The sequence below is a fragment of the Panulirus ornatus genome, chromosome 6, assembly GCF_036320965.1.
Source record: "Panulirus ornatus isolate Po-2019 chromosome 6, ASM3632096v1, whole genome shotgun sequence".
In the NCBI taxonomy this organism is placed as follows: Eukaryota; Metazoa; Arthropoda; class Malacostraca; order Decapoda; family Palinuridae; genus Panulirus; species Panulirus ornatus.
In genome coordinates, this window is record NC_092229.1 from 53,700,062 (window position 1) to 53,768,000 (window position 67,939).

At 40.7% G+C, this 67,939-nt stretch overlaps 1 protein-coding gene, 1 long non-coding RNA gene and 1 pseudogene across 2 annotated transcripts; 1 reads left to right on the forward strand and 2 right to left on the reverse strand.

Annotated features, from left to right (window-relative positions):
* Positions 1 to 14,342: 14,342 nt before the first annotated feature.
* On the reverse strand, positions 14,343 to 17,237 carry LOC139749233 (uncharacterized). The gene has a single exon (XM_071662946.1). The coding sequence runs from the start codon at positions 16,400 to 16,402 to the stop codon at positions 14,831 to 14,833; it is 1,572 nt and encodes a 523-aa protein (XP_071519047.1). The 5' UTR covers positions 16,403 to 17,237; the 3' UTR covers positions 14,343 to 14,830.
* Positions 17,238 to 17,732: 495 nt separating this feature from the next.
* Positions 17,733 to 50,105, forward strand: LOC139748954 (uncharacterized). Its single transcript, XR_011712851.1, has 2 exons — positions 17,733 to 18,338; positions 49,889 to 50,105. It is a non-coding gene; the product is annotated as an uncharacterized lncRNA (long non-coding RNA).
* Positions 50,106 to 55,934: 5,829 nt separating this feature from the next.
* Positions 55,935 to 59,344, reverse strand: LOC139748955 (uncharacterized; annotated as a pseudogene).
* Between the last annotated feature and the right edge of the window lie 8,595 nt (positions 59,345 to 67,939).

Genomic DNA, 67,939 nt, shown 5'->3' on the forward strand with positions numbered 1-67,939 from the left:
AAGGTTACTTCGTCTCACATCTATTCTCTAACTGTCATGTGCAATGCACCGAAACCACAGGTCCTTATCCGCAACCAGGCCCCACAAACCTATTATGGTTTACCCCAGATGCTTCACATACCCTGGTTCGGTGACAGCACGTCGACACCAGTATAACATATCGTTCCAACTCTATCTTGTAAACGCCTTTCACCCTCCTGCATGTTCAGGCCTCGATCACTTAAAATCTTTTCCACTCCATCCTTCCATATTCCAATATATATATATATATATATATATATATATATATATATATATATATATATATATATATATATATATATATATAAAACATAATGCCCTCCGGCAACAAAGATTCGACCCGCTACCATTTGTGTGGGAGGTGGATACACTAGATATAAGGTCATGAAGCATATCCAGCTCCCACACAAATGGTAATTATTGAAGCATTATATGTTATATGAAAGTGCATGTTCAATGCGTTACACATACAACAGTAAGACCTCTATTGCGGGGCTCCTGCCACTTCGAGGCTGTTAAGAACTCCTTTGAAGCACGAAGGTTCTCCATGAAACTACCGATTTCCAAAATTTTTGAACTTGTCAGCAGCAGATCTATGAGGTCGTCGTCAATCACTATTTGTCTTCAGATTCAGGAGTCGAATCTGGAAACAGTCTTCAAGAGGCGATGCTCCACGACTATTGTAGTATCATCAAGTATAACGAGATATGATATGCGATTATCACTTCTTACCGAGATACAATACTTTAGGAAAAGAAAATAAATCAAAGTAATTTGATCTGATAACAACTTTAACTCTTGGATTTAGATAACGTAATCTGTTTTAGATATGTGATTCTTCGCTAACGGTGTCTGTTTATATTACGTTATGTCCCTTTCACGAAGCCTCGACATTACACGGGCCGCATGCATGGTGAGAGTGTATGTGGTCTCAGCATTATCTTCGCCACATGAAGAAGGTGTTAAAGAATTTTCGGTTGGTGAATGTAGATTACGTTGACGACCTTAATGACCCTGGCTGTCAGTAGGACTAAAGCAGAAACAATTAACCAACCTCGCCTTGAACCCATGGTGGTGGCCGTGGCTGTTGTAGACACATGACCTTCTTCAGTGTTTGAATGGTTTGACACAAGCTTCTGTTGTGCTGGCAATCTCAATTTCTGTTTCTAGTGATATTACATAACGTCACTATTCCAATGTGGTGTGGCTGATCAGCTTCATAAAGAATCAAGTTACGTGAAATCCAGCCAGACTTTCTTTTATACTGCGTTTTCTATATCTTTTAACGACATACATATTCTATTGTACGCTGTATTAGCATTTGTCTTCAGGGGAATGGAGATTGTTTTAACCACTACAGATGTGGTTCACTGTTGAAGCTGAACCAGATGTCTTCTTAACATTTACTTTATCATATTAAGCCAGAACTGAGCATGAAGTAACAGCGTCTTTGATTCTGACATCACTGCTGGATACCATTGATGCAAAACGTTAGCACAAGAGGCTCTCCACCTGCAACTCAGCACTGCAAAGGATCATGTATGCAGTGAGAGCATGTATGGTCTTACAACTATCTTCAACACCTGAGGAACGTGTTCGAGTTTTTTCTATTACTTATCATTACTTGATGCCCATAATAACCCTGGAACTCGATAGTTCTAAAACCCAGATAACCAGTTAACTTTGTTATCACGTAATGGGGAAAATCCTACTGCTTTCTATATTTACTTCTGTGCTTGTCAGCATGTATCTCTGCACACAGAGACATAATTTGTCTATCACAAATATTATAAGAGAATGTTGTGTGGGTATTGTCTAGTTGTTTAGGCTCTAAGCCTATCATGTGCCAGGGTCAGTGAATGTGTGAACATCAACAAAGTCTCAACACTTTCTTCATATTCAAATGACCTTCCTAAATCCACATGTCTCGCTATATACGAGTTTTATCGCCACATTTTGCTATGTATAAACCGTAAATCCTGATGGAGTCGTTGTGAGGTTTGCCAGCCAGATCTCCGCTGAGCATGGGTGCACGTCACACACCGGCCAGTGTGGGTTCAACTCAGTCCTCCTTTATTTGTGTATTGGATGAGGCGCCTTGACCAACCCACCGAGACTGTTTCATAGTACTGTTTTTATCATAACCATTGACATCATTACCATTATTATAGTTATGATGCCCATTTGCTTTATTTAGCCTTAGTGAGGTAGAATAACGAAAATGATGATAATAAAATATTGACGTTTCTGAAGATTCCCAAGAAGATAACTACATATTTCATTACATCGACTAATACAAACCCAGGGCAACGTGACGCCGGTGGAAGAATCAAATCTCTCTCAATCCCTATACGACTTCGGAGGCATCATATGATAGAGTGCTGATCTCATATATAATGATTCTGCTGAGGGTTTCGTTATATGGAGCAAGTGAACCAACCGTACTTATTTGATTTATTATTCCTCTACAGAAAAAAAAAAAAAAAAGGTTCCCTAATGAATTGTTTTAGCACCTCTGTTGTTTCTCATTCTCATGCCTGACGGAGATACAGGCGCAAACCACAGTTTTTGCACCATCGTTCACAGAGACACTAGGATATGTATGAAGCTCTCATCTGTCGAAGACACTAAGAGATCGCAATGATCACTGGTCCTTCACTGAGCCAGTAATATGAGACGTAACTTAACGGAAAATTTCAGCTTCGCTCGCTATGAGGCAAAAGCAAAAATGCGAAACAGCAAAGAATGGAGGACAGGACAAGACATCACAACACAGAGAAGAAGTGTAAAACATCTAGATATAATTGTCTCCAGAGGACTTACCTTCAGACAGCGAAAGGGAACAGCAGTTGTGTCTTCAAATATGGTAGGCTGGATTCTGCGAACCTTCAAAATATCAGACAATGCCATTAATATCACTTTACATAACAGTTGTCCACTCCGGGTTAAAATGTGGAGAAACGGCCAGGTTGAAACCTGGGTAGGAGTTATCCTAATGGTTTTCACAGGCTGAACTCGCTATCAAAAATATGAATCACTTGCAAGGAATGCAATTTCTCACTAAGAACACAGATGCAAAAGAGAAGTTGAAAACTAAAGAAAGTACTACGACATTGGACGACATAAAAAAGATCCATGAAGTAATACTACTGGATATCAAGGATGCCACACTTACATGAAGTAATGTGGATTAAGGAATCAGGCCACCCAGATTTATCAGTAATGAACCTGCAAATATTAGAGTTTAAAGACCATTATATATATATATATATATATATATATATATATATATATATATATATATATATATATATATATATATATATATATATATATATATATATATATATATATATATCGGATTCGCTAGAGAGAGATATGTTAGTGGTTTTCGTTGTCGTGTGGTTATGCCGCGAGTGAAAAGTAACCTTCGGTAATTCTTTGTGATCAGTTAACGGAAAGGCGCATGATGTCGCTCAGAGACTTTTGACTGTAATGGATTCCATTATTTCCTTCTGCTGACTGTAGCGCAGCATCGAGACTATAGGCGGCCGTTACTGATGATCACCAGTTAATGATGGTGTTCACAACAACGAGACTATGATACAACGATTCAGCTTCTGGAATCGAGAAAGTCTTTTGATATCATGTGTGAACGCGAGGCACAGCTTGAAATTATTCTGACTCTTTTATTCGATAAAGCTTCATAGTTTGTTATTATCAATAACTCACATTAAAGTAAATAAAAATGGATGTTTGAAATAATTATTTTTCAGCTGTAACACTGATATTTCTGTATGCTTTGTAATCATTTGTAGCTGAATTTTATTCATGACTGATCTGATTTCAGGTAAATCTGATATCACATTTCCAGCTTTTGCTGTTGTATTATGGTTGATGATATGTCAGCACAATATTGTTTATAATATATAAAAACGGTACGACATTATATCATATTCGGGAAGTTAATTGTTTGCGGTGTAATTCATGTTTATGTGAAGTCTGCAACTTTCAGTGAGGCATTTAAATTCACAAGACACATCGGTTGTTTAAAGTCATTTTCCTGAGATTGTTTTTTTTTCATGTTTAAGTCACTGAGTTTTGGATTCTTTAGAGAGATGATCAGTTTGAATCGAGACTGATCAACCTTCGGGTTTTTATAAAAGATAAGTAAACTTAATCGAGAAGTAACCTAATCATATAAAGAATAATCATTTTAAAGATTAATTTTCTTCATGAATTCAGAATATCTTTGATTATATTGATACAAGGTTTAGCTCACTCAGCAGAGGCGTCACCGGCTGCATACAGGAACCGCACGAAGAAGAATCGTCATAACTCAACTCTCACCAGACAAATCATGGCCTAAAATACAAGGACATTACAACGACATGAAGAAGAACAAAATAAAACTCCTCGAAGTCATTTGCATTAGGGAGAAGAACACAGTCGCCATCCTTCATAAATCCTGAATATGAAGGAACTTTAGAACTGTGTTCTCAACAACCACCTAACCCTGCTACTACCAAGCCACACCAGGAGGAGGAGGAGGAGGAGGAGAGGAGACTCCAGCCTCACACACTCTACCTGACCTGCTTTCCTACGCCGCAGCTATCGACCATACAGCACTCCCTCAACCCGTCTTAACACCAGCTCCTCACTCTGACGGTATGGAGGCCAGACCATCACCTCGTCAGACATTTTGTGTCAAGATGTAGATGGACTGGTCTTAGCCTTACACACTTTCCGAATTTAATTTAGTTCACCTGATGATCACCCAATTGCTTGGAGGAAACGTTGTGTTACTGAACATGGTTATGTAACAACAGTTAAGAATGGATACTGGAAACCTGTGCGACGTGCATCATAAGGGAAAGAGATGAGACGATAAATGAAATGATAAATAGTGAGTAACCAAGCGGTGGTCTTTAACAAGTGGTGTAAGAATGAAAATATTCTGCAGATCAAAAACGGATCTAGACGACAATCTCTGCCATTTTTTTTTATAAAAATGATATCTGCTCATCTGTAAAACTTCTGTATCTACAATTCGTACCATTTTTGATAATATTCTAAGTAACGATTGATGTGAAATAATCAAGCAAATAAATCAAATGTCGATTGATATTAGACAATTTCTTGTTGAAGACACGCAGAGCTGACTATAACATCAAAAAATAAACAGAAAATAAAGGCACAAACCAACATCATGTATGATCGCTTCTAAACAATTTGCAATTGTTGCGTCAAAGATGATGTGATCAGAAATGGACAATAAGCTCTTAAAATTATGAGTAATTTCAGTCCACAGAAAATTATTCTCAAGAAGTGAATAATTCCCATGAGTAAGTTATATATGATGAACTTAGAAACGACATGAGTCACATGGCCATATTTCTGATAACTGGTTATCTACCTTTTCCAAGATTTTAATCTATGAGTTTATCGAACATTCATGGCTAAATATGGAGAATCACTTCGTCATTCGCCAGTCATAAATCTATACACAGTGATATCGGATATTTATAATTAATTTTTCTAAATGGTTATTTTTCCTTTCCATCCAGTGAGTATTATGGGTTAGGATGGTTCGTACACAATGTTCTCCAAGTCCTGATTACAGCTTAGCGTGGAAGTACCTCACCTCACCTCACGTTTCCTCCGACGCTGCTCCAGGTCACTTCAGTCACATACATTCATGGGGTCATTCTTCCCCAATCGAGTTTTCTTACTCGTCCATGCTACCTCGACACCTCATCTTCCTTGAAGAAAGGTGAGGGATGAGAAAGGAATGATAGTCAAAAAGATCCGCTTTACAACGATGTATAGATTTGTCGTGTCCGTATTGAAACATTATAAGGTTAATCAGAAGTGATGGAGCGAATATTTCCCTGTATCAGGCAGTTAACACAGAGGTATCATGGAGCTCATTCCACCGTCAGTCTGTTAAGAATAATATTAGAAGAAACTATTTCGTCAGCCATCTCGGCCCATCAGCATCGAACTTCACTTTTTCTGACCCTGTCCTCTCTCTCTCTCTCTCTCTCTCTCTCTCTCTCTCTCTCTCTCTCTCTCTCTCTCTCTCTCTCTCTCTCTCTCTCTCTCTCTCTCTCTCTCTCTCTCTCTCTCTCTCTCTCTCTCACACCACGCCCCAGCATGAAACCCTCCAGATACCCGCCATTTCGACCCGTTGCACCCATCCTACCAGCTTCCCGCCCGTCCAGACGTACAGGCCTTTGTTCCATTGCTTTGGTGTACACCTGAGAATGTTTTAGGGTCGAGCCTTCCAACTACACCCGCTCCCATTCCTGTGAATTCACACTTTTATATCTGAAACTTCTGTTACTTCCAGTTCCTGTATATGTTTGCATACTTGTGTACATTTTGTTCGTCAATGTAGAGGGTCTCTCGCTCTCTCTTTGAAATCTTTTGAAGTATTATCATAACTTTTGGTGCATATTGTTAGTACTGTCCACATCTGAAAATGGGGTGTTCCGATTTATATATACATATATACATCATCTCATGTAGTACCCCAACCTTTTTCTATAACCTCTTCATGCAGCCATCCGTTACTCCACGTAAAGGATCATACACCAGCAAACATATTCTGAATATACCACATACTCTACCTCCCGTCGCTGTGTACGTTATGATTCGCTTTGTTGTAAACTTATGAGCAAAGTTCTGGATCAAACAAAATTTGCAATGGTTTCTTTCATCAAAACAAACGGAAAAGAATCTCTGATACTGTGTACTCATTCTACTTTGAGTACGGTTTTATATACATATATATATATATATATATATATATATATATATATATATATATATATATATATATATATATATATATATATATATGTAACCGGCTCTTATAAAGTTACAAACCATGTTCTTACTAGGTACAATTTTTCTTCTTCGTCAATTGTGCTGTAGGATAAAGGCATTATGACCGCAACTTTCATATTCTTGTGGTAAATTTCATCATTGCTCATATCATATAGATCATTAGTATGATCTGTCTTGTTCCTACATAATGGGACAATACATCAGACGTCCTTCGTCAGTGCGCATGGAGGCGACACCATCCTTCTCAGATGCAGTATCCAAGTGATGACCATTTTGTGCCACCGGATTAGTTGGTCATTTATGTAACTCGAGGACCCCTTTTATGCGGCCCACACAGCTCTCAGGCTTCACTCCATATGGCAGCAGGATCAGGTGGGTTCCTTTTGGACGAGAAGGTCCTCGAGGACCGTGTATTCCTATCCGTCCGCTGACGATGATGATGGCTCTCTGATGATGAGTTTTCGCTCGCGGCATAGCCGAATGGAGGCAGTCCAGTAACAGTCGGTCGACAATCCCCTCACAGCTGTTCATCCTCCCCCTAAACGCTGGTCGATAGACAGGGGACGAACTTGGCTCAGGTTTTTATAATCACCTTTCTTATTTATATATGTTTTTTCCATAGATGACGGTGGACCATACAAATTCATCCTTTCAAAAAAAAAAGAAGTAGGTCCTCACATATACATGAACATATGAGGAACCAAGATGCCACACAGAGGAACACCACGGCAGGACGCAGGTCTGGGGTGCCGTTCCTCACTGTGATGGTGAAGAATGAATCGTGTTACACATCTGGAAAGGCTTTTGGTGTTCTTGTAAACTTTTTTTCCGAAACGTTTTGATATCCGACATTATTTTACAATACCGTACGTGATAAGTATTATTTATATCATAAGTCATGCATATATGTATATACTATGTTTGTATGAAATATAAGATGTGTGTATATTCTGTGACTTTATACAATATCTTGCGTATAACATCTTATAAATAATTTATAAGCTCATCTTGTTATATGTATTTGGAGATATTGATGGAGTGATGTGAGGCAGTATACTCTTATCCACGCCACGTAAATGAGAACAGATCCTATTCCTCTGGACACAAACGATCGTTTCTCAAGCAGAAGAGTCAAATCCTTGGATATCCTGACCTCTGGTCTTACCCCAAAGGGTCACTCTATTATACCCAAAGGTCGTACCCTCGTCCTCAAGGAATTAGCGCAGTGGTCAACATTAACGGAATGATAGCTTACGGTTGAAATAATTAGTGCGTTAGCTTACAACTAATGAACGAAGGAAAAAAAATGGGAATTTCCTTACGTAAGTTGAGGAAGGGGTGGGGGAGGAGACCTTACATAAAGCACGGGAAACCTTACGTAAGGTAAGGGCTGACCCTGTGTACTGTACCAGGAGTTGAAGAGATGAAGGAGAAGGCAAGGGTTCACAAGTCTCTTTGTGGAGGACAGATTGAAATCTGTCTCGCCCGCTCCTTGCTCGTCCTCCCCACTTCCTTAACCCCCTCCACTCTCTCTCTCTCTCTCTCTCTCTCTCTCTCTCTCTCTCTCTCTCTCTCTCTCTCTCTCTCTCTCTCTCTCTCTCTCTCTCTCTCTCTCTCTCTCTCTCTCTCTCTCTCTCTCTCTCAGCACTGCCACTTCCAGTGTCCATAACGACTCCCAATAGGGAGAAAACAATGCAGCAATTTGACGCAAAAACCCACCTAAGAATTTTAATTCCTGTTTCAACTTGACTTAATTTGGTTTCACTATAATTTTCAGCCTCACTTTATCATAATTGATAATTTGGTTTGTTTCTATTAAGATTAGTTTCGCTTCTCTGGAGTGTTTTTTTGTACTTATGATGATTCTATTTTCAGTTTCACTAATCATAGTTTTGATCGCATCACGAGGTAGTTTTCTTTATCTTATGTTTAAGTCATTTTGAAAAAAAATTGAATTCCCATTAAGTGGGAATTTTCTTGGAGTGAAATCAGAGTTAAAATGTTCTATTATTATATAAAACAAAAACAATGGTTTTTGAATGAATTGCTTATCCACTTCAGGAAATTTTGCTTTTAAAGAATGTAAGGATTGTGTGTTACCGATTATCTCAGATCGAAACGCTCAAGATAAGTTTTATTTATCTCCATCATGTCCCTTTGAAGCGATGTAACGAGTAGGATGTCACCTTTGCGTACTGAAGTAACAAACATGTTAGTTTCGGGCATGAAAGTCTCTGATGTCACCTTTGGCTATGGGAGGCTCTGATGTCACTCCGCACTGCAGTAACGTGGAGGTCTTTCCCAAAGTGACTGTGATGTTCCTCCGTTGTAAAGCATTGCGATGTCACCTCTGATCAGATGTGGATGTCGGGTTCAGCTGTGAGGATTCATGCAGCTGTATCTATGGCAGATTGATTCATATTTTCCGTGATATTATCAGCTTGGCATAGTGACTGAGAGCATGACTTTCTGAAGCGTCCGTCTTTATGCTTCTAAGGCCACGGACATGACGCAGGCGGTCACAGGCCCAGATCGAAGCTACATCCGTTGCATACAAATGCTGAGATTATCAAACAGTGAAACAACTACGAGGGGGAATTAATCTCGATCTCCTCAGTTGTTTGCAGACGCAACTTGTGAAATTGGAAAGGTTATGGAAAGAACGAAAGATGAAAGAAGAATGAATATTATTTTTGCTATGCGAAGGACAGAAGGTGTTATAACGACCAATGCTCGAGTAGCTGGTTTGCACATAGAAATGATAAGAAGCAGCATTTACATGACATGGGGGACGGACTACACAAGCAGACAGCTAGCAAAGGCAGTGGCAGAAATGATACCAGCAGAACAGAGTAAGAGAAGCAAAATCACAGCGGATGGAAAGAAATGGCTGAAGAGAAGATAAGATGATGGAAGTCTTTTAAACCCATTTCATCTCCAGACAGGTACTTCATACAGGTGAGAATGAAGCCCCGTTTCAAAAAGAGCGTGTGAGATATTTGAAATGCTGTGTATGGAAATTTCATATTTGGAAACAAATCAGATCTTGTGAGAAATGGAGGAAATCAGGAGAATCATAACATCTTAAGAACAAGAATGTGAAGGGATAGTTTCTGGAAAGCTACTGAGGGGAATCATAGTTCCGTAATGTGAGCAAGAATGATAATTTCTGTTTATATCCAGTATTTGTAAACGAATTATTTGTTTACGGTAATTTTGTTTCATCACAGTGTAATTTAGAAGATTAACATCATATATAAAATTTTACTCTCATACAATTACAATTCATCTTTTCATTCGTTTATTACTTTGCATTAGGATGATAATCCACGACCTTAAAGTATTTCGACTCATAGTCTGGATGTGCTATAGCTGACATTCTGAGTACGTGCACAATAAGGAGTTATAAAAGGTGAGAGGCGTGCATTAAACAGAATGAATTCTATCAATGTGCTATATGGGAAGCGACGTACTTTCATCGATTTTCACATATCTAACTTTGTGGGTTAGCCAGAGGACCGCAACATGAGGTAGGCCGTGTGACTCTCCTCTAACACCAGCAGGGTTGAGTTTACCTTTACGGGCCGGTCTCATAAGAACCAAATATCGAAACTAACGTTATCATTTCCGACCCCACGTCATGTAAGGTTAACTTTATGCTTACATTACAGGTCGTCTCCCAGTGACTTGACTATCCACCAATTCGCCTTGTTTTCTTTTATCACAGAAACTGCGTTTGGTATGTTTATAGTCTTGAGCAACTCGTCTCATTCTGCATTTTACCCTCCATGACCACCGTCAGTACGACCCTCTGGTGTGATGATCTAGCCCCTGACCTCAGCCGGACGCTTGGGGTCGTACCGTCGTGATCAAGAGGTTAGATAAACGCTGCCTCAATATAACGAGGACACAACGCTGGACAGTCTTAGCGTCTGCAGCTGCTGACCAACCAGATAACCTCTCGTCTATGGAGACCAGCTAACCTTTCGTCAAGCAAAACCAGCTTTTAGTCTAACAACGCCAGCTAGCCTCTCGTCTAGTGACGAACTTTTCGTCCACCGCGTCAGCCAAGAAGACATCCATACAGTACAAGCCTAATTTTCCTACGATTGTTTACAATCCTGGACATTAACTGGGAAGCTAAGCGACCTGACTCACCTTTGGATAATGTTCAGCTTTTGCTTCATTGAAATAAAGGAATTTGTGGCTGATTTTATATTTGTTGAGGCGGTAATTTTTTACTTTGAAATTCCAGAATTGAACTTATGTGTACGACATAGCGTGTGTGTGTGTGTGTGTGTGTGTGTGTGTGTGTGTGTGTGTGTGTGTGTGTGTATGTTCGTGTAAGGGTATGCAAATACCCTCGTATATGAAGGTACGCTGGTGTCTTATAAGGTAAAGGTACCCTGATGTGTGGAAGTACAGTGAGTACCTTAATGTATTGGCTGCATTTACACATGACTCCCGGGTCTTAGTGGGGACATTTGTCCTGTGATAACGAACAGGTAAACACAGAGGCAGAGCCACAAAATGCCTCCCTGCCTATGACATGCTAAGCCGAGATTTCACCAAAAGGCAGAGTTACCACGTCCCGCTTACCGCAGGGTAATCTAGCGTTAAGAAAATTAGATAAACGTATGGTTTAGTCATATATATATATATATATATATATATATATATATATATATATATATATATATATATATATATATATATATCGTTTCGTTTTTCTCTTTCTTTCATTGTCGCAGAAATTAAATGCCTAAGGACGATATGTAGAGTGTGAAGGAAGTCGATTGTGTTGGTAAAGGCAGATTGAGAGAGAATTGTGGGAGCGAGTGCAGAGTTACTGAGAAGTGTGACCAGGGTGTGCTGAAAGAGTAAGTGTATATGGAGAGGATGAGTGAAGAAAGACTGGCAAAGAGGACGCATGTGTCAACAATGTAAAGCGTATGGAAGAGGAAGGGAGACCGAAGAGATAGAAGGGTAGAGTGAAGGAGGCTTCGGGGTATCGGGGCCTAAACATTCAGGAAGGAGAGTGGCGTCCACTAGATAGAATAGATGTGATCTACATGGCATATGGGAGGCGACGTGCTATCAGCGGGTTGATCTAGGGTGTGTTAAGCTGTGAAGGTAAACCATGATGCAGTCTGAGGAGTTTGACTGTGGATGGTAGGCCCTGTTTTCCATATATTGTACGTGTCTGCTAGAGAGTGGATGTATGTAAATGAGGTCAATGTTAATTTGTTCCTGACACTGCCTCACTAAAGTAAATATATATATATATATATATATATATATATATATATATATATATATATATATATATATATATATATATATATATATATATATATATATATATATATATACGAAAAACTAGCTATAGTGATATTGATATAACAGTTCGAGCGATGACCTAAAGAAAGAAAACTATACAGAATAACACAATGAAATCTTTCTCATGAATAATGAAGGATGTGTGTGTGTGTGTGTGTGTGTGTGTGTGTGTGTGTGTGATTAGGCTTTAGTTACGTTGTTTTATTTTTCTTTGCATCATATATTTCTTTACTGAATTTAATGATAGTTCGATTGTGCGATATAATCTGTTAAGCTTAATAACACATTTTGTATTGTGAAAAACGTTTGGTTTTCACGCATGCATCATCACAAGAAATATTAATACAGTTATTTTTTGTCTGACTATAGTTTCCAGGCAACAACTGTGTAGTTTTCAGACGAATTATTTAATCCATTTTTGTTATAGCTTTTGATGCTGTCTCGTGTCGCTATTTCATCCCACTTTTTTTTTTTTTTGCTTATGTTGCTCCTGATGGAAAAAATACTCAATGATTCTTTATTTGTTTCTTGAATATACTTATCCTTTCTTTGTTTGCCTTTCAAAGTTTGATCCACCAAACATTTATCGTTGTGTGGCCATAAAAGTTAGTTTCACCAAACAAATATCTTTCTTTGCCTCTGGAAGTTAGTTGCACCGAACGTTTATCTTTGTTTGGTTCCGAGGAAATGTCCTCAACTGCAGAGGACATTTCTCTGTAATTTAGCTTCATAAAGTACATTGCATATTCATTTGTTCAGCTACGGAATTTAGTTACGTTTTTCATGAGTCACTCTAGAAGTTAGAAATAACCTTCGTCTATATGGCTCTGAAAGTTAGACACAATCTAGCAGTTCTTTCATGGGATCTAGAACTGGAAGATGGATGAATATCTACGTCATATAGTCCTTCTTAGCTACTGTTGTCCTAAACTCTCAGACAAAGTAACAAAGTAACAATCTTGATGTTATGGAAGACTAGATTTAGAGTTATGTTCTTAATGGATGTTGATACATTGAGTTGATATAGTGTTAGTGTTGTCTTAAGGAAGCATGGGATTTGTGCAGAAGACAAAGGAAGATTTTCATGAGAAACCTTTTCAAACCACTGATATATATATATATATATATATATATATATATATATATATATATATATATATATATATATATATATATATATATATATATATGAAAATAATCACCAGGGCTTGGATGAACACAATTGGCTTACGTTTCAGTTATGATATATACCATCACCAGATCCTATAAAGCAATGATATATAACGTATATTGTTCAAGGAACATTTCAGATTTTATGTTTTAAGGTAAACTCGTGATATAGGAATCACATACATATCATCCTTTCTTTGTAGACTCAGACGATGGTTTATATATGAATGCCGAAACGTTAGCCAATAAAACCAATTATGTTCATCCAAAACCTGGAGATTATTTTCACATATATATATATATATATATATATATATATATATATATATATATATATATATATATATATATATATATATATATATATATATATATATATTGTTACAGATACCTGACCAGAGACAGATGTGTACCTGGAAGCATATGAAAGAAATGACTATAGACTTGCCCTGCATTTTCACATATAAAGCCACTTATATATCTTTGTTGTTATTATATAAACACTGAAGATAATGGTACGACCCTTGGGTATGACGACGAGGTCGGTATGACGAGTCATACCTTCGTATTCGGGGGTCGTTAGGTCGTGTTTAAGGAGACAAAGAATTCACTGTCTCGTGTTTATACCGTGGTGCTATCTAGCAAGGAGTTTTGGGTTGGCCATACAGTAGCATCATCATAACCATTAAAAAACCACTTCTAAATCCTTATCTTCTAGAAGGCCAGACTGTGGCAAAGAAACCTGGTCTCTACCATAATATCCAAGTGTAAAGGTGTATATATATATATGTATGGGACATCGTAATATATAGATATTTCTCTCTAGTTCGACTGCTCTCAAGGGTAACCAGCTTGAGTCATTACTGGGGGAACCTGAAGAACACTGATCCACCAGAAGAGAAGTTACGGCCACACCGTACAACTGGAAGGGTTTGTAATGAAACTAAGCTCGATATAAAAAGCCTCATATATATTATGCGTATGATACACAATGTTAAATATCAAGATATACACATCGGTCTGTCTTAGAGGTACATTGATTAGCCATGATACGCACATAGGAGAGAGTCCTATGCGTATATGACAGTATATATTATAGCCTATACGTACATATAATCGTCTTATACGTACATAAGTGACGGCGTGTGTACGTGATGTGGTGAACACGACGGGTCTGAAGTCACTGTCGTTATATACACAGACAGACAGACACACACACACACACACACGGACCCTATCTTTAGGGCATGGGCGAAGGGCCCCCAGAACCCACGCTGGTGCACCCTCCTGGCGTGGGTTGCCCTCTTTGGTTTCACTAGACTGTTGGGCGAGCCTGAGGGGAGAAGCACCTCCCTTGTCCACGGCCGTAAACCTCTCGGAGCGGAGGGAGAGAGGTCGGTGTGGGGGTTGCCGACTGTACGGGTCAGCCAGCCGACCAGGCTCCTCTTCAGTACTTGGCAGCGTCGTCGTAATAGGTTGGGTACTTGTAGGATGCGCGGAAGCCCAGCTGGCAGGAGGGATTGGTCAGGAGACGCTGGGATTCGAACATGTCGCGCACATTAGGGAAGCCGCCGTCACCGCTGCCCGCGGCGGCAGCCCCGCCGCCCGTCTCCAGCGGCTGGGAGTACCAAGACCCGTGGGAGCGGGAGTAGGCCGCCGCCGCTGCCGCTGCCTGCATGGTCATGCCGCCCACGACGGGCGAGCTGCCGTTCATGGCCGCCGCCGCAGCAGCGCTGCCGCAGGCGGTCATGTCGTCCGTGGCCGCGGTTGGGAAGACTGAGGGAGCCCTAGCGTCACCATACTGGGCATAACCCATGGCGTCGTAGTACATGTTGGGTCGGTATTGCTGCTGCTGCGTCTCCGTCAGCATAGCGGCAGGGCTGGCCTCCCGCCCCACCACATCTCGTGACCCAGGCACCAGGGAGTCCACACTGAACGATGACCCGACCTCCAGATACGATCCCTCATGACCCCCGCCGCTGGCGGAGGACGTGGGCAGGCTGGTGGAGGGCAAGTGGGCGTGGTGGGCGTGTAAGGGCGGGGTGTGGTTGTGAAGAGGCGGGGTATGGGTGTGGGCATGGAGAGGTGGCGTGTTGGCAGCGGCTTTTACCTCCGGCAGACACGCTGCTGGTAGATCGGGTGAGTCCTGAGGCTCCGTCTTAGGCTGACAGAGAGGAGAGATGGGTGTACTGCCGCCGACCTGCATCCCCTCCCCTTCCTGCTGACCAGAGACCACTGCTCGCGACTGTGGGTGTTGCTGCTGCCCGGTACCTGGTTGCTGCTGCTGCTGTTGTTGCTGTTGCTGCTGCTGTTGCTGCTGTTGTTGTTGCTGCTGCTGCTGTGACGGGGGTGGCTGCTGTGTGAGACCCACAGCAGTTCCATCGGTTTGCTGTGGCCGCTGGTCACCGTCGGAGCCCGTCGGGGTGTGCTGCTGCTGCTGGTGGTGGTCCTGCTGTCGCTTGATCGCGTCCTCCTTGTCGCGGTTCGCGACCGCCTCTTTCTTCTTGAAGCGCTTGCGGCGGCGCAGGTAGGAGCCGTTGTCGAACATGTTGCGCGCATCGGGGTCCAGCGTCCAGTAGGAACCCTTGCCGGGCTTCTTGTCATCGCGGGGTATCTTAACGAAGCATTCGTTGAGGCTCAGGTTGTGCCTAATGGAGTTCTGCCAACCCTGCTTGTTCTCCCGGTAGTAGGGGAACCGCTCCATGATGAACTGGTAGATGCCATTGAGGGTCACCCGCTGCTCGGGGTTGTTCTGGATGGCCATGGTAATGAGGGCGATGTACGAGTAGGGGGGCTTGACCATGTCTTTAGGGGGTGTGTGTTGTTGGGGAGAGTAGCCGTACGGGTGGTAGCGGCTCATGGCGCTGTAGCCGTCGTAACAGTAGGCGTTAGGGGCCATCGTCGACATCTGCTGCAGCGCCGCCGGGGGGTAGGAAGCGGCCGCATGTCGGTAATAAGACTGTTGGTCGCCGAAGAGCGTATGCATCTTCACGGGGTAAGCTGACCACTGATCACACATGTTTGCAGAGCATTCTGTGGTCCACCTCGCCTGAGGCAGACTCTCCTCCGGTGGGGAGCAGGGGCGACGACGGAGGCCAGGGAGGAAGAAGGTGCTGGTGGAGGTGGTGGCGGGGGGCAAGACGAACAGCGGCAGCGGCGGCGGCGGCGGTACTGGCTGGCTCGTAGCCGCGGCCCACACCACGGCGGAGGCTCGGGCGGCCCCCAGCTCACACACACTCACTCCCACCCAACCAGACCTGCTCCGCCACGCACTTAGTCGCCAACACTCTCACTACACCACACGCACTTCTCCAGTCGGTAATTCACTCCCCCAGCAACGCCACCGTCAGTCGCACACTAGCCGCCACACACTCAACATCACCACTCTTTATCGTCAAGGCAGCGGAAGTGTGAGGGCGGAGGTGGGCGAGTGAGGAAACGGGCGGCGGACGGGCGGCGAGCAGTGGTCCAGGAGTTGTGTGGGTGGGTGGTTGGGGTGGGTGGGTTGCCGTCTGTCTACCAGGTGTAATCCTGTCTCATCTGTCCCGCGAGGCTGCCCGTCTTAATCAACACAGGTTAGCGTCCGGTGAGATGGAGGGAGAGAGAGAGAGAGGAGCAGGTTCCGTCCACAGATCAGCTGGCGATCCTTATCTTTCTTGAGGGGAAAACTCGTGGCTCCCGGCTTGATTAAAATTGTAAAAACACATCGACAGTCTTTTTCTTATGATTCCAACAATGCTAAAGCAAACAGTCCTGTTGCTACTCCAAACACCGCAAGAATTAGTCGCGGATGCTAAGTCAACAAACGTCCGCCACCGCACCGAGTTACTCTCTGGTTCCGCTCCAAAGGCCGACTGAACTATCTTAAAGTCTAGGAAAATTTACTTTAAGCCAACAGTTTAATCCTTCGCCATGTTATATTTAGGCCCCGCCCACAAGCCTCTCAGCCAATGGACGTGAGGTCTCGTTACCCTCTTGCCAATGAGTGGCCGCCTATTGTTGCTACCAGCCAATCCGCGCGAGGTTCTGGTGAGTTATGAGCCGAGACTCCACCCATTGATATCATATGATTGGTAACTGAGGGGAGCAAATTACTGGGTCCTGCCCCTCGCAATTTTCCCCCTTTAATCTAAGGGGACAATTCCCAAGTCTCAGAGGGTAATTTGGTGCCAACACTTCTAACCCCTCTGCCCGGGACGATAATCCAGCCTAAAGAGATTAGCTCCGGCTCAATAAAAGTTATCCAAACACAGTAGGTTGAGGGGGGGGGTGTGGGATGTGGGGTTGTTCCGCTGGAGGTTTGGGGGGAGGGAGAGGAGAGGGCGGAAGAGAGAGGGGAAGGGTGGGAGAGAGAGAGGGGGGGAGACTCTGAGAAAACACACCGGCCCCAAAACACGTTTACACAGCGGTTTTAACAAATCCGGCGTAATAAAGTCCACCGTGGGGGCCAGTTGGGTTCTAACGCAAGACCTCTCCATGATCACATCCAGTCTTGGACGAGAGGTGGTAGTGGGTGTTCTGGGTGGGCGGTGGAGGCCCACACACACACACACACACACACACACACACACACACACACACACGTATACGCTTCCTGGAAATTCGAAGGAAGAAGGACATTCCCGAGAACGATGGGTCAGGCCGGCAGAGTCTTAGAGGAAATGTCTCTCGAATTCCCCCGTTAAACTGTGGGATCAAAATACTTGACATGTCGGAGGAGAGAGAGGTCTCAGCCCGTCGTAAAAGAGTCGTCGAAATCGTCCAAAAAAAATGCGGGAAACACGTCCATAAAAATAGCTTTCCAGAACCCCTTGCCTGGCTGTGATGGCCGAAGCCCCGCCCCTTCCAGCGACCAGCCAGCCTGGAGCGCCTCGCTCAGTGGCGGCGTCTTGTGCAGCAGCTCGCGAGGAGGTCCGCCCGCTACAAATGTCGCCCTCGATATATATCTTCCAAAGGTTAGTTGTCTCATCACTGTATTGCTGTTAACCTTAATGAGTATTGGGAGCGTCACTAATTACGGTCAGCGGCGGCGAAGTCGCTCAGGCTACATTTCATTTCTATATTTGTTATGTTAGATTGTAGTGTGTGGGGTATGATGGAGGCGATGGTGTTACCGACCTTGTATGTAATATAACTTAATTCAATGTTCCATGAGTCCTGTTTGATCACGTTTGAAAGGGATGATTTTATGAATGCTTCCAGATCCTGATAATGTTTAACTTAACGCCAGTAAGAGCGAAAACCAATCAATCGTCGGCTTACTAAAGACCTTCCAGTGAAATGACACTTCCTAAGGTGTTGAAAATTTATTTAGAAATTTATAGATATTCTATATTTTGTTTGGCTTGATCAGAAATGAGCGTTGATTATTATGTCGTTAATAACAATGTGTGAATTCTCTCCAACCGTTTCCAAACTGGAATTCAAAATCGTTAAAAAGACTGGAAAAAACGACCTGTTAAGTCTTTACAGTCTGATCAGATAGACTCTTCACATTAGTAGGTTAGAATTATCCGCATGTTAAGCAGTATTGCTTTTGGCTTATGTCTTGATAAGACAATGTATTTCTTGATGTAACAATAACACTTTATTTCAACATGACGAGAATACATTGTCTTTATACCACCAATATTATGGAAGGGCCACATAGATGCAATGACATCGTGTACTGTGTTAGAATTATCTTGTACACCTGAAGAAGGTGTTAAACATTTTTCAAGTGGTGATTATAACTTTACGTTGACTGCCTTAATTACCCTGACGTTCGATAGGTCTAAATCTCAATTAACCAGTCAACGAGTGAGTACACGAGTGTCTGTGTGTTGGATAATTTTGCTGCAAATATTGCTTGGTTGAAGACAGAGTTTCTGGGTTAAGCCTCAGGAGTTAGTACCATCCTCATTTTCTTTCTCTTCCTCATTGCACTACCAGAAATCCCTCACCAAACCTCTCAGAAATCTTCTCATCTCTCAGTAACTCGTCCCTCCTATGAGCAGTTATATGAGGCACTCACATCATGACTTCCAGCTACCTGGACCTGGGACTGTGTGTTTGACGCACGTCACAAACTCTTTGCTTATTGATAGCTTTGGATAACCACATCAGATCCAACATCGTACATGACTGAGTTCATTTCTGTTTCATGTTTTCATGTTGATATATTTTTTCTATACATATATCATCGATTTTCATTCAATGTATCATACAGTATACCTACACTACAGACCTGGGATAATATGTATTACATATTGTGGCCTCTGTTCTTTGATTATGTGTTGTTACCTGTATTATTCATTATTCGTTTTATACTGGCTTTGTATAATCATGTTCACTAATATCAATTCTTCGTTTTCTCCGACATAGGAATAATATGTGGTGTTGCTATTATTATTATTGTCAGTATTATTATTATTATTATTATTATTATTATTATTATTATTATTATTATTATTATTATCATTATTATTATTATCATTATTATTATTATTATTATTTTCATTTTTATTATTATTATTATCATTATCATTATCATTATTATTATTATTTTTATTACTATTATTATCATAATTATTATTTTCATTACTATTGTCATTATCATTGTTATGATTATTATTATAATTTCTATTATTATCATTATTATTAGCATTACTATTATTATCTTTATCATTATTGTTATCACTATTACTAATTTGATTATTGCAGCAGACGATTCATTATTGACGGTCTCAGTTTCGAGAATTCTGATATCGCTGAAAATGTTGATGTTTACTATTATCAAAACATCAATGATAACTTAATCATAATAAATCATACAACCACGTGTACAGTGTAGCGTCACGGTTGAACGTGAATGCAAAATTCATCAGTCCAAGATATTTCTTTGGGTGGAGGAAACGTTTGAACTTGACCCCATAAAATCTTTTAAAAGGTAGAAATGGAATGAAAAAAGTAGAAAGCGTTACTATATGTGTCTGGATGCCCGGAACCATTGTACATAAAGACCAAATTTCAAGGGAGTCAAGCTTGAAATGAAGGAATGGCGTAAAACCTTGACCGTTGGGAGGAGGAAGAGAAACAATGTAGAAAGTGAGGCAAGATAGTGTCATCCTCACCGAGCAGTACAATCACCATTATGATAAGGTGATTCTGAAATATTCATCAACGATTTACTGTATTACGTTTTCTCATTAACATCGTATTATAGGTATAATTTGGAATCAACATTGCCTGTAGCGACATCGTCGGGAGGGCGCCCACACACATACACACACGCACATACATAGTAAGACAAATACTTTCATCCAGTAGCACACAATCATATTCTGAACAGTATGATAATGATAGACTATGTGTCGAGATTATACACTGAGGGAATCATGCATCACTGCTGAGGAAGGTCAGAACTCCAACGAAGTCTTGGATTATAACATAGAGCTAGAAGTGGGCAAGACAAGGAATAGGAGAGGGCTTGGCGTGGGTAGAAGTGGGCATGGTAAAACCAGGCGTGGGTACGATTAGGCGTGGGCACTACTGGGCGTGAGCAGGAGCGGGCGTGGGCAGGGCTGGTTGTGGGCCGGTTGAATGTAAGGGATTTGTTTATTTTTGTTTAAGCTTTAAATCTGCAAGGTCATCTCTGTCTTGGGAAAAGAAAACTTGATATTAGTATTAATGATATTGTTCGTGTGTGTGTGTGTGTGTGTGTCTGTGTGTGTGTGTGTGTGTGTGTGTGTGTGTAAGGTGGGATGTAGGGGTCTAAGAAAGGGAAGTGAGTAGTGGGATGAGGAAATTGCTAATGAGAGAGACAGAGAGATGTATGGTCGGTACCTGCAGGGAAGAAGTGCGCGTGATTAGGAGTTGTATAAGAGAATGAACCAAGAAAGTGAGGGGAAGGTGAAGAGGCTCGACAAGAGAGTGAATGAGAGTTGGGAGGAAAAAGTATCCACAAGCTTCAGTAGAAAAAGAAAATATTTTGGAAGGAAGTAATAGTGTGTGAAGACATATAACAAATAGGTGAGTCAGTGAGGGTAGCAAATGGGGAAATGATAACAGGGGAAGAAAGAAGCAAAGAGGAGTAATTCAATGGAATGCCACACGTGTTCCATGATAAGGTATCAGATGTTGGGTGCTTGGGAACTAGAAGTATACCGAGAAAGAGAGCCACGACAAATGGTTTGGTGAAAGAAGAAGAGGTAGTGAAAGTCTTGCATAAGACGAAGTGTAGTAAAGGGCTGAAGTGGATGGGAATGCAGTTGCATGTTTTGATCATGAGAGTAAGGAGTGTTTGCGAGTAAGAAAGGAGAAGGGTGAGTTGTTTCAGATGAAGGAGGACCTGAATCAAGGATGTGTTATATCTCCATGGCCGTTCAGTCTGTTCGTGGATGGGGTGTTGAGGAAAGTTAATGCCTGAGTTTTGGAGAGAGACGCGGGTCTACACATATGAGGGTGGTAGAGAACCTGAGAGGTTACCCTGTTGCTGTTTGTGGTTGACACCGTCCTGGTAGCAGACTCAAGTGAGAAACTGTAGAAGCTGGTGTCTGAGTTTGGGAGAGTGTCTGTGTGTAAGGATCAAGTTGAGATCTAATGCAAGTGAAAGTATGTAAGGAGAGAGGTTGATTTAGGTTTGTATTTGAATAGAGAGAACCAGGAAGTGGAGTGTCTGAGAGTAGACTTGACGGAGGATAGAATTATAGTAGCTGAAGTGAACCACGGGGCTGACGTGGGAGGGAAGATTTTAGGTGTACAGAGGGGTGTGTGGAAGAGAGTTTACTATCTATGAAGATGTAAAATTACTTTTGAATTCCTTGATAATCTATGATTATCACTTGTAAATACTTATGATGATAGCAGTAGCTAATTATCTGCTGTATAAGCAAGTAACTAAGACTATGAGTGCTAAGAACGCAGTTCCTCAAGATTAAGAAATATGCAGACTAGATTTGTGGACGGAATTTTTTAAACTAGATCTGTTGAATTGATATGCAGACGAAGTTTGTTAGATACATTCTTAGACCGAATGTGTTGACTACTTTTCGTTGTGGATAAGTGTTTTATGAGTTTCGTAAATGGGATGATTGTTATGTAGTAGCTTAAGAATGAGGATGCATCCTTATTTTTTACGCAAGTAATTTTATAAATCTGCTCTTGTATTCTGGAGTTCCTCAGTTTGATATGTTTTATTGTGTAGTTAGTGTCAAATTCTCTCTTTCTCTCTCTCTCTCTCTCTCTCTCTCTCTCTCTCTCTCTCTCTCTCTCTCTCTCTCTCTCTCTCTCTCTCTCTCTCTCTCTCTCTCTCTCTCTGAACCATCAAGCAAGATGGGCCAGTACTGCATTATTTTCCCTACACGTTACTGTAAACTATGTGAACAGCACAACAGCGAAACCAGACTCCTACAAAACGCTCAGGTTACAAACCATAGTTGTCTACAGGTAGTTACCTTGTCTGTAGCCCATGGTAATTGACTGTATTAGGCTGAGCTCATAATACAAGACGTGTCGAGAGACAGTGTGCTAACTATAAAATCTTTGTTTACATAGGTATCATTCCTCCAGCCAGTGTGGTTCATCGTTATTTTCTCGACGTGATTTAGTACTATTCCTTCTTTCTTTCTGTGTGATTCAGTAGTTTTCTTTCGTTCTATGCACACACACACTCACCCACACACACACACACACACACACACACACACACACACACACACACAGTGTCCTTAAACAAATGGACTTAAGTTTTTAGCGTTAAAATCTCAGTGATTAGTATGGGTCGAGAGTACATAGCTAGGTGGAGGCAAGTATACAGCGAGTGTAGTACAATACATAGTTTGGTGGAGGCAAGTATACAGCGACTGTAGTACAATACATAGCTAGGTGGAGGCAAGTATACAGCGACTGTAGTACAATACATAGCTAGGTGGAGGCAAGTATACAGCGACTTTAGTACAATACATAGCTAGGTGGAGGCAAGTATACAGCGACTGTAGTACAATACATAGCTAGGTGGAGGCAAGTATACAGCGACTGTAGTACAATACATAGACAGAAGAGGGTGACAGGGGGTCCCAAGTGGGCACACGGACCAAGAGGTTCCTCCTCCCATCAGTAGAGGAGCAACAGTATATGACACAAACGTATTCTACACGATCTTTTATGATGGCTGCCTCGACCAACACGACGGAGTGGAAGTTCTACTAAACCACTCGTAGCGATCATACAGACCCCGACAGATCGTCCATCTTTCTTTGTGGAGGATAGATCTTGGCCAAGGGTCAGAAACAGGTGAATATCGCGACGCACCGGGGCCATAAAGGAGGAGTTAGAGTAGCTCTTCTGGGTCTGATGAGAGGGTCATATAGGCTCCTGGGGGATGGGAACCACATCTTGGAAGTGGCAAACACAAACAGTCATGATGCTGTTCATGATGAAGCCCTTGGTACGCCTGGGAATAAACGCTGCAGAACGAAAATACACAGAAGTCCTCTTCGAGGGGCTTCGGGAGGAGCGTTAGGGGTGGCTACGAGGATAGGTGGGAGGGCCAGGGGATAGGGGGAAATAAGCAGAAGGGATAGGGATGTGGACCGGAGTGCTGTCTTCACCTGAACACACACAAATGAAAAGCTTTATTGATGTGGTCCTTAACCCCTCAAGACTTGGGAAATTAGCTCCCTCCTCCATGTCAGTCTTGTGCTCTGGTATCCACTCCACCACACAGAACAGTCGTTACCTATTACTCCCACCTGGTACTCACACACACACACCTGGTGTTGATGAATGGTACCCATGACTCGTCCCTACACTTGGGTGTTCATGCTTGGACCTCCATCTGATACACGTAGGACTGTTGGTTATACCTGGTGGTTATACCTAATTGTAAATGGTGTTTAGTTACCCTACTACTAATACCTGGGTATCTGGTATCCATCCATACCTGTTGCACTTGCCTAATATCCATCCCTGAGATTGTTCTTACTTCTCCCCTCCCCCACCAATCCTCTACCCTGGTACTTATCCCTAGTTCCTGGTACTGACAGAAAGTACCTTCTCCAGGTACGCTGCATTTGGATCTGCTTGTACCTGTTGCTCTCTCCTGATCTCTGCTGCCCACGCCTGGTACCCACTATAGCTGGTCCCCACGCCTCCAGATGCCTTCATCTTCTCGTGCCCATCCCTTCTTATACCCTCGCCTCCTCGTGCCCACGCCTCTTCATATTTCCATCTCCTTGTGCCTACTCCTGCCCGTGCCCACACCTCCCCGTGCCCACGCCTGATGCTGCCCACGCCCGGTGTTGGCTGGAGCATCTGGTCAAGACATCACCGTCTCTAGCTTCCTCGTGTCGCCTTACAGCTTCCTCTCTCTCTCTCTCTCTCTCTCTCTCTCTCTCTCTCTCTCTCTCTCTCTCTCTCTCTCTCTCTCTCTCTCTCTCTCTCTCTCTCTCTCTCTCTTCCCTCCCTTCCCTCCCTTCCCTCCACCTCGTGACCTGAGCTGGGGTCGTTCCGGATGGTTAGCAGGTAATGTCTTGCTCCGCCTCCTTGACACTCCCTACCCCATCCAGCAGACAGCCTTCTCACCTTACCCTCCCTTTGTGGTGCTTCCCCTCCTCCTTGTTGTACTCCTTTTGTGGTACTCCTCCCTTGGTGGTGTTCCTCCCTTACTGGTACTCCTCCCTTATTGTTACTCCCTTTATGGTGTTCCTCCTGATATAGCACGCATCCTTTCGTTATACTTACCTTTGACGAATGTTTGCAAAAATTCCGTTTTATAAAGGCTTTTCCATTTCTGAAAGGATAACTTAGGAAGATTGAAATCTCTGTAATAATAGACTCGGACACCCTCTTGTGTGGGACATCGTATGACACGTGGTGGTTCAATGAACGACATATCCTCTTTCAATGTTCCTGGTAGCACCGACCTTCCTTGGCACAAATTAGTATAAGTTCATGTCCAGTGCCTTCTTTGACCTTCCTGACCCCTACATGTGACCCATGAAGGGGAGAGAATGGGAGAGGGGACTGGCACCTGGGGCAGAGGGGAGGAAAGGGGGTTGTCAGTGAGGAATAATAGGCTGTTGGAGCGGTCGGTGTGAAAGATGAGGTGCGGTACGCCAGCTATCCTTTACCCACTGTTACCAGATGAGAGACGTGGGTGATTTCCGTGTCAGTGTTACCAGCTGGGAGGTTTGTACGACCACCTCTGTATCAGTGAAACCAGCTGCGAGATACAGATGATCTCCTCTACATCACCGTTGCCAGCTGGGAGACGAAGACCACCTCCCCAGCGTCATTATGTCCATCTGCGAGACTTAAACGATCTCTTAACCACCATTAAGCGGTGCAGTATCTATAAATTCACGAACTGCAAAATTGCACGTCTCGTATGTCTTGGGTCGAGAGGTCGGAGGTCATTGAGTGGTGTAGTCTCGTTCCTGTTTGCAACAAGGGTAACTAAGGCAAATTATCTCCCATGTAAATGTTAGTCACTCGTGCGTCTGTTTACGTGTCGTTTCCTGTATTCTGTCGTCTTGCATTGTCGTAGCAATCATAGCTAATGAGATGGGGCTAGAGAAATGATAACCTCTATCATGAATGGAAGATGTATTGTATATCACCAGAGGTTATTGATGTAGGAAAATGGGTTAAAAAATGCAAGGAAAGCAGGAGTGACACGGAGATAATCAAGGAGCAGTGGATGAGGAAGAGAGGATGGGAGGGGACGAGGTAGGAGACTTGGACCCTACACCACCAGCCACCAATGAAGTTAGCAGAACACCTTCGACCCCCGCGGCCATGATCACTCACGGGAACTGTCCCTCCTCTGTCATGAACGAGGAGGAGGGGGGGGGAGAAGATGGGTGTGTGGGGTGGTGGTGACTGGGGGGGTCGCGGGTGTGGGGAGAGGAAGGACCATGTGTGGTTTATGAAGTGTCGTGTGGGGACATTTAATCCTGGTGCGTTGGGTACTACTGAATGCGGTGGACAGGATAAACGTAATTAGAACATGTCATTGCCTCTTGTGTGTGTATCATTCTCAACTCCGTCAAGAAATGAATATATGAAACCTAATTTGAAAAACAAATTTAAGTAGATTTTTACAGAATTTTTTTTTTCTTGTATTACGTATTTCTTCAGTTCATGGATACGTACTGATACAAGAGCTGTGTATGCAGTAAGGGTCTGTATAGTTTGAGGAAGAAGGTGTTTATTCGACTGGATGGTAAGAAGTTGACGCTCACGGCCTTAATGACCCAAGCAGGTGATTTGCCAGAAATCCAAATAACTACCCAGCCATAAGGTAGAAAACTAACAAGGAAATTACGGAGATAATCGAGCAACCCTCTCTTCTCGCCTTAGACCAATCAGGAACCACCATGAACCAATTATCCAACTGATGTTTAAGATGCTGAAGAACACCCAAGCAGGACAGCGCAAACTATGGACTGCCCATTCCCCCATCCCATCCCCCGCTCTCTGCACATGCGTCGAACTTTCATTTGTCATATCTCACGTCTTCTGTCACGTCCCGTTGCGCTTTGTCACGCCTGTCATCAGCCATATGACACCTGGTCTGAGGCCTCCTCCTGTCTCTCCCTCGACCAGTCTATTGGCACGTGACCACGGCCCAGACCCAACCCAACCTAACCCCCTCCCCTCCCTTCCCCTCCCCTGCTGGAGGTTAGTATTGGAACATTGTGTTCAGGAATGAAACATTCTTTAAAAAAAAACCTGGAGGTTGCGGAGCGGTAACTGGACCGTCCTAGGAATTAAGAACTGGGAATCACAGATCACTTGGAATTAAGACGTGGGAATCACAGACTACTGGGAATCATTAGCAACATTGATATTCGAGAATTGAGAAGGAGGTCATCAACTACATATTTTCTTCCTTTATTTTTCTCTTAATCTACTTATGAATATATATATATATATATATATATATATATATATATATATATATATATATATATATATATATATATATATGGAATGAAAAGATGAATATACCATTGGTGAGAGGAGGTCGAGCGAGCATTCATACCCAGGGCTGAGCGAGGCTGGAGTTGAGAGGTAATTATCGTATGGAAATGTTGCCAACTGGAACACTGGAATACAGGAGACTGGACGGCTGGAATGATGAAAGCTGAAATGGCTTCTGGGTCAAGGATTGTGACTTTTGTGGAGCACAGAAGAGAAACAGATAATCACGTCAGGTTTCTGTGTCGCAATCCCTTTGCAGCTTAATGCACACTGTGCCAGATGATCCTCTACAACACGCCCCCCTGTTATCATAACCTCTGCCCAACACCTGTTATCTTAGATCAATACATCCAGCGGCATAGATTAGCACGTAATGTATAGCTAGAAATAAGTTAATCCACAATGAATCGCTAAAACACAGACGACGAGTAACAAATGCTGTACATAGCAACAGCTAAATTGAAAAAAAAAATCAGTTATTTACACAAGAAAAAAGAAACCCAAACCTATTTAAGCCTCAATTTCCCTCCCGAAAGTAAGGTAAAAATAGAAGATAAACAAAAGGAATGGAAAGGAAAAATGATGTTAAAATTCGTTGTGGTGGAGCAACTAAGAAATGAATGAGTTACCCTCAGACACCGAGCCCTTGTGGCCGCGGGAGTGAGGGCTTGTGTGGTGGTGCACCAGGAGGGTTGGGCCAATTAGGTAGTTTTGCGTTGGAGTCGTGTTTACTTAGACGCCTTCTATCCCGTCCCCTCCACATCCCCGCCGTCCCAGGAGGGTGGTGGAGGGAGCCGTAAGGGATATCATATTTACGACAGACACTTAAGAAATTTTTACCTGATGTGTAATTCAAGGAGGAATGGTAGAGCGAAGACGTCTTAGGAGATGAATGTCATGCATTAATCACTGTAAGTTTACTGCTTATTCCAGTAACAGTGTAGCAGCGTAATGAGGGATATTTCAGAATGGTGTTACATTCATGAGGCATTGAAGGATTTCGTAGGACTCTAGCAGATGCTATAGGATACTTTAGGTTGAATGGTTGGTTATTAGGACTTCAGGCTTATCCAGTGCCCAGGTCATTCAACCTGCCATCGTCAAGTGTCAGCCACCAATCGGAAAAACTTAACTACCTTCATGTGTTTGACTTAATTCTAAAGTTCATACACGCACTAATTGCATATATGGCCATTGACGTTGAATAGTATGTATCATCGTTATTTGAAGCATAATTCCGTTCATCACGCATGTTCCAGTAACATAACGCAGTCATTCTGTAAGGCAGCGTATAATGCGATGCATCATCTATACGGTGTGGTATGATATTTTCCGTGTTGGCGAGAAGCAAAGGTTTCAAACTATCCTTTCTCTATCAAGATGCTTAATGAAATCAAGAAACACAGTGAATGTTTCTAGACCAAACACAAACTATAAGACGTATGCATCTGAGGAGAAGATCTTAACATGTTGTGTTGTGTGAGTTGTGATGACTTTCTACTCTTGAGCTGAACTATTCTGAAACCATCGAGACAGCAAGAGATGCTGTCCTTCATACGTGGATGTTGTTATTACAGTGAAGTGAAAGTCATGCACAGTGCAGTGATTTAGCTGCTAAGCAGCACTCAGCACAGATCCTTGTTGTCAAAACTTTTAGATGATTGGTGTGTATTTTCTGTTCATGTTGCTCAGTCAGCAGTTTCAGGAGGATGTCAATTTTTGTTTGTGTGTTTCCGAAGTAGAAGTTCGGTAGTAACTAACTAACTTGTTTCTCAAGGATACACACTTCTGATACATGCAACTCTTCTGTGAGTGAATAATGTGTGAGTATTCGTGAGTGATCAAGTGACTCATTATATTCGCTCAGGTTTCGTTCGCCAAAGCTTACAATCGGTGTTCACTGCATGATTGTTTACAACTGAAAAATGCGATCGACTCTGCCATTAATGCTAAATGCGACAAATATTTCTTTTTTTTTCTGATTCGATGTCTTCAGTGAGAACAAGATATATAGGCATCATGGCCACAAAGTCAAGAGTACCTGGATTCTTGGTCAGTGCAACTTTCATAACAATGATGAAGACAGATAATTCTACCAAACTAGCTGAGGAAGTCGGACACGACGGTGATTTCTGGAGACCTTCAGTCCCTGATTTCCTTAAGAAGATCCATCATACATACCATGAGGCAAGGTAGTGGTAACCTCCTTCGTCTCTGCCAAAAAGTATCAAACCTTTATAGCCTTAAACTGATGACCAGATACCATTCATCGGCGAACGCTGCAGGGAATGAATGATCAATTGCTTGGGTGGTTTTGAAATGATCGATGTGAATAATGCATATATATATATATATATATATATATATATATATATATATATATATATATATATATATATATATATATATATATATATATATATATGTGTGTGTGTGTGGATGGGCCATTCTTCGTCTGTTTCCTGGCGCTACATCGCTGACGAGGTAAACAGTGATTAAGTATGATGATATATTGATCATATCTCTCATATCTTCATATGTGTTCCGGTGACACAGTAAGTCGTGGAACTTCCGACAAGAAGTGTATGATATCTCAGCATATATTCCGGGCACTTCCTCCCCCTCACTATCAGTCAACGTGTGGTGTTCATATAGAACATTTATGTCGTGGTGAATGAAATAGTGACTTAATGCAATATAGTCAGGATATCTATCGAAGAATATTACCGACAAGGAATCCAAGGAAGTAACAGATTTATATGTATCAGTATTCAGATGTGAGACTCAAATACCGGGAAGAAAATATAAACATCATTAGGAAGACAAAAACTACAACTAAATACAGTAGTGTATTATCCAAACGTCATAAATACAGTAGGTGTATTATCCAAACGTCATAAATACAGTAAGTGTATTATCCAAACGTCACAAAAGAGCGAGATGACTGCCCAAAAACCAAAATCTGAGAGTACTAAACTTTCCCAGTTCAGTTAACATGATATCAGAAAAACAAAAAAACGTAAAACGTTAATATTTATCTACAGCAATTTTTTCTTCCCTTTCCTCCCTCAGTCAACATTCTCTTCTCCTTTTATCCCATGTTATCCTTCCTGTTTCGGCCCAGCCTCCCAACCGCGGCGGCCGACAAGCTCTTGAGCAAACAAGGGGAAGGATCCTTAGGGAAGGGCCGCTGACAGGTCAGGTCAGGTCACTCAGTGTCTCGTCAATGCCCAAAGGTCACCATTTTCGGTCAAGGTAAACTCGCAAGGAGTTTAGGGAACTGGGTTCATCTCTGTGACCCACAGACGTTATGCATTGGTCCTTCCTGAAGCATAACGTGGGGGAGGGAGGACAGATGTAACAAGCTGTCGATAATTACATAAGTTTAATTTGCTATTAACCACCTAGTGTTATTCATCATTAGATTCGGGACTAATTTCGTGAACGATGCGATCTTATACATGTCTGTGTGTATCCAACACTGCAAAAACATTGGGATTTTATCATATGTTTCTCAAATTAATGACGGCATAGTTTAACCTTTAAATACAAGTTAAAGGAAAGTTATTAATGCGTTATGTTTGTGCCGCTAAGTTTTAATTATCATCATAGAAATTCCTTAAACCAGAATGGCACAAAGGCCACAATCGTCAATTTTTTATTTTGCTATGACATGATGTATACAGGTCTTCGTATTCATACTGGAACCTTCATAACTATATCACGATTAATCGTTAATCTTGTTTCATATAAATATATATTTATGATAATGATGTTTGGTAAGATACATCGGAACAGTTATTGCACAATCTTGATTAAGATTTCATCATATTATCTTCGTTTCTTGTAATATCTTGTGGCTCCGTCTGTTTGTTGTTGTGATGGCGTACTCTAGTGTAAAAGTTCGTTTGTGTTTATACTTTATTCTTATATCTTACTAATCAAACTGTTCCTATACGTATCTCAAGAACCAAAATTTACTATCATTTTTGTTAATGTAAAATCTTGCATATGGTATATAGATTGTGAAAATTTAGATCATAAACCTATGAACATCTTTCTTCAGTTGCGTATAGGAATATATATATATATATATATATATATATATATATATATATATATATATATATATATATATATATATATATATATATATATATATATATATATATATATATATATATATATATATATATATATATATATATATATATATATATATATATATATATATATCGCTTTACATAACCTCTAAATCCTTTATATAAATCGTTTTGCCTTCTCCTGACGAAGAACAGCATCGCCTTACGGAAATTATGAGAGAGACACGTTACGCATGAGGGAGCAGGGAACCGCTCCCTCCATCATTAACATATATGCAAAACACGGTAATTATAACCCCGTAAGAAGCGCTATTCGATGCGCGAAACTTGGGCTAAAATGCAAGAAATTACGGTGAAAATTCCCGTGTAGCAGCGCCGGAGCCTCGGTCTTGTGGCTCTGCATAAAAAAAAAACCGGATTTCCATTCGACTGAATATTGAAATACTGTAAACTTTCGGTTAAAGGAGGTTTTCACCATAATATTCGGGAAGTCTTCTTAGTTCCTTATGTCATATGGTGGATGGTCCAGTGGCCACGGGCAACTTGCCCAAATAATTGGTTTAGGTGAATTAATTTCTCCAAGACGTTGTGTCCAACTTAGTTTAATGAGATCTACCGTTCGCGCATCTCAAAGCCTTTCTGTGAGGTTGTAGGATTTCCAGGTTATGATCGTTAGGTCTGGGTTTAGGGCTATCCACAACCTGTGGTTATGGGCACTTAAACGACCGCCTTATCACGTAGTGTTCGGACATTTTCGATTCGTCATACTTTCCTTTTGAGTTCTTACCTTACAATGATGAACAATCGTACCAGTGTTCATCAAAGTTAATGTTGTGAAAAACACAGGTTAGAAGAGTGAATTGTCACAAGAGTTTAATAAGTTAAAAGCGTGAACAGATTGTAGATTTCCAGTGATTAATATAATCATGAACACCAACGCGAAGAATTATTTTTCTTGGGAATTTGGCCTCAATGTTATAGTGTAATCTGCTCACCATTCTGAATATATTTAGCCATGCGCTAAATCTGGTGTCTTTCATTATCATCAGTTTGAGCGTAAAGGTAAATGATGTTTGCTATGAGAACGACAGAGAAAAAGAATTGGAGAAAGACCAGGATAAAGGGGGAAAAGAACTGATGTACAAATAGACAGAAACACAATGGAAAAATCAGATGAACGTAGAGACTGACTGAATAAACAGACAAAACGAAGACCGAGCATAAAAACACAACCTGGCTGACAAGGACGGGAACCCTCACAAAGACAGAGATAAACAACCATTCACAGGATTCATAATCTTTAATCGTTCGTCGCAATTCATGGCGGAATATTGTGAGTCATGGGTTGTGGCGCTGTGAATGATTTCATGACACAAAGAACATAAATGATTAACAGCAAAATAAGCAGTTTACGTAACTCTTCTTTATTTCCAGCTTTTGATTTAATACTATATGTGGAATTAGGAAATATTTTGAGCGTAGTAGCTCGTTATTGGCCTCTGAAGTTCAAGTTAACAATCAAATTTCGTCTTAATCTTGTTCATGTTATGCTTTGCTTTCAGTAAAGTCTACTCGTGTTGTATACAAAGTGATAGGATAAATATCATTTCCTATATTCATTTATAAAGACGCCATTTATTGCATAACTAGATTTCTTATGTGTTTGACGTGAATGGCATGGATTCCATTCTCATAAAATTTAAATTTCCAGTATTTCAACATTCCTAAACCAGGAATAGAAAAAAAAAGAATTGAAAATCTAGATGTTGTTTATGGTTCGTTTACTTTCTTCATGTGAATCCAGCCGCTAAAGAGGCCTTCCTCGGCATATCTCTGCACACTAGTATACATGGAACTCAATCTTGCTAAACAAATGTAACATCTTGAATATCAAATTGTAATCAATGTAGAGTCTAAATTGATATTTTTTCCCCTGTCATTGACAAAAAATCCTTGCGTCTCCCTAATATGTGGTCATCACCTTCGGCTAAAAGTCTTGCGTGACGCCCGTAAACCCCTCATCCGCCATATTCTAGACACCGATTCAGAAACTCCAAAGTCCTTTCCTTCCTTCCTTCCTCCGGCCACAACACAGTCCCCTGCGGGGAGACGGGGCGCTGACGAGAACAGCAGGGGGACGGCTGGAACAGCAGGGGTCGGAGATGGAGGGAAGAGCCGGCAGCTGACTCACAGCATATGGCGTCTTTAGGGTTGTCGAATGGCCGCCCGTATGTATGGTACATCTTCAACACTACAATCAGGATCTAATACCAAATAACATGATTACTGTGGCCAGAAACGCAGTGTGATCATAAATGAATCTGAAATACCTATGTAATTTATGCATAATTTTCCGTCCCATTATTCGAATCAAAATCGTGATGATTTGATTTCAGTTGATGGTTCTGAAATTTTGTTATCTTGCTGTCCAGAATACCACGCTTTGATATCACTCAGCGATGCCTGGGATATCATACATGGCGAATCATCTGTGTAATATCAGGTGTGATCCTTAATCAAAAGTTACAAACTGAGGAGTTTCAGTTAATCAAACTTTAGATGATAGTAATTGATTGAGTAGTTGACAGCTTCTTTGAAATGTTTGCATATGAACTAGCTATTATGACTATAAACAAAGTCTGTTTACATAAATACTAATGCTAATGCTTTGAAGATATCAGTGAGTGTGTGTTTGTGTACATAACTTTAGACAGACGGATAGACGGTCAGACAGACAGACAGACACAATATGAAAATACATACGAGGCGTATAATACCATAAAGTAAAATACCTATTTTCTGTATCATTTCTTTTTAGTTAAAACATCTGCAGCCATTGTACGTAACTTCAGTTGTTTCTTTCTAAGTGTTCCTTTATTATCATTTTCTGGATTAAGGTTAGTTAGTTTGTCTATTTGGGTTTTACATCTATCAGCTGCCATGGGTCATTAAGGCCATCAACATCAAGTTACAATATCCACCAACCGAAGAATTTCAAAATTCAGGTTTTGATATATACGCTCTCACTACATATATGACCTGGGCATCTTATGAAATTATATTTACTTTATAGAAATTGTTGAATTTCTTCGTACATATGATCATGGGATTTTTTTCAATACAAATTGTTATGTTCTAATGCATATTTGTAAATATTCAATAAGTATTTAGTCGTACATTTTTGTTATCATCAATGTCCGTCATGAACTGGCATAAGACGAACATTCAGTAGTGAAACATTTATGCATTTTCTAAATTCTTCATGATTTACTTTTTTGAGGAAATATTTCCAGATAGATTTCTCGGTCATAAAATTATCGATAACTCGCGATGATCATGACCTCTGATAGACAGACACATCAAACATCAGAGGATGATAATGATATGGATATACAAAACAATGATAGAGACAGAGTATGTAGAATCCATGACCTATGGCGTGGCTATCTAGAATATCGAATTTTGCATCAAAAATTCGTGTCAGGACGAAGAAAACTAGCAACTAAGATGGCCGGCGGGGAATTCTGTGAAAGCTATATGATGAAAAAGGTGAAAGAAAAAGAAATTAGCGAAAAAGAGATACAGGCAGATACACAGCATAAATGTTGCCATGAATTTAAAGCAATGAAGAACGTCTTTTATGAATTTCTCGACCTGCGCAACGACATAAGTGACTGATTGTTGGGAGGGAAAGACATTCTAGTTCATCTTCAGTGAGTTGTGGGAACGTGAGTCATCTATTGCAACTCAATATAAGACAAGAGTCGAACTTGGTTTATACCTGATGTAGTTGTCTGAGGTATATAAATATCAAAGAAAATTTGGATGCATGTAAATCACGCAAGATACGGCTTGTACATGAGAAAGCAAGATTTTTCTACTGGAACAGAAGTAAAATTGCTTTTATATATATATACATATATATATACTTTCTGGCACAGATCCAAATCGGTGTATTTCCCAGCAATTCTAGGAACAATCAGGTTAGCGCAGATTGTGTTTCATGATAATGAAAGTCTTTTCTGTGTTGGTGACTCCAGTCATGGACGAATTCCACATGAAAGCCGGGATTCAAGTGGAATATAGAGAGGTTAATGAAAAGAAAAATGAAGAGACTAGGAAAGCTTTCTTCGAATATTGGATGGAGGAAGCCCCTGTCATGTACAGAGTACCAGGTCATAGTTACTAGGAAAGATATGAGAAGGTAAATAGTTCCAAAGCTTCGAGATGTAGGGAAAGACACATTTATCAAAATGGCCCACCCTTGAGTTGCCAACCGCCATATGACGCAACTTCGTCTTTCTCAATAAGCTCCTGTAAAGAAAATTGTTGTTTGTTTTTCTCTCGTTATGTTCCAAGATATTATCACAGGAATAATTAGTCTATTTCTTCCGTGCTGGGATGCTTTTCAAACAAGCATGTTGTTTCTTCAAACTCTTATTGCTGTCTTTCTAGGCTTTAAAGTTTAAATTCTTTTAACCTCTCATAATAATCTAAATTCCGTTTCCTCGATGAAAGTTGTGAAATGTTTCTGAATTCTTTCTAGCATGTTAGTTTCTCCTTGTCTTGATGGTGACCATGTAATACAGAGTACTCGAGTCTTCCTTTTGTGTATATACTGAACACTAGCGTTCTCTGTCTCGTAGTAAATGTGTCCATTCCCACTCTGCTCATTCCTTTCCCTGATCATTTTATTTCGTAATTGTTCTCTCCAAAGTCAGGCTTCCCATTTTCGATCAACCTTAGGTCTTTAACTCTGTCCTCTTCACAAGCTGCTTCTCCTGTTGGCCCTTTATATGGGGGTAATTGTTACGTTCTAGGAGATGACCGAGAAGCAGTTGATTAAGCTTTGAGATAACGGGGCTTGAACTTTCAAAAAGGTAGGACACTTTTGCTGGGTAGAATGAACTGGACCTGTGTGGTACAGGGAGGGCGATGAGCTGTCACTGGGATGGACCAGGGTATGTAAAATGTCAAGGTTAACCGTGGACTAGTATCTTAAGCCTCGACTGTGGATGGTAAGTGTTGGTGCGGTATATTGTATATGAGAGCTAGGAAATATGGATGTGTGCGAAGATGGCGTTCTTGATTTGTTCTAGACACTACCTCCCTAAGTCAGTATGATATATATATATATATATATATATATATATATATATATATATATATATATATATATATATATATATATATATATATATATAAAGTGGTGCAGGACTCCAAGTGTTTGCGGTTACGCCGCAAGGGAAAAGTCACCTTCGGCGAGAATGTAACATCGAATCGCAACATAGATGAACTTCCCACCCCAAAGGAGTCTGTCATTTCACTGCTACTTATCGTAGTGCAGCCTTGAATCTATATGAACCCCTGGAGAAGGAGTTTTTGAGGTTCTACTTAACTGCTTGATCATTAAGTTCTGTATCGTCCTATTCCTATCTTCATTTTTAAACCCTTCCTTGATCACTGATCTCACAGGAACGCTCAGACTAACCCATACTAAAGTCTTCAACTCGAAAAGAAAGAAAGATCCTTCAGTCAACACTCATGATGGCTTTATCTTCAGCCGTCGGGAGCTAGTAACTGTTTTTAGAACATGACAAAAAACGAAATTAACATCTGAAGATCTTAGACTATCTATGAGTTTGTCCAGTGTATTACTATGAACATAATTGCTATAAATCAGCGATTTGCAAAGATCTGCCAAAAGCTATGCATACAGTGAAAGTGCAAATGGACTTTTAAAGTGTCTCGAACACAAATCTTTTTCGAATGGTGGTTTTAACTGGATGTTGAAGGCCGTAACGTTCCGGACAGTTGATAGCGTATAGTGTTGTCTAACTTCACTCTGACTAAAGTCAATTAGCGTCTAGCATAATTACTGTCAGCTGGGTAATCGTTGCTCCAATCTCTAAAGATATGAAAATGGTTATTACTGTTTATCTTCCAAGATGATGATCCTCCTCAGCTTCTGCCGACCTTATCACAAGAAGAAAGATGGAAAAAAAATCAATTGCCATCATGAGACTGTCTGTATTTGTGTTCGTACAGACTATGTATTAGATTTCAGTTCTTTTCCACGTTCTAACCTATTTATTTACTTTAATCCACATTTCTTCATCCTTAATGAGAGTAATATTCGTTACATATATATATATGTATATATATATATATATATATATATATATATATATATATATATATATATATATATATATATATATATGTATGATATCATAAGCATATCTCCAGACATATCATGAATACTGGCATAAACTCCTCACACTGGACACATACACATCACTGAAGTTAGGAGTAATGTGACAATGAATTACATGGAAATTATCATACAACACTGAATTACCTGAATCCCTCATAATGAGTCGTTGAGAGGTGAATGGTGCGTCTTCCTCTCAGTAGCACTGACTCATAGCATTCCTTAACTCAATGTTACCATGTAAGAGTTAAGGCTTTAGACATTCAGCTAACTAACTCCATTTGTTACAGCAAAAATCTGTGAACATTGTACAAGTGTGTCTACAGGACAAATGGTTTTCATGTGGCAAGTGAAAACAGAATTAAATTGTGCGATTATTTCTATATTGGTATTACATTCTCTGAAGCTGAATGTATATTTTGTAAAAAGAAAAATCTATATTACAATTACAACTAATTCAGCCGGCGAAAAATATGAATTTATTTCATTCTAATTGCAAACAAATTTCATTTTACATATACTGAGGCAATAATCTTTTCACAAATAGATCTACAAGTGAAATTAAAAGGAGTTAGTTACGTCCCGGTTGTGTGTTGTGGCGAGAACATTAAGATATTGGATCTTTATTAACGTAATAACAAATGCTTAAGTTATAATCATCCATCGATTATAAAAATGATGATTGTGTGATGGTGATTGTGTGATGGTGATTGTGTGATGGTGATTATGTGATGGTGATTGTGTGATGGTGATTGTGTGATGGTGATTGTGTGATGGTGATTGTATGATGGTGATTATGTGATGGTGATTGTGTGATGGTGATTGTGTGATGGTGATTGTGTGATGGTGATTGTGTGATGGTGATTGTGTGATGGTGATTGTGTGATGGTGATTGTGTGATGGTGATTGTGTGATGGTGATTGTGCGATGGTGATTGTGCGATGGTGATTGTGTGATGGTGATTGTGTGATGGTGATTGTGTGATGGTGATTATGTGATGGTGATTGTGTGATGGTGATTGTGCGATGGTGATTCTGTGATGGTGATTGTGTGATGGTGATTGTGTGATGGTGATTATGTGATGGTGATTGTGTGATGGTGATTGTGCGATGGTGATTGTGTGATGGTGATTGTGTGATGGTGATTGTGTGATGGTGATTGTGCGATGGTGATTCTGTGATGGTGATTCTGTGATGGTGATTGTGTGATGGTGATTGTGTGATGGTGATTGTGTGATGGTGATTCTGTGATGGTGATTGTGTGATGGTGATTATGTGATGGTGATTGTGTGATGGTGATTGTGTGATGGTGATTGTGTGATGGTGATTGTGTGTGTAGTCTCGGAGTTGCTTCATCTGAAGAAGCCGCTGAAGATTATTCTGGTCGTGGCTATGTCGACGTTTACCTGCAAGCCCAAATAACCAACTAATCTATAATCACAACAGTTTTAATTCCTTGGCTAATACATATAATCTAACAAGAAACTCACAAACATTTAGATCAATTGAGACATATGATTGACATATGCTATGGATTTTGGCTTGATGACGCAAGCTCTTGGTAGCCATTAAGTCTAAGAGCATGAGACATATCAATACAATCTGTCATAAATATGAATGCGTTGGATAACGCTCTCGTGCACAAGCAGATTCTCTACACAAGTGTGTCTGTTTGATTATAATCAATTTATATTGATCTGTTTGGTTTCAACGGCACACTATCCATGTGCTGGACTGAAGATGAATCATGATCATCTGTCTGACCAAAAATTAATCATATTGATGTTCTCGGCCGCAAATAAAGTGTATTAACGAGCCTGACTGTAGTTGAACTGTTCTTGATTTGTAAGTGAGGTACTTTGTCTCGTTTGATGTCATTGGGTCATTTGGGTATTTGGTCTTTAGGCCAATCAACTGTCAGAGCCATTGAGGCCCCGTTGACGTTGAGTTATAAACACCGCCAGGAATATGTTGAACACCTTCTTCAGGTATTGGTGTTATGGCCACGGAGGGGGGGGGGGTTACCGTACTCCGCCCGCCGCTAGTGAAAGGTCACCTTCAGCGATGCTGTGTCATCGTCTTTTGACGAAGAGAAGAACAGTGTCGTTGAGGAATTTCTTATTCCAAAGGGGTCCATCAGGTCCCTTCTGCTGGAGATCTTACAAGGAAAGTGGTCCTGGGAATATATATATATATATATATATATATATATATATATATATATATATATATATATATATATATATATATATATACTCTTGTGTATATGCCCCACAATAGGCAGAATATTATAGCCACAGTAAATTAAATAACTTCAACTAAACAAAACATAAAAATAATTAAATACAAAAGTAACGAAAGATTTTAAATATATTGAAGCTGAATGCAAATTCATATATCAAAAATTATATGTAAAACAAAATGGACGACATTTATCATAAATAAAATAATCTACAGAAAAAACAGAATTCGTTTTTTGCTACTACTTGTATAAATATAGATTAATAGCAAACTCAAATATTGAAATGTAGAGAGTGCAAAATGAATTTCAAATTATTTATTTTGTATTTTCAAGATACTGCTTTATTCAGTATATGTTCCCTTTCGTATGATATATATATAATATTACTATGTACTGCTCTGTTCGGTTTATGTTTTATTCATATTGGATTCACATTATTCAAGAAAGATATTGTTATATCCTACTGTACCTGATGCATAGTATTCTATTCACCACAAATCATAAAACAATTTTAAACGGACAATATCCAGTGTGCTGCATATTAATATGTTACCTTCTGAAGTTGAATATTCACGAAAAAAATATGATATAATCATAAAATGGTAATACGAAATGCAACTTTGTTTCTATAACACAGTTCATAACCAGTAATGAACATCGTTTTCATATGTAAAATATACGAAAAAACTTTCATCCTATGGCATCATGAACTGAATACACACACACACACACACACACACACACACACACACACACACACACACACACATACACACATACACAGCTAAGATCCAATTATGTATGTTCTTCAATGTAATGTCTCTCCAAAAGAAGGAACAGAGTAGGGGGCCAAGTGATGATATTCCCTCTAAGACTCAATCGTCTGTTCTTAACGATACCTCTCTAACGCGGAAAAAGGCGAATATATATATATATATATATATATATATATATATATATATATATATATATATATATATATATATATATATATATATATATATATATATATATATATACTCAGACATGGGCCACATGCATAGTGAGAGTGTATGTGGTATTAGCATTATCTTCACCACATGAAGAAGGTGTTAAAGATTCTTCGGTTGGTTGATGTAACTTACGTTGACGGCCTTAATGACCCTGGCAGTTGAGAGGACTAAAACCCAAATAACCAACCTAGATAATGATTTTTTCTTGATACTTTCCGTAAGGTAAACAGTGCTGGTGGTAATAACCAAATCTGGGCGGGAAAATAACCTTACTGTTATATGTACATCATGTAGGACGGGTAGGAAATCACTAATAATGTCAAGAGTAGTGAAAACAAAATGGAAATCAGGATACCAAGCATAAAGGATACAACACTGTGTTCTTTAGCTTGCGTCCACCCCATCATCGTGTTGGCGAGCCAGCGGAAACGCTTCAAAAACAAATGAAATCGAATACAAGATGTTCGGTTAAGGTTAAGGTTAGTGATGTGATGTATCCATGTCAATTAAGTCGGCGAAAATCATATCAATTGATTACTTATAGTTATCCAGAGTCTATATCTCATTATCAAGATTATTGGTTTACGTTTTAAGGATTAGTATTGTTTCTTTGATCATAAATGAATATGAAAAAGACACAAACAATGTAACTAACCCAATCTGATATACTTGAAAATGATTACTGTAGGTAGAATAAAGTTATGTTTCGTATAATGATTTCATTAATATGATTTTTTCCTCAATTTCTTTAATGCCGCCGCGTCGCTGAGCTGGTAATTGACCGAGCGTTCATCATGGTAATTAAATCTTATGGATAATTACATAATAGTAATTACATAATAGTTGGCAGAATAAGTGAAAATGTCGTCCCACTCCCACTACACAGGTCGAGGTCGGGGAAATTGTTGTAGCGTGTGAGGGACAAAGTAGGAGGGCTTGCCTGGGCGAGCGACCACACACTGCTGACAGAGACATCAGACCTCAGTAATCGATTATAAAAACCGACCGCAGACCTCCACATCTTCAGATCAAATGTATCTCTGTTAAGTTACACATTTCGCTCATCGGTCTCGATGTGTGTAGCTTAAATATTCATATTTAGGGAGAGAGTGAGGGAGAGCAAACACAAAATGATGGTAGACGATTACAAAAACGATGGCGAGGCAGAAAATTTCTGTCTCTTGTCCGGCTGGGGGTTCCCCAAAGGCTTTAGGTAAGTGCCCCCTCATGTACCCGGAGGCCACACAAAGAAAACGGACGCTAGCATAACAAACCCCCCGATTCAATATGGCGGAGTGAATGCATGTGGCTAGCCGAGTCTGTATTTCTTTGTCACGGCAGGAAAAAGAATTTTACCTCCTCAATAAATCAATTCTCTATGAAATGATTTAAAAGGAATATTGTGTTGAACTCAGAAATATCAAACTTTTCGTTTTATTTCAAGGCACGACAGTAAGTTATTTTGATATAGTTTGTGGGAAATAAAGAACTAACTCTACTTCGCAATGCCCCTGAAATGAAAAGTATGTAGATATATTTTGGGAAGTAACGCTACATAACGAAAAACTCCATAAAAAGAAATACTGGGCATCTCCTAGTGGCTTGGAATAACAAGGCTGACGCCGACCGCTAAATACGCTATTGTTAGCCTTTGTGCGCTATTGTCGAGCTATTAACTGGCTCCGGGCCCGCTATACTTGTGCTTTTAGGTATTTGGTGGAGGTTTCTGGTCGAGAAATGAACAGCAGGAATGCCTCTATTTGCTTTATTGATTCGGAATCGATGTTATATGTTCCACCGCTGGGAACTGCTGAACACCAGCAGACACCCCTGCTGACGTGGGGGGGGGGGGGGGGGGTAGAGGCCCACGGGGAGGGTTGGGAAATGTGTGTGAGGGGAGGAGGGGGGAGGAGGGGGGAGGGGGAGGATTTAAGGGTTGTCTCTTGTACTGCTTTCATGTACGTGGCGTAACTGACCATGTGCTTATGTTGGTAATGAACTGTGAGGGAGTGTACACTCTCTCTCTCTCTCTCTCTCTCTCTCTCTCTCTCTCTCTCTCTCTCTCTCTCTCTCTCTTAAACCATTCAAAATTCTGGTTTCGAACCAGATTTACTATACATCATATACACTTCAGATGGTATAGGAGGATCCTCCATGCCTACTATGTAAACATATCGGTCTATATAAATCCCAAACCATATGCAATCCACACCATTTCTATTCTAGATTCTATACAAGCAGACCATACACATTAGAAAAGCGATTGTATATGGCCATGGCGATGTATACCTCAGACATAGGGAATCCTTTGCAGCATTAGACATGATTGATTTCCATCCTAAACCACATAAACCTGAGGAAATGTACAGCGAGAACATGTACACTTTAGAGGTACAGCGAGAACATGTACACTTTAGAGGTACAGCGAGGACATGTACACTGCAGAAGAACATCGAGGACATGATCACTAGAGACCATTTGATCTAAGACCACGAGTACCGTGACCATGTACACTTGTGATCATCTCAAGATATATACATCCTCAGACTATGTACAGTTCACATCGCGTACAGCACAAGTGTTCCGTGAAATTGTATCATAGTGAAAAAATGAATGGAAATCCAGTAGTTCATAATATATAGATGGTACTATTTTACCCTGGACTTAGCTGATGGTTGGCGGTAATGGAAGCTATGGATAGAGTAGATCAGGTCTCCTACATCTTGAATAGGTTGAATAATACTCATCTAGACGTTATCATTCTTAATCATATACATCCCAAGTGATACATATCGCTACCGCGTACAGTGCATCATATACATCTCAGATAATGTACGGTGCTACCACGAGTAGCGCAAGCCACGTATATACATTCAGGACACAAATATCCTTTATCATATACATTCTTGGTTCTCTACATTGGATCCAAGGCTCTCTTTACTTTCCAGATTGGGATCAACTAAATTCCTTTCTTATCCACAGGGAAATAAAACACGATCAGTTCCCAAGTGCACTTTCGTATAGTGATCACATCATCAGGGGAGATATAAGAAAAATATATAGCAGTCAGTTAATATACAACGATGAGACGTAGCTAGGACGCCATTTGTTTACCAAATGGCGTCCTAGCTACGTCTCTTCGTTGTATATCAACCGACTGTTTGACAGTATATATATAAATACACACACACACACACACACACACACACACACACACACACCACATAATATATATAATATATATATATATATATATATATATATATAATATATATATATATATTGTCGAAGACCATTGTATATCTAACACTTAAAAGCTCTCTGGTTAGTTTTTCAATTTTTCACACCACACGTTTTGCTTCATCAGATAAAGTGTGAATTGATTGTCCTGTAGCTCACACTTTATCTGGCGCAGCAAAACGTGTGACAAAATGGAAGAAAAGAAACTGACAGAAAGTCATTGTTAATTGGCTTCGGTTTTAACAGACGATGTATTAAAGCAGATATTCTGCCTTCTTATATATACACACACACACACACACACACACATATATATATATATATATATATATATATATATATATATTATATATATATATATATATATATATATATATATATATACTTCTTTTGTCAATACTTGATTACCGTTTCCTGCGTTATCCAGATAGCGCCAAGAGCAGACAAAGAAAGGCCTTATCCACTCACATTCATTCTCTAGCTGTCGTAGTAATGCACCGAAACCACAGCTCCCTATCCACACCCAGGCCCACTGATCTTTCCATGGTTTACCCCAAACGCTACACAAGCTCTGACTCAATGCAGTGACAGCACTTCAACCCCCGTATACCACATCATTCCAATTCACTCTACCTTGTGCACATCTTTTTCACTCCATCCTTCCATCTCCAATTTGGTCTCCCCGTTCTTCTTGTCCCCCTCTACTCCTGAAACATATGTTCTCTTTGCTAATCTTTCCTCACTCATCCTCTCCATATGTCCAAATTATTCCAGCACACCCACTTCTGCTCTTGTAACCACATTCATTTTTTTACAACACATTTCTCTTATCCTTTCATAACTCACTCAGTCAAACCACCTCACATAACATATCAACGGGTGTCAAATGTGGCTCGAAATACTAGGTTTAGCCACCAAGTGAGGTGATTATTGTAAATATAATTTATATATACAGTCATTATACCACGGTTACTGTGCTTTCATTTACGTTTGTTTCTGCCATACAAAATTTAAATTGATCACAGTTTCTTGGAAGAGAAGATCTTCATCACATTTGACTACGCAACAGTTGCACACAGGTCGCCCTGTATTAGCAGTAGCTCCATACACACACACACACACACACACACACACACACACGACCACCAAAGTAAGAAAGCTTAACCAATTACAGTTTATAAATCCGAGAGATCCCGCGGGCCGGCGGGGCAGGATTCCCAGATCCTCTAGGAGTGACGGTGATCTGCCGTAATCCCTTAAGGACTCGGCTACTTGAGGTGATCCCAGACCGGGAAGGACCCGGCGGTGAGCTGCTGAAGCAGGTAGCCCACGCTGTGTGTGTCTCTCCACGCGGGTGGCGCTGTATTATATATATATATATATATATATATATATATATATATATATATATATATATATATATATATATATATATATATATATATATATATATATATATATATATATATATATATGTATCTTATTTTGTATGCCCAATTAGCATCCTCTGTTTCTCCATTGTAGTTTCGCATGATGGTACTTTACAAGGACTTTAGTAGCAAGGTCCACTTGGTCGCTGTGTGTATGAGGCACATTTGTTGTCATTCTATACTTCAGGTAACGGTTTAGTGGTCTGTGTTTGTGTTTTTGAATCATGCCCCTCCTCTCTCTCTCTCTCTCTCTCTCTCTCTCTCTCTCTCTCTCTCTCTCTCTCTCTCTCTCTCTCTATAATGGTCACTTATGTTTTTATGAAAATCTGAAGGTGACAGCGTCTGGCTGGCTGGACCTCAAAGCGAAGTTGCTGTCGCATCTGTCCAGAACTTGAGCCTCGCTATTGATTACATTTTCTCTGGGGGATTCCACCATAGTCCACCTGAGAAACATAACAGAGGCAACTGTGTATATCTCTGAAAGTAGGACCAAATCGGAAATGTTTCAAGTGAACAACTGTAACTTTTCCTGGTCTGTTCCGCTTAGTATATTTTTACTACTGTGTGCAATAGTAGCTGAGAGTACACACCTCTGTCTGGAGTGGTTTGAGAATATATATATATATATATATATATATATATATATATACATATATATATATATATATATATATATATATATATATATATATATATATATATATATATATATATATATATATATATATATCCCTGGGGATAGGGGAGAAAGAATACTTCCCACGTATTCCCTACATGTCGTAGAAGGCGACTAAAAGGGAAGGGAGCGGGGGGCTGGAAATCCTCCCCTCTCGTTTTTTTTTTTTTGATTTTCCAAAAGAAGGAACAGAGAAGAGGGCCAGGTGAGGATATTCCCTCAAAGGCCCAGTCCTCTGTTCTTAACGCTACCTCGCTATCGCGGGAAATGGCGAATAGTATGAAAAAAAAAAAAAAATATATATATATATATATATATATATATATATATATATATATATATATATATATATGTGTGTGTGTGTGTGTGTGTGTGTGTGTGTGTGAGCGTGCGCTACCGCGATAAAGGGGTGATCATTAGCATGTCAATTGATGGTTTTCTATCATTTACATATCAATGGGGCGGCGCGCAGCTCATCAGAACAGCTCCCACCAAATCCCCCCGCTGATGCCATATTGTGAGAAAGTTCCTTGTTTTATATGCAATTTAACCATAAATCCACACAGAGTCTTAATTTGTATCTAATCATACTTAAAATTCCATTTCATTCATACACAGACCAGATCACTTGTGTGGAGTGCAGTAGCACAAAATCGTTCAACAATAGTACGTTCTGGCACCTCAAGCAAGACTGGTCATATTTCAGAAAACAAAATGTTGGGCTGAGGAACGAGAACTTCTGATTTCCATTGTATCTTCTTAGTGAGATAATCCGAACTTGATAATTAGTTTGTGACATGCTACAGAAAGTGACTCGAATAATATATATATATATATATATATATATATATTTATTTATATGTTATTCATACCAGTAACGTTAGGTCGTTGTTTTGATCATGCCCTCCTTCTCTGTTCTTCTCTTTCATTCTCTTCTCCTCCTCATAGGTCACTATGTTTTATGAATCTAGGACAGCGTCTGCGCTGGACCTAACAAGTCTGTCGATGTCAACTTGAGCGCTATTGAACATTCCCGGGGTTTCACATATACTGAGAACTCAGGCAACTGTAATTCTAAAGTAGAATAAAATGTCAGTGAAACTAATTCCGGCGTTCCGCTAATATTTCTAGGAAGACAGTAATTTCTATGGTGAGAATCTTATATATATAATAATATTAATAAAAATATTAATTAATATTCCCTGATAGGAGAAGAATACTTCCTCTATTCCCTGCATGTCGTAGAAGCTAAAGGAAGGACGGGCTGAATCCCCCTCGTTTTTTTAATTTTCCAAAGAAGGAACAGAAACCAGAGAATTCCCTCAAAGCCGTCCTCTTCAAACGCTACCTCGCTATCGCGGGAAATGGCGAATAGTATGAAAAAAAAAAAAAAAATATATATATATATATATATATATATATATATATATATATATATATATATATATATATATATATATGTGTGTGTGTGTGTGTGTGTGTGTGTGTGTGTGTGTGTGAGCGTGCGCTACCGCGATAAAGGGGTGATCATTAGCATGTCAATTGATGGTTTTCTATCATTTACATATCAATGGGGCGGCGCGCAGCTCATCAGAACAGCTCCCACCAAATCCCCCCGCTGATGCCATATTGTGAGAAAGTTCCTTGTTTTATATGCAATTTAACCATAAATCCACACAGAGTCTTAATTTGTATCTAATCATACTTAAAATTCCATTTCATTCATACACAGACCAGATCACTTGTGTGGAGTGCAGTAGCACAAAATCGTTCAACAATAGTACGTTCTGGCACCTCAAGCAAGACTGGTCATATTTCAGAAAACAAAATGTTGGGCTGAGGAACGAGAACTTCTGATTTCCATTGTATCTTCTTAGTGAGATAATCCGAACTTGATAATTAGTTTGTGACATGCTACAGAAAGTGACTCGAATAATATATATACAAATTCATTACACCAGTCCCATCATCATGGTACCTTCTACGTCAATATAATATGTAAGGAAGCTCTGCGCCAGAGGTAACTAATGATGTTATCATTATTGGATCATCGATACAAGTGACGTGATCTCGTTTTTACTTTTCATCAATAGTGAAGATAGTTATCCAGTAACCTTTTTTATATATATAATTTCATACTGAGGTCAAGCGTTTCAAGCATCAATTATTCTGCTATAATGGTTTATGTTACTTCAATTTTTCCTTCGATACAAAATACTTAGATAAGTTACCTGTATTATAATAGGAAAAAATGTGAATAAAAGATAAAATGATATTTAGATAATTAGTTGGAAACAAATGGTGACGACTTTGTTGTGGCAAATTTACACATTTGGTTGTGGGAGTCAGACAGACAGAAAGACAGACAGACAGACAAACAGATGGCCTGTTGGCCAGGAATACAAAACACCTCGCACGGAAACTAATACCGTCGGTCGGAAAGAGGAATGAATTAATGGAAAATAACATTTTCAGGATAGAACAATGATATTATGGATCAATATTTGAAAATGAGATAAGGAGTCGGTAAATGGCTACCTGAAAGGGTGGTGGTGATGGTAGAAGATAAGGAGTTATGATTGTTGGAACGGATGGCGCGGGTAAGGTATGAGAGGTACTGCCTAAGCAAGGATGTGGGTTGAGTCAGCCTTCACCTTTATATCTGACATGAGCCCAATAGATAAGAACAAACTGTGTTCCAGCGAACTCGAATCAATGATCAATGACCTTGCCAGTTTTTACACACACACACACACACACACACACACACACACACACACATGTATGTACAATCTAAGACCATCTGCACTCTCACTGTGCATGTGGCGTATATGTAAAAATGTATGCAATTCTGAAGAAAAATATCTGTTGCAGATAAATGATTGAAGCAAGAATTAGACTAAAAATCATTTCTAGGGCAGTGAGGTCTACTGACCATCATGGTTACATTAAATGTTCATTTATCGCTGTCATTTATCGCTGTCATTTTTCTATATATGGTTAAAGTAAATAGATATCATATACGAATATTCAGTCATGAGAACAAGTTGATGGTCAAAACAAAACCTACGATTTATCTTATGTTGAAAGTGTTGACATGTAGAGAGGAAGTCCAGATCATTCACTCAAGCAAATCTAAAATTCCTTGTTCCCTCATCGGCCAAGAAATATCATCGAACAATATTCAACACTGTTGAATTTTCCACCAACCTTTCCTTTCGTATGTTGGATTTCTCCTTTCGCACCAACATTAGCTTCAGAGTATTGTAAACAGTACCGAGAAATATATTGGACACAAACGCTTCACTGATTATAATGTTTACTGCTTCAAAAAACTGCAACGGAGACAGTTGAGCTGTGGAACTGGGTAGATGTGCGTTCATGAGGTGTGCCAGACAGCAATGCAATTTCTGTAGTGCGGCAGTCAGTAGCCAGGTGGCTTCAGTGTTAGACATAACGTCAGCAAAATAAGGTTTGAAACGAGAGACCTCGTCACATACAACATTTAAAGTATATCAGTTGGGAATGTAAATTATTCGTCTCGCGCTTTATGCCATCACAAGTTATCCTTGCTTCTTAATGCAGTTATATTTATCTATTACATAAGCGCAGGAATCGGTCTAACAATTATCCTTCTGTTTCAGGTGTTCACCGGAGAACCAGCCCTGATGAGATCATCTATGGTAAATGAAGTTGACTTACCTGACCAATGATACATTCCATTATTCTACCTTCAAGAATTAATATATATTTTATAAGATGATTTCAAATATAGTTAGATTCATTGTTTATATGACGAATAAATTGTGTTATTGGGATTATTTCATTACGTATCCTATATAAAATCAATCAAAAAGCCAGCACATGCTGTTTCATTGTGAACTTGTCCTACACCGTCTTCTTGAAGGGCCATATGTGTAGCGCGTGCATAAAAAGAATAATCTTGAACCCCTAAAGGTGTTCAAAACTTTTTCAGGTGGGAGTTTGAACTTGCCAGTGATGTCTGTAACGACCCTGACATTTGATAGGCCAAAGGTCCAAGTAACCAATCATCGTTTCTGTAATTTACGTGATGCATAACTTGTCACCATGTACATGTGGCAGTAATCGAACAGTGGAGCTGACAGCTCCGGATGCAACAATCTTGTTATCGTCTGTATTTTGTCATGGAGTCATTTTCTATCTCGTCCCTCGTGTAATGTTTTGTTTCTGAGTCCACAGATGAATCAGGTTACAAACAAAGGGAAATCCCAGAGCGTATATACATAGGAAGAGTTGAATAAAAGGCCTTGAAGACTAGTGTCCACAAAGTGTGGGGAAAAAAATAGTATTTCCCTCTCCAGTTGCTATGGTGAGCTATTTACTTGTGTATTAGGTCTATCAAATGCCAGATCCATTGAGAACGTTAATATCAAGCTATGATTACCAAAAAAAACACTGAAAACCTCCTTCTGGTGTTAAAGGTAATTCGAAGACCTTACACGCTCCCACTGTAATATATGGTCTTTGAAGGTTGTTAAAGTTCATATTCTTTCATCATCAAAATGGTCTCTGAAGCAGAAGAAGAATCTACACAAGACCTCCCTCGTCCCATCTAATTTTCTTCGTAAAGCGAGTCACAGTGAAAACGGGTTGTATCAAAACAAGGATTTCACTAGTCCGTCACCTTCACCCTTCAGACACCACAGCCATCAATTGAAAAAAAAATGATAGTAGGCTGATCAAACCGTCACATGAGGCAATAGCAGTTTATGTGGAGAAATATCGGGCAGGTAATATACTTGTTAAAAAAAAAATATCTACAGACTCTATGAAAACCTGACCTAACCATCATAGAAGTCAAAAGTTGTCTCGATTTTCAGTATCATTTGTTGAAGAATACCATTCGTACACATGACTGAGAAGCAGCAAATTGGCATTAGACATCAGCAACCATACAGCACAGGAGAGGGTATGCGATCCCAGGCAGCAGCCCAAATTAATGTTCGTATATTTTTTTCTTTCATTTCATATTCTAGGTAAAGTTTTAGAATAGTTTTTGATGATATTTTACATGTATATTTACATTGATTAAATATTCAGTATCCAATGCTTATATCGATGCGGAGCCAAACTATACTTATACCCATTTCTTCATTATAGAAAATCACTAGAGATTAATGAACTATTGAACAATTAACTTTGCAGTTTCAAAGGTATCTAGAGATAACGTACTTTTGTGAATATATGTCCTTCACCATCTCCGCCGATGGAATAAAAGAAACCGGAAACGACTCGCCACCCACAATCATTGTTCCGTTTACTCAGTAAACAGTTCCATGATAGTGCGTTGCTCATAGCCGCTTAGTAATTATTTAGGGCTTTTTCCTCATCTATTTGAAACATCCCTTAAGGGCAAGGGACGCAATGCAGACCATAGTGCACAAATCTTCCGTGGCGACAATCTGGTGTATAACTTGGGGAAAGTTTGTTTGCGGTCGATTTACACAGAGGGTTAGGGGATGGTGCTGGAGTAAACAAACGACCCTCGTAGGGATTGAGTCTGTTTGAATAATGATTTACTGCGTGTAAGTAGACAAATGAAGCCTTTTAGATTTTACAGAGAAATACGTTGTTTCATGTGTATTTATTTTGAGTTAACAACATATCATATGGCGTTAAGTGTTCAGTAGAATCGATTTTGACTTATGGGCTTTTACCATTCCAGCACTGAGAAGCGATCAGTCAAATATTTAGGGAAGAAGCAGTTCTTTATATGAGCCTTAACATATATACAAAAGACCCCACTTGCTACTGTTAAACACGGTCCATCTTGTCCCAGAAATAGCACGCCGAATACATACACACACACCCGACGTGTGCAAGTAATGGTAATGGAATCCCAATCAGCAGCTACTGCGGTAAACACAGACCGTCTTATAATCTCATGGCCACAGACTTTAACCTTAAGTCGTTCGTACAGCTTGTACGGTTCTTTTGTATTGCAGAACTTAAATGATAATCTAATTTCTGTAGATATCAAGATTCCAGCATCTAGTTCATCATCTATGCTCGTATGTGTGTGTGTGTGTGTGTGTGTGTGTGTGTGTGTGTGTGTGCGCGCGTGTGTGCACGCGCGTGCGTGTTTCTGTGCGTCAGAATTCGCTAAAATTACATAGCACAGCACTATGACGATGGCAGCCTGTTCTGGGGGTGTCATTATTGACATAGGTCGGGGCTGTATGTTTCTGAGCGTATAGGTGCACCTAAGTGGATGTGTTCGTTTTGTACGAATTTCTAATTTCGATAAAACACGTATGATTTAGGATGTGTGTATCGCTAAGCGAAATGATGTCACCGTGTCTCATGAGGAACTTTTGTATCCCCTGATAATGCGGTTGAAGTCGCATTTTCTTTAAAAGTGTCAAATATGAAAAAGAAAACTGCAAGTGTACCTCTTAAAAGAACAGGAGATAATCGTCGCTTTAATCTTTTCAAAACCATATTTTATCCTATTTCAGTACAGATTTCATATATTTGAAGTACATGTAACATTCGAGAGGCCTAGAATCAGGCAAGGATGATCATTGGATTAACAAAAAAAGGTACAATACACAGCTAACATAACTATTATGATCATTTAGGCATGGAAGTTGTTCATCTTATTAGCCAATTCTCAAGAATGACTTGAAGAACATCCAGTGATTGTCACCAGGTTCATAGAGCAGGCAGACACCAGGCTACCTCATCAACAGGCATCCGGCACTCTCGTTGCTCTGAAAATAAACAACTTGGTAGTGACGACCATTTTCAGATGGTCTTTGAATCTAGTATGCAAATTGATTCCAATGAAGAACTGTTTACAACTACATCTGGTTTGCACTTCCTCCGTTACCATTCCAAGATTCTCTCTCTCTCTCTCTCTCTCTCTCTCTCTCTCTCTCTCTCTCTCTCTCTCTCTCTCTCTCTCTCTCTCTCTCTCTCTCTCTCTCTCTCTCTCTCTCTCTCTCATCCTGAGACACTGATAAAAGTTTGGTAAGAGTGTTACACAGACGATCAACCAAAGAAGGGGGCGAGACTATGGCAAACAGGAGCTCGTTTGGCTTGTAGGGAGTTCTTGTTTGAGAAACGGATTTTCATTATAATGATTACTTTAGTTGTGTATACGAGAGAGAGAGAGAGAGAGAGAGAGAGAGAGAGAGTTCACACATGAGGCACAGTCTTTTAACGTCTTGTGTGTGTAAGTTATTACCTGCGTGTTGCTACCTATATATATATATATATATATATATATATATATATATATATATATATATATATATATATATATATATATATTTTTTTTCTTTTCTTTTAAACTATTCGCCATTTCCCGCGTTAGCGAGGTAGCACTAAGAACAGAGGACTGGGCCCTTGAGGGAATACCCTCACCTGGCCCAATTCTCTGTTCCTTCTTTTGGAAAAAAAAAAAAAAAAAAAAAAAAAAAAAAAAAGAATCTCGGGCTGAAATGATGTTTGGGTTAATATTAATCTTGGATTGATATGTTGTTTGGGGGCCATAATTCCTACAATTGAGCATCAAAATGATATCATGTTTGAAGGATTTTTTTAGTATCAGTTTCTGATTGATTTGGTATATTGCGGCTCATGTAAATCATCACATTCGTCAAATTGTTTCCTTTACAGGTCTGGTGTCTGATGTATATTTGCAATACATTCAATTAGCTTGCATATTTATTCTTCATTTTTGGTTTGGTAAAAGAAATATCATTTATGAACTTCTGTATCTATACTTTTTTAACTGAGAATAAAAAGAATGTAAAGAAGCATTCTTACCGGCCACTTACCACAACCGTTACTTCAGAAAACATGCTGAGTTCGTTCATTCATGATAAACACTATATATGACATCATAACTACGTTTGAGGTGCCAGGCGTTGCTTCTGTCCATTAGAGACTCAAGCAATTTAAGTTCCCAACTGTACAACCACATACACTGTCACCTTGTGGTTCATTCTCTCCAACAATTCCAGCTAAACCAGATACTAAACTTTCATAACTTTGACAAGGTTTGCTCAAGTTGGATGTATATATTACAGTTGAAATGTATCATCTGTTAAGATACTGAAGATACTTAAGTTATCCGTAGCCCATAGGTTAAGTATTCATTTTCTCTAGTAAAAAGTATGTGTGCAAGTTTAATGGTTAACTTGGTTAACTATTGTTGTTCTATCTATTTGTAGTTTTAGCGCGAGGAGTTGTAAGTGATTAGATAACAAATAACTAAAAAGCGGCGTATCAAGATGAAATTGAGTGTAGTCTTGTTCCATTATTCGTAAATCAGAACTGTACTATATATATATTCTATGATGTGTTGTTAGTTTTCCTCAAAGACCTCTACAAGAGTGTGGTCACACGAACCAATCAAGGGTGTGAAGCTGTGTGACGAAGACGTGAAGGATGATAGGAGGGTGGCCCGGGGTATCGGTCATGAGGAATGGAAAACATGTTAGGATGTCACTCTCCCCCAAGATGTAGTTTTGCACACAGCCGTGTACACACGCAGGAGGACGGGACAAGAGCCGCAGCTGCAGCAGACATCACTGTTAAACTCCCGGAGGTTGTCAGGATCCGTCGTCTTTTGCTTCTCCAAAAACCTCATCCAAACCCTTACTAGGCGGGTCTCAAGAGCTTCACACGGCCAACATCTGGTACACCGGACATTTGGAGCTTTTAAATAATGGCCTCTCTGGAGGTATGAGACGTGGACACGCCCAGCTAACTTCTAATCACACAATCTGAGTAGCATAACAGCAGCATTGGCCGTGTTGCCCGTGCTGGGATGGATGCTGATGACATTCCCCGACGTCACATGTAAATTAGGGCAGCTACCAGACGGCGCGTCGGGCAAGACCTGAAGGATCTTACGCGGGCAAACCTTGACCATCAAGCTCGGAGACGACCTTTCAGAGTCCTGCGGCAAGTCACAGCCAGCTGCGGGAGGACCCAGTGATCTGCTGCTGTTCGCATTAGTATGTATCAGACACATTAGAAAGGCATTGCGGACTTTCACCATAGACCCTTCATTGTATTATTCACGGTCATGGAAGGGACCACGTCCAAAGGAGACTCCATACCCATTCCGTCCCGAATTAAAATCAGCGCTTGAGTCCATCTTATCATAATACCACAGAAAGCGATGTTTGTACTGTACGGAGAGAGACTTCTACTGTCGTGGGACCCCATCTCGTGTGTGTGTGTGTGTGTGTGTGTGTGTGTGTGTGTGAACATTAGATTGATAATGAAACTGTATGTCATTCGTCAACCCCATGGAACTGTGAATGGAATAATGATGGCGGATAGTTATGTAGATAAAAGCAGTCTTAGTTAAATACAATAGTGTTCGTGGTGCATAGTTCAATACATCAGTGCCTAGGGTAGGAATCAAATAAACCTTTACTGTAGTATAGAAGCGTGCATGTAATGTTTTACAGTGACATCTGGAGGGCAGTAACAGTTCATATGATCAGCGGGATTTAATTGATAACTATCAAAGAAGTGTCTGTCATCATCTTTGGTTTAGTTAATCGTAAATGAGATGACGTGTTCCTCAGATCTCTTGATCTCTCAGTTTTTGTTTTCATTTATATCAACTTTTACTCTGATCTGAATCTGAATGTAGGCCTTAAAATGGATAATGATAAAGCAACAATAAGGATATTAATATGAAAGATAAAATAACAGAACAAGAAACTGAAATCGACAACGTTGATCGTAAATAAAGCAGATACATTAAAAATAATGATAAGATTTTGAGAGGAGTGTCTGTTAACGATAATTTCTAGTTAGTTTTTTCTTATTTTTTGGTCCATAGTCTTCATTCCTGAAATCTTTCCCTCGACCATTGTGAAGCGCCTGTGATATCTATCTGTGAAGTCTTGGTCATTTATCCCTCCAATTCAGCTAGCAGGGAACTGAGACTACAGTGTTCTATTTCCCAGTAGAGTTCACCTATGGATCTTTGACCGTTCATCCCAAACTCCCCGTTAAACAAGTCTGTTAACAGGGTGTGAGAGTTGAATTTGAGACCTTTTGAGAAGGTCAGTCTGAGTTTTTCGAGAGCCTGGAAGACAGCTGGTCTCTTGGCGTCGGATTGCGTAGCCAAGATGATGATTTTTTCTCCTCCCTCGTCGGTCAGGAGAGAGTAGAGGTGCTTATAGACGGACCTGTAGGAGTCTGGGAGTTTCTCTGTCCTTGCTGGTGCTACGAGACCTATCATGTCAAGGTGAGGAAGGCCACAAGTGTGCCGTAAGAGCGCCAAGCAGCGGGAGATGAGGTTTTTGTTGTGGACCTGTTCCTCGGCGTTGCCCAATCCTGGGGTATCGACGATGGTGAGGTTGTAGGGCTTCGGCAGGAGGTTGAAGGTGTAAGCCGTTGTGAACTTTGTCTTTTTGGTGTTCCGGTTCTTTTCGAGTCGATTGAGCGGATCTCCGCACAGGAGTAAACGGAAATTGTCGTGGAGTTTGATATCGAAGATGTGGTTGACCATCGCTGTGGCAAGTGTCGTTTTCCCCGAGCCTCTGTCGCCCACTAGGAGAACGACTCTGTTAGGTTTGTCGTTAGGACGACCCATTATGAACTGCTCGGTTCTCGCCGCTTCATCTCTGTGTTCCATCTTCATCACTACCTGACGAAGGTCAAGTCCATCTGGTGCCCTGCGACCTCTGTGAACTCATGTATCACTCGAAGTCTCGAGATGTCTGAGATGTTCACATTTCCAGCTTCCAGTCGCTTCTCAAGCGACATCCTTAGGGGCGACACGTCCCTCATCTCCTGAAAGAAGTCGTCGACGCCGTGGTAATCGTAGTGACGAAGACCTGGGCAAAGAAATATTCCTCCGGGCCCGCGTCATCCGCTATGTCGCTGTTGTCGAAGATGAACAAGTTACTGTAGCCAATGTTGGCTTTCTTGAGTGAATTCAGGAGAGGCATGTACGACGTCGGGTCTGTCACTAGGATCTGTGTGATGCTGTCCAGCTCGTCGAAGGAAAGGTTGAGTATCCTGTATGTGTTGATGAGAGGGTGGAGGACATCCGATGACGATGGTGCGACCAGACCAACATAGTCAACTAAAGTGGTCATAAATTCACGGCGAAGAAAGTTTTCGATATCCCGAAGGATGTCCACGTCCCTCTCTGCGCTGGTGACCCAACCTATCGGAGGCACGTCAACGAGAACCAGGTTGAAGGGAAGGGTTGAGTCGTTCGTCTGGTTGAAGATATACACATGGACACAACTCGAGGCCTCCTCAAACACATGATCGTCCACGAGGATCAACCGATGGGTTTCCCTGACCTGCACGTCGAAGATATAGTTAACAAAGGCGTCCTTGACAGACGCCTTGTTCACCAGATCATCGCCGAGCAGTAGAACTACTTTGTTGGGGCGATCGTTTGGGTGTCCTACGGTCTGCACACAGACGGGATCTCCTGGTGGGGAAGATACCGTCATCCTTAGCGGAAGGAGAGTAAGGCCGCCCTCGGTGAAGCCATGGCCCCACACGCCAACCATGGCCGACACTCTGAGAAAAAGAAAGAGAAACCGGAAAGATAAGATGAAGGACTCGTCAGTAGATGAACCTGATAACAGATACAGGTAATAACGTTACGCTGGCGGGTCATATGAGAGCATGAGTTCCTTATCTGGCCTCACTTTTTCGCCCATCTTGCTACACAAAGGATGACGTAATCACTTTCCCCTCATATTTATGTCTCTTTGTCCGTTTGTCTTACCTTTTGCATGCTCGCACCCTTTACCTTTCCTGTGAGTCACTCGCTCTCCCACAATTATATAATGAACCAATAGACAGAGGACTGAGGAAATGAAATCGTTATATTTGCAGTGTTGTCCTAAGGTAACGTACCTGTGTATCATCAGTACTGTACCTGTGTACCGTCTGTACAGTACCTGTGTCTCATCTGAACAAGATACCCTTGGCTATCATAAATCGACCTTTGACGAGGACAGTTATTAAGGATTTTGGTCCAAGGCCAAGGGTCGCATCGTCGTGTTCAATGGTCACGTCCTCGTGCTCAAGGGACGTACCGACCTGTTGCCAGAGGAAGAACCGTTCTACAAAGATAGATGATCTCCCTAAACATTGACGGTCAGATTGAGTTCACGTACGTGCGTTCTGGTCAGGGTTGCGTGCGTTCTAATCCGTATTACGTGCGTTTCAATCAGGGTCGGGAGAGCCTTACTCAAGGCTACGAAGTAGGAACGTCAGAAAGCACACCTGGAGCCCAAGTATCTTGACCAGGTAAGTCTTACCCTCGATGAGACATGAACCACTGAGTCAAGAAATCAAGACTGATGGAAACTGACGGAGATCAGAACCCAGACAGTGAGATCAGTCACAGCAACTTTGTTGTTTTCCGATGATCACGTAATGAGCCAAGACATGTTAGTCCTACACACGATGAGTGAGACATGAAGAGGACTTTAAGCTACACATGAGTTTGAGACTTACGTGTTAAGTGAGCAGTAAAGATCTGTGCTGTGGACGAGGGTTGCCAGGGACACTCTGTGGCACCTCACACACACACACACACACACACACACACCTCCCTGACGGCTGATAACGAGATACTCTCAGAATGATTAGAGATAAGGTGGACATTGTTGTGTTTACATCTATATCTCTGACTCATTAGACAAGTCTGATATCTCTCTCTCTCTCTCTCTCTCGCTCTCTCTCTCTCTCTCTCTCTCTCTCTCTCTCTCTCTCTCTCTCTCTCTCTCCAGACCACACCTGCCATCAAGTCCACATGTGTGGCCCATACCTGTTCACCAGGGCATCGAAGTCAGTGACAGCTGCGCAGTGACCCAGCACTTCATTGGCTGTCAAGTTGCACTCCTATGGCTCAGATAGCTGTCTAATTTCACTTCCTGCCTCACCCCACACGTGGGCTGTTGGCACTCAGTCCACAAACATATAATCTCTCAATCTCGCGATCACAACACGTGACAACACGTAAGTCACACGACTTGTTCTTCGTAACTTTAGTTTCCCTGCGGTGAGCGCAACGCGCAGGCCCCGCCTTAGGCAAGACCTCGTCGTAAGTACTCGCACTTACTGTGGTTAACACAGAGCGAACGCTACCAGATGCGCCACACACGGGGAGAGGTAGGAACAGGGTGTCGCCCAGTATACACAGTCAGATGACCTCGTTGTTTGGGTCAAGGACAACATGGGGGCAGGACTCGTATGGCTTCTCCCCCATAATCCTCCCTAACCCCATCCCTAACACTACTCTACCCCTCCCCTATATATATATATATATATATATATATATATATATATATGTGTGTGTGTGTGTGTGTGTGTGTGTGTGTGTGTGTGTGTGATAACTACGAGGTTATCAGCAAATGCTGAATCACGCCCGCCACTGTGACCTGCTGCGATTTATACGTAGATCATAGCTAACTATGGCAGCCCGAGGCTGGACACGTACAATCAGCACGTCGAAGGTCTTCTGAATAATTGATTACCTTAAAGAGATCAAGGACTGGGTATAGGGAGGGAGGGGCAAGAGGGAGGGATAGAGGGAGAGTGGGATGGGTCAGGGGGATGAAAGGGGGGATGGAGGGCGGTCTGGATGGGATGGAGGGAGACTGAAAGTACCATGAGTTAAGGACCTGAGGGAGAAACCAGTTTTTTTTTTTTTTTACATCTGTGTCAAAGGTTCTGTTGGGCCCTCGACCCACCACCTGGCCAAGGAGAGAGAGAGAGAGAGAGAGAGAGAGAGAGAGAGGTGTTACCGACTTCATCAGGTGTTACCAGGGGTGTGTGTGTGTGACGAGTGACTGGCACAGTACAGAGTTACAGTGTGTTACGTATAGGTGTACGGTGTAGTATACTGAACTGTATTGTCACACGAGTTTTGCATCACAGTTGTATAAAGTGATGTGTATAAGATACAGGAGGTATGTTTAGGTGTCGTAAATTCAGAGTAGCAGATGTGTAAGAGGTGAAGTATATTCAGTATGGCAGGTGTGTAAGAGTTTGGTAAATCTAGTGTGTAGCAGGTGTGTCAGAAGTCGGTATAGCCAATGTACAGGTGTGTAAGAGGTTGGTATATTTAGTATAGCAAGAGTGGAAGGGTCGAGTATGTCAGGCCTGACAGGTGACAAGGAATTTCATCTTAAAATTTCCCGATTCTCAACTTGAAACGGACTTCCGTCGTGTGGTGGAGGACACGTCTATAGTTTAAAGTTTAATGTGCAGAAATGGATTGTTGTTTGTAAGAAGAGATTTAATGTTTTCTGCGAATTTTGTATATATTTTTGTGTTATAGGAGTAATGATCCATCGTGACCCCGGGACCAGTTCCTATGAAGGAGTTCTGTTGTTATCCAGGACCTTTCTGAAGGATCTTGCAACTCAAGGCTGCGCTAATTCCAGTAGCAGGGAAGTGTAGACTCCTTTGAAATGAAAAGTTTTTTTAACGAAATTGAACTCCCAGTGATACAGTCTCGCCATGTAACCATGAGCAGATGGAGTCCGGTAACACGAAAATGTTTACCATAAATAAAAAGAAAAATACTCCATCTATAATCATACCGAATGGAACATTGTTTTCACTAAAGAATACAAAATGATTTTTTAAAAAGGTTTAGAAAAGGTTTCGATGTTTGTGAAACGTTTGACTGCTGATCAGTCTAGACGCTCGTGGTTGCAGGTAGAAGTATAATGGTAAGGCAGGACATTCCTTTTGCCATATGTCGGATACGAATCTTTTGCAACTTGTAAAAATAAACTTATAAACGCGTTTGACTCTCCCAGGTTAGGTTTTGATTCAAGCTTAATGATGGAGTGAGATTGGAAAAACAAAATAACTGTTATAATGGGAACAAATTCTTTTCAGGATGTAGTATTGATTAATGTTATTGTTTACTACATTATGATTGGTTGAAAAGCTGGAGACCAGTGTCCTACATGTAACTCAACTTTATTCTCACTGTCAGATATGTAACTGAAAATCTTGCTATACTAAGAATTGTAACTCTCCTTGATATAGCGAGGAATTTGGAACTACAAAATTCAATTAAGATGACTTTTACTTTCTTCAATTTATAACTGGTAATATGATAAAGGAAATTTTTATCTCGTTCTGGATGACTCGTACAGAAAAAAAAAATTACCGTAGTAATAATGTGTATCTTTTTTCAGAGCAATAGTATATCTCGTGTTATTACAGACACCAGCAGCCTGAAGGTTCAACTTCTGGGTCCATTTTTTTTTTCTTTGTGGTTTATATATATACTTGATTTTACTGCGGTGTGGAGGTGGAGTGCCTTATATTGCGATATCTTCCTATGGAATTTTAGTTATTTTTTACATATATCAAAATAGGGAAATGTTTCGTATATTATTCGTTTAATTTCTATACGTTCGTTCATGCTTCTTCTTCAGAAAAAGAATGAGGAAATCGTTATATTTTGAACATACACTGAACAAGGGTATATGTAGATGCAGAGGAATTTCGTTACTGAAAAGTTACTACCCTCATGGCAGTATAAAGGGGTACATGACCCCCAAGTGTTCTTAAAGCCAGTAGTATGATGTTTATCAACAGTTGTACGATTTTTTTTTGCAGATTATCATTGCAGAGATCTTTCCTTCACTTAAGTCTCTACTGAAAGACACGAAGGCTAACACTTCATCAACGAAACATTTCAGAGCGAATCACATGACTGAGGACAGTGTTAGGAAAGCAGGACACTCCACAGCCAATCGTATTGCCAGGAAACGAGATCAGCTGACCATTGGTATTCTGATCAACACCAGGAAACCACCATATATACCCCTGCCTCCCTCTCGATCATTTCATCCCCGGGTCCCATTTTCTGTCGAGCAAGGAGAACCACCGTCTCTGACACCTCTTCCTTAATACTAACTGTCATTTTGTAGTTGGTTACTGGTAAATATCAGGAGTACCTTGCCCAGGTATGTCATGTGCAATTAGTTTTCTTACTCTCTAAAAAGCACTGAAGAACAGATTCGAGCGCTTAACGAATTCCATCAATGCAAATCTATCGCAGAACTTTTAAAGTTTCTTAAATATCTCGTTAGACGTCCATGTCTCTAGGGAGTCTATCAGTAGACTCTGGATATCGCACATTTAGGAAGTCACACCAAACGTTATTTAACAAGGTGAACGACATGCTGGTCCTCCGTCTTGCTCTCGTGCTTTTAAGACACATTTTTTTTATATAGTATTGTGTAGAACAAGTTTTGTCACGTGCAAAAAATATACATAAATTAATAGATAATATAATGCCACAATCACAGAACATGTTATCAGGTCTCATATTTCTCCTTATTAAGAAATGTCAAGAAAGATTTTTTGATGTTTTGTTTCTTATTTACTGTTTTACTTAATCTAAGATGTTCATGTCTAACTTTGTAGATATACGTATTACATAGAAAATAGAGTCAGGGGTGTAAAGTTACAGGTGATAAATGAATAACGATTAATACGGAGATGAATCTGGATCTAAAATCAAGTGACGTCAGAAATGAAAACTTTTCTTATATATTCATTCGTTTGTAAGATATTTCTCGTTCAGATTAACTCCAACTTTAATTTTTTCAAATACTATTTTTTCGCTCTTTTCCTATACGTCCTCTCTCTCTCTCTCTCTCTCTCTCTCTCTCTCTCTCTCTCTCTCTCTCTCTCTCTCTCTCTCTCTCTCTCTCTCTCTCTCTCTCTCTCTCTCTCTCTCTCTCTCTCTCTCTCTCTCTCTCATCCTTTCTCACTCTCTCTCTTATAATCTCCCTCCAACCTTCTTTTCTTCCTCCCAGTTCTGCAGTGCTCGCACAGGAGCAGCACATATCATCAGGACATATTTTGTCAGTATTTGTGATTTTAGGATTATCTTTAGCACCAAAAAGTGTTCGGAATTTTCGACTGGTAGTTATAACTTGAAGATGACGCCCTTAATGACCCTGGTGCTCGATCAACCAATTAGAAACTTTGTTACTTGTATGTTTGACGAATGTTACACATTCTGGCTTAATATCCTATGTCTACCTATAGTCATTAAATGGAAATGTAGTTAAAGTTTAGGGTTGGCACAGAGTCCTATTCTAAGACGGCCCGGTCCTCCTTAACTCCTGAAATTCCAGGTATGTATTTATTTGCCAGGTCTAAGCTTGGCGGCACGGGCTTGTGTCACTGACTGCCTGTTTTCGGATGCCACCATCGGTGCAGACCAGGCATGTGGTCGTCTTCGGATGCCGCTACTGGCGTGGGTTGGGTGTGGGTTCTCGAGGTTGAGCGTATTGCCTTTTTGAGGTGGAAGTGTAAGATGTGAAGACCAGCAAGATGTACAGTATCCCCCCCAAAAATATCGGGTCCCCGGTGCTGAAGTTTCTGATAATCTATAACCTGCCGATACAACCTGCCGACCTAGATTGTAACTGAACTTCGCTGCCACACTGATGCAGTTTACAACTGTATCAAGTCAAGTGTTAATCTCGGTCGGCTTGCTGTACATCACTACAAACTTCAGGTCTCGGAGAGCTCAATAGTTTTTTGGGAGACTGTACGTGTCTCTATTTCACTATTCGTATTTCACTATTTGATATGCATGTATGTAAATCACGGCTGAGTCATGTATACATAACTGTACTTTAAATAAAGAAATACTTATATTATATGAACCATTAAAATACATGTGTAACACGAAAACTTCATTGGTCAATGTGAGAAAAATGGTATTTCTTCCGCATTCAGCTAGATTGGGTGATAAACGAATGGCATCATCCAGGTAAATGGAATATTTGTTGAGAAGGATTCGGTCACGTCTGTAAGATCTGCTTATTAAGCTCAAAAAGTTTATGCTAGATTTACGATTTTAATATGAGACAGTTTTGAAAATCAATGCGGAAAAAGATCACAAATGTGACAAAAATAGTCTGAGAGATGAGGTGTGATCCACACGTCCGCATTTCAGAAGAGAAATCAGCGTGGCTCCGTATTTCCCAAATGCCAAGGGCTACGTAGATAGCGAGTGTGTGTGTGTGTGTGTGTGTGTGTGTGTGTGTGTGTGAGTTCAGAATGATCCTGAACGCCGAGAGAGTGTGTTAAGGAATAATCCGGTGGTGGATATACCTTGAGGATGAAGGTCAAAGACCATGGTAGTTGTTTTGCCCGAACCTCAAGCACGCAGCTCACCTCATTACCCTGCTCCTGCATGAAACGCAATCTGTAAGCTACAGGAACCCTAGAGAAGGGGTCGTAGGGTTACATAATAATGAAACTGTAACATCGACGCACTGTAAAACAGACGGTGAAGATGACCATAGGTTACTTAATGGCAGTAGACTCAGTAGATGAATATGAAATTGTCTGTAGAAGGAATGAGACCATAATAATCTTGCTGCTCACGAAGGCCGATTAGTTCCGCCACCTTAAGTAACGGGGGAAAAAGACCAACTTAAGGAGGGTTGGGCACACGCAGCAGGTTGGGTCAAAGGTTAAGGGTGGGAATACCAGGCGAGGGGCTGCACGCAGGGCGTGAGGTGTGGCCCAACATCAGCTGAGACCTTGGGGCAAAAACAACGGAACATTTGAGTCTGAATAGCGACAGTTAATTTACCTGCCCTTTGCTTCGCCTGAAAGTGGGAAGAGAAAAGGCTTATGGATGTTAAAGAATCGTATCAGTAGTACAGACATTTCAGAACTTCAGGGAGTCTCCGAGATCATAAAGAAAGATCCAGTTTGGAAGTGTCAGATCAAGGTTAACGTAACAATCACAAAACCCACCATTTAACTACCATAATCATTACAGAACAATGATAATAAGGATACGACTCATTCTCAGTGGTTCATTTCCACTGTATTTTATTTTCAATTTTCACGTGAGGTGCCAGTAGCTAGTGTTCATGATCACGACACCACGACGCTGTCCATGGAAATACCTGGATCCAGAGCGGGTACCTCCGCCCAATGCCAACCACCTAGTCTAGGGCGGCCCCGCGTGCGGCCTTGAGTTTCCAGACGTCACCAGACATGCACAGATTCTCCCCATCTCGTACACCAAGTTTCAGATCATAAATGCCACTAGTTTGAGCCGTTACTGATTGTGTCTCAATAGTATAGCTTATCGAGATAGGTTACTACACTAATATTCGTATAAATGCTTCTCCTTGAGAGGATATGGGCGGTACTCTTAGTACGAATATGGGGAACATTGATCTAGTTTTTTATATCCAAGGGAGACCGGTGCCCAAAGGTGTGATCTCCGGTTCTTGCCAGTGAAGGGACGAGCGTCAGATCGCTCTGTCCTTCCTGCTGTAAACTTGTTCATAAGAAGTTTGAAGAACAACCACTACGTCTAACCGTCTCTTTGATTATACTTAGGACTCACATTTACTATCGTGTGCTGTGTTCTCTTATCTGACTGGGTCAGTGATGACCCAAGAAAATGTTCAGTAGGTAAAAAAAGAAAAAAAAAAGAGAGTTGGGAGGGCTTAAACAGGTTTACCCTTCATGAAGTATCGTATGTCACAAAAACTAGGAGTTAGCAGGTTTTATTTGCAAGAAAGCTGTTCAGGTTTTAGTGAGAGTTTTCCATACCCGTTAAAAACCTATTCATCAGCATATCCACGAAGACACGAAAAAAAGGAACATGATCATCTTCCCTACAAAAAGAATCAGAAAAACCTTTTAATCTATATTCATAAATAAACCTTTACATTCAGCAGACATAAGAAAGATGAGCAAAACATATGAGATCAAGAACTGGTTCGCTCGTAGCATAAAGAACAACTTGGCTTAGTAGTCCAGACCGGAGAGTGTGCAGGAGGATGTTTCATGAACCCCACACCGGCTCGGTGCAGACTTGATGGTCAGGGAGGGTAGACATGTACCGTTGGTTGCTGTGTGGTCATCATGGGTGTGGTCAGTAGGACGAGAACGCTTAGTGATAGTGAGGTGGCGTTACTAAATGGGGCTTCGTAACACGGTGGGTTTGGTGACGAGGAGGGGGATGAGTCTTGGTTACACTGGAAAGTTTTGGGATTGGAAGAACATCGTTGATTCATTTGCTGGTAGGGAAGACTTAAATGAACGAAAGTCTTTGATCGGTAGGGCGTGGTGAACATAGGATTTGGTGATGAAAAGAACTTGACGCCAGCAAGGACTCAGCGAATGGTAATCAAATCTTAGTGATGGAAGACCTTATGACAGGGATAACTGGGTGGCTAGAGGCAGAGGGCACTTGGTGATTTGGTGACGAGGAGTAATGAAAGGCTGGACATGTTGACGATACTTTAAGAACGAGATGCTACAACAGGCGTGGTGACGGGCAGAAAATGGTGGCATGAGGGACTTGGTGAAAAGGGAAACATGGTGATGAAGAGAACCTACTGACTGGAGTACGACTCATTGACATGGCTTCCCCGTAATTAAGCTCTGAGTGTCACCTACTCCTCCATGTAACCAAAGATTCGTCGTCACCAGGCACTTGCCTGTTAAAGTTTCATAAGTTACCAAATGTGAGTTGTAGCCGAGGACAGTTGTGTCGTGTCCCCATGTCTCTACTGTAACAGAGACCTTTGCTTTCAGAGTTATCAGGTCCTTAGCTACCTTCTACCTGTCATCCTAGCCACTTCATCTACTGCAAACCTATCTAACTCAGCTCTTATAATCACTAGAAGCTCCCTGAATCCTTGCCGTCACCAAGCTTCAATCCTCGCCCATCGCCAGTGTGAAAGCTCATCCAGACACAAAGCCACTTCACCATTTCCGTCAGAAAGCAGCTAAAGTTTTAGCGTCACCAAGTATTTTGGCTGTTCTGTGACCTACCTATTTCAAGACAGCGATAGGTACATTGCGGTGACAAAAAAAAAAAAAGAAAAAACTTTTTGACGTGAATTAGTGAAACAGGGACTGAACGAGAGAGAAGAATTTTGGTGACAAGATGCATTTTACTGCTTACAATCCGAATTCCTCCACTGAAATCAAAATGGATATGGAAAGACAATACGAGAATGAAGTATGAAGAAGATGTGGAACAAGATAAGAGAATGAATCTGAATAGGGAACGGATGCCGAAACAAAGGAAGAGAAATGGTCAAGAAACAAGACAAGTAGAGAAAAAGTAATGGAAAAGAGAACATTTGACAATAACTAGAGTAAGCAAGACAAAGCATCCTGAGACTAGAAGATTATCAAGTGGGAGAGAGGAAAATGGAAAAAGATTAGAATGCATCATGCAAGAGACGTGTAGGTAAGCACACACAAAGAAAAAATAAAAAGAGAAGGTACTAACTGCCAGCCTTCAGGATGGTGTGATTTAGTGTGCAGTTACCACAGAGAAAATGCTTGAATACAAGCAGGATCAGAAGCCGACCAGACGAGGAGGAGAATGTAGGAAAGCTTAGGTATGAGGAGATGAAAATGATGAGAAAGATCGGAAGACAAGAGACTTGGTGGACAAAGACGTGGAGGGATTATTCATTGAGACATGGAGGGATGATTCAATGAAATGTATAGGAAGAGCTCATGAGAGAGAAAGAGAGAGAGAGGAGAGAGAGAGAGAGAGAGAGAGAGAGAGAGAGAGAGAGAGAGAGATAGATAGAGAGAGAGAGAGAGAGAGAGAGAGAGAGAGAGAGAGAGAGAGAGAGAGAGAGAGAGAGAGAGAGAGA

Excerpts from the sequence above, each read along its gene's own strand:
- LOC139749233 (XM_071662946.1), bottom strand. The coding sequence starts at position 16,402 with ATGTGTGATCAGTGGTCAGCTTACCCCGTGAAGATGCATACGCTCTTC.